Source organism: Protopterus annectens, chromosome 2.part1 (assembly GCF_019279795.1).
Source record: "Protopterus annectens isolate FY-2018-M chromosome 2.part1, PAN1.0, whole genome shotgun sequence".
Taxonomy (NCBI): Eukaryota; Metazoa; Chordata; order Ceratodontiformes; family Protopteridae; genus Protopterus; species Protopterus annectens.
The window spans coordinates 1,952,950,860-1,953,022,948 of record NC_056729.1 but is presented as its reverse complement, the minus strand read 5'-3'; positions in this window follow the sequence as shown (position 1 = coordinate 1,953,022,948).

The window sequence follows — 72,089 nt, the reverse complement described above, 5'->3', positions numbered from 1 at the left end:
ATACACCTGACTAAAGCATCCCTGGCTGACAGAAGTATCAATCATATGTTTAACAATATATACAAATGCCACACTATTATGAGGGGATTCCCAACAAACACCTGTCCATTGCATGCATCTCCCACATGGAATAGCAATGGATATTGTCTGCAGCATCTGCAATCGATGTGTGAATTAAGAATTGATCTGTTATAATGAATTGTACAGCAGTATATGATGATGATGGCAGTGCATCAACTATGCCCATGTGCACAGAAAGTACAGCAAAGCAAAGTGTCAGTGATTGAGGAAGCTGTCACTCTAATATTGTACATATACCAAACAATACATGCAGCTATAAGCACATCAGATCTTAAGACATGTAACACACAGTCACGGTCCCCCTGACATTGCCATTCAAAATGTTATAATGCCATTAAATTCTGACATGCATCTGTATGTGTTCATGCAAACTATCAAGCAGTAGTACTGATTCGATGTAGTGGTACGTCTGTGATGCAGTACAGTCGCACTATAGCTGTACATAAGCTACAATCTCACTTCATAGGTTCATATGTTCATAGGAGAGTAGTAGGTTAATGGGCCAAGAGCCCATACAAGCCTAGCCAGATTTAACTCGAGTTTAACAATTTTCAATAGCTAAGTGAATGAAGTTCACAGAATTCTGAACCTGTGCTTTGGTAAGTAATACTGACTACCTCTGTCCATGAGGGTCACGGGCACCACCCCATGAATAAATTTATGATTACACATCCATTAATCTAGGTTGCACTTGAAGAGGGTCAGGGAAGGGCTTTGCTTTAAGTGAATTGGAAGCTTGTTCCAGAGAAAGGGTAGTCTCCAAGAGATATTTCTATTTCTCAAACATAATTTATTTAGTTCAGGCTAGGTTAAGATCCTTGGAATGAGTGACCCTTCTGCAGTTGGATTTATGAAAGTGTAACATTTCTAGCAGGGCTGGATTGGACACACTGCCCTGAAGGCCAAACACAGATTGACCCTTAGTAGACTGTAGGAGACAGAATACAGTCATGGGGCTTTCAATCTTTAGTGTAAGACTTGTTTTTTACAATCTGTATCTTCCTGGTGAGAAAGCTCTGGGTTCGCACCAGCTATTGCAGATGTGTGGTGAGGTACATGCCAAAGGGGTGCATTGCACTCAATTACTTGTGTGATGAAGGCCAAGAATGATGGCATTATAATGTCCTTTGATCTGGATGCCATGCCCTTACTTATGAGTTGAGCCACATAGAAGGACTTTCTTAGTACTGTGGACACAGGCAGGCTGAAGTTCAGATTAGTATCAACCTGAATACCAAGATCACACACCACTGGGTCTGATGTTAGGGGTGCGCTGTCTGTATTGTAATTAGCTGGGGTATTTGCTTTACAAAAGAGAATAATTATGACTTTTTTTTTTGCAATTATTTTCTCATCATGGCTATGGCAGCAATCATTTTTGTGCATTAATCCTTTCTGCATTATATCTGTATTGTTTGTTTACTCAGTGATTGCCCCCAGTTTGAAGTCATCCACAAACTTGATCAGACAAAGATTGTCTATGTTTGCATTGACCTCTGAGAAACAAATACTGAACAGAAAAGTGCCTAGTACCGATCACTGCTGTACATCCCTCATGACTAGCCTCTTGCTAGAGGTGAATTCACCTACTTTGACAGTATGCATGTTGTCAGTGAGCCATTTGGCTACACACTTGGTGACGTAGGGGTTTATGCCTAGTTGAGAGATTTTCTGTATAATACCTGAGTGGGGAATTGTGTAAAATGCCTTGGCCAGGTCATGTTAGTTTGGATGCAGTCTTTCCCTCATCCATGGCCTTGGTGACCTTCTCAAAGAGATCAACCACATTTAACAGACATAATCTACCCTTAACAACTCTGAACTGGATTGGTTCCAGAGTCTGGAGATTAACTATGTTTTTGTTGATAAGGTCTATGATGAATATCTCCATGGCCTTACTGATTAGGCTATTTGGGCTTATGTGCCTCTTATTCCATGTGTACGTTGATGGTCCCCTCTTGTGCAGAGGGATCACTGTTGTTGTCCACCATTCTGCAGGAACATACCCTGCCTGGAGGCTGTGGTCAAATAGAGATCCAAGAGGGTCTGCTAGGTCAGGTTTGAAGTTATTATAAAGGCAGCCTGAGATTCTGTCAGGGCATATTAATGCCATGTTCTTAGCCTTAGAGAGGGCAAAAATAACCTGCTCTTTTGAGATAACAGGCTGAGAAATGGTGGCAGGTATACTTTGGGTGATGACTGGTGGAGTCAGGGGATTGAAGTTTGATCCAAATCTGTCAGATAGCAGGTTGTCTATTTCCTGTGGTTGAATATGGGTGATGCCATCCACAGTCAGGTCTGCAAATAGATGTGTATTCCCCTTAAGCTAAAATGTTTTGTGACATCAACTACAAATGCAAAGTTTGGTAGGAATCGCATGCAACACAGTGGAACTTTTAGCACAGTCACACAACTCATCCTGTTTAATGTTATTACATCAGTTGCACATCATATGCCTATATGTTTATCAATGTCTGGGTGAGGGCTCTGACACCATATATGGACACATTACAACTGAGGTGGATGGGGTTCATGCAATACATTTAGTGACACAAGTGCTGACAGACCCATAATGCTGCTGTAGAACACCTGAATATACCTTGTGAAAATCAACACAATTGTGCATGCAATGAATCCCCCAAAGTTGCAAGTGAATCTGAACAGGTCATATGTTTGTATATGTATGTGTGTGTATATATATATATATTACGCAGACCGTCACAAAAAACTCCAGCTTTACTCCATCGCATATCGCCTACTCAGAGGTGATCTCTGCCTAACATACAAAGCTATGTCAAACCCAGAGCTGTTAGACATGCTCCACTTAAAGAAATCCCAATCCCTCTGAGCTACACGCTCTAGGGACCTAAACCTTGTCACCACAGTAAACAGAACATGCCAGAGGGATAGATTCCTGTCCCAGAGACTTCCCATACTTTGGAATAAACTACCTATCTATATCAAACAAAGCTCCTCATTAGCACTCTTCAAGAAAAATCTTGATGATTGGATGGGAAATAGGAAATTTACCCCGGGGATCACTTCTGTGGCTCTGCTCGACGGTGGCAAAGGAAAATTATTTTTTTGGGTGGCAAAAGCCAGGGAACCTTTTTTGGCTGGGCTTGTATAGGCCCTAGGGCCGATAGCCTAGTACCTACCTATGAACATAGAGAAAACCCAAAATGCCCTCAGGAAAATAATTTACCAACATGTGTATGCTATCCAGAGGAAAGATAACTATAACACAAATGCACTTTTTAGACGCTCTGTAATATGTTGTGAGTTTAAAAAGTTTGTATTTTGCATTTTAGAAAAAGTGGTGGTAAACAAGAAGGGGGAAATTGGCCAGCTTTTACTGAATTTAGGGAGACACACTGGCAGATATTATTAAATGTCACAAAATCCCCTGGCTTAAATGATAGAATATCCATCAATAGCCTATTGGCTCTCAGAGCAGACACTATTTAATATCATAGGGGGCTTTAGATGTTGGAAACCAATTTATATTTATATGTATTTAGTTGAGGCTTATAAACCAACTTATTGTTTTGTTACTATTGGAGTTTTGTGAGTTGTTGCAGGTATCCAGTCACTATTTATGGTATATTAAATCAACATTTTTTTTTTTTTTTTTAATTTTCATACATTTTTATTTTTTATAAAACTATCAAATGTATGACTATGGTTTATTGGAGGCATTTATTATGTTTTTGTACATAAAACAACAAGACTTTTACTTCATTACACTGACATTTACTATTTATATTTTTATTTTTACTGTTACTTTAACTGGTTAATTGGGTTAATAAAGGGATTTGGAATGTATTAAAAAGGGAAGTGATGTGTGGATTAGTGATCTGATGAAGTTCTGTTAACTGTAATAAAGGAATGAAAGGGCTTATGCATAGTAGGTTGTGGTCGTAGATTTCTTTTTGGCACGCACACCAGGTTTTGTTTGTGGTTTTATATATTTTATTAGTTTAGCTGTGTTTTGTGAAACATGTAGCCAAATGATAGCAGTGACCATCAATACAGTAGTTCAAATCATAGAATGGAATACACTGCTGTAGGGCTATAGTACATCCACACATCAACATAGCACATGTGGATGACAAAAACATTGATATTTGCAATCTTCAGAGGATCATAAGCCAATACTAGGCTAATCATTAAGAGTACATAAAATCCTAGCCATTATTATACCATTTAAACAAAATTTGCTATATCTATGTGATGGATGATAGTAAGTGTTTGTGTGTATTTCAGTAAGTGTTTGATTTTATTACAGACTGCCTCTGTCCATATGTGACATGTGCTCAACCCCATGAGTGAATTAGTGATCACACATCCAATGGTCTGGAAATTAGTTGCACAGGGTAGTCTAGGGGCACTGCTTCATAATGTTTGTATGCATCTTTGAGATTATACCATTCTCAGTGTTCCACAGCAAGCATGTTAGCTGTACAGAGAAATACTGGATGTTGGATTATTGGGGCTATGTAAAATGCTCTCCTGAGTGTGAGTCAAATGTAAAGATATTCAAAACATCATACAGCGACTGTAATATACCACCAACCACACACACACACACACACACACACACACACACACACACACACACACACACACACACACACACACACACACACTTATTGAGGTCAGATAGGAACACAATAACTGTGTAGTATATTAGTTGGATTCTATACAATGTGGGACTGGCGCCACCACAGATGTCTGACTTTAATAGTGTCAGAGTACACTTTAAAGAGGATGACATCATCATGTCTACTGAGAAGATGATGTTTTAAAGGAATGTCTGACATAGATGTGGACTCACATCCCAATAAAAAAAATCTTCTTCATACTGATAGTTGAATGAACACACACACACTAAAGTTGAACCCCTACCTACTTAGTTACACAAGCTAAAGAACATGGTACTTTAAGCTCACTCCAACACAGATGTCTGAGTTTTATACTGTCAGAGTGCACTTTATAGGGGATGATGTCATAAATGTATGCTGAGAAGATGTTGGGAGGATTGTGTGACATACATGAGCCTCACACCCAAGTATAACATTGTCTCTATGCTGAGAGTTGAAGGAATACACACAAGGTGAGTGCTGTGAAACTTGAACCCCTCCCTATTTAGTTACACAAGCTCTAGAATATAGTAATTAATGCTAGCACCTCATCACAAGTCTGACTTTAACACTATCAGTCTGCACTTTATAGGGTATGACATCACTAGTGTATGATGAGAAGATGATGTTGGAAGATTGAGCAACATAGATGTGGACTCACATCCTGGTGTAAAATTGTCTCCAGACTGATAGTTGAAGGACACATACAAATTGACTGCTGTGAGACCTATTTTGCAACACTTGCATCAACACAGATGTCTGGGTTAAATGCTGTCAGAGTATAATTTATAGGGGATGACATCATCAGTGTATGCTGCAAAGATTATTTTGGAGGATTGTATGAAATGCATGCGCACTCACATCCCAGTGTAAAATTGTCTCAAGACTGATAGTGGAATGACCTCTCACTCACATACATACACACACCCACACACACGTGTGTGTGTGTGTGTGTGTGTGTATATATATATATATATATATATATATACATATATATATATATATATATATATATATATATATATATATTCAAGTTGACTGCTGTGAGATTAGCGCCCCTACCTCACTAGTTACACAAGCTAGAGAACACAGTACTTAACACTACCGCCACAGCTCAAGTCTAACTTTAACAATATCTGGCTGCACTTTATACAGGATGACATCATCAGCATATGCTGAGAAGATGAATCTCATAGGTCTCAACCTGCTAAGATGCATATGTGGAACACAGACCATAGTAATGTGTGACAAACAGTCAAAATGTGGAACAGCCTATTTTCACACTGCATGAATTTTGCAGAATGCTCAAAGTTTTCCCTCATATTTTTGGTCTGTTCCTCATAAAATATATAGTTTTTTGGCAAATCACAGAGGAATGAAATAAGGTATTGATAGAAATTTGAGTTTCAGACAGCATATCCTTCAGAACACATATTGTAACTCAAAGCCTGTTATTCTAACAACTTTCTAAATTTATAAGAGAATTATTTAAAATTGATTCATTTTTTGGGCCTTTGTCCCCCCATTAATTTAGGCTATACCCAGATTTCTTGTGCTATGAGGTTAAGAGCTATCACTCACACACACACACACACACACACACACACACACACACACACACACACACACACACACATTCACATTCACATTCACTCTTTCATACCTCTCAATTGCCCAGAATTTTGCAGAATGCCCAAATCTTTGCCTCATATTTTTGGTCTGTTCCTCATAAAAATATGTAGTTTTCTGTCAAAAATAATAAGATAATGACAGGAATTTGAATTTCAGACATTATATCCTTCAAATTATGCATGGTAACACAAAATCTGTTATTCTAGCAGCTTGCTAATCTTATAACAGTAATATCTAAAAATTGTCCCTATTTTGTGGCTTTATCACCGCATTATGTTTGGCTATTGGCTTAGGAAGTTGAGATCAGATGTATGCATTTAAAGAGAGGGAAAATAAAATAGAAGCAAAACAATACCAAAGTGAATAACTGCAATACCAGCAATTAAAAGGATTCCTTTTAACCGCTGGTATTGCAGTTATTTACTTTGGTATTGTTTTGTCTATTTTATTTTTTCTACCTCTCTTTAAATGCAGTTTTTCACAGCCATTCCCGGTACATCACTGGTCACATATTTGGGAGGTCTCATTGACTCCCATCCTCAGAAACAGTTATTTGATTGGTTCGTATATAGCAATGGCAATTGGCCATAATTGCAGAGTATGAGCCAATCAAAAACTGTGTAGCACAGCCAACACTGTTCAATGAGGAAAAGAGGAGTAGCTATTTGATTGGTTTGTATACCGCTATGCTGATTGGCAGTAATTGTAGCATACAAACCAATCAAAAGCAGTGTAGTGAAGCCAAAGCTGTTCAATGGGGAACAGCAGAACAGTGGGTTTGCTTAAGGTTGAAAGCGGAGCATTCTGCATAATCCGGACCACTTGCCTCCTCAGAAGATGATGTTGGAGGATTGTGTGATGCACATGTGGACTCACATCCAGGTATACAATTGTCTCCAAAGTAATAGGTGAATGATCTCACACACACATATTCAAATTGACTGCTGTGAAATTAGACCCCCTTCTTAACTATTTACAGAAGCTAGAGAACACAGTATTTAATGCTAGTGCCATGTCACAAGTCTGATATTAGTAGTGTCCGAGTGCACTTTATACAGGATTACATCATCAGCATATAAGGAGAAGATGATGTGGGTATGATATTGCTGTGGAGTCATATACCACTGTAAAAGTATTTTCTGAATGATGCTTGACTGAGGGCAGCAGGACCCGGAGTCAAGCACACGCACACACACACACACACACACACACACACACACACACACACACACACACACACACACACACACACACACATTAACTGTTATGAGATCCAGTCTTCTGCTTAATTAGTTACATAAGCTAGAGAACAGAGTACTTAACACTAGCACCACAGCACAAGTCTGGCATTAATAGTGTCTTTATAGAAAATTACATCATCAGTGTACGGTAAGAAGATGATGGTGTGAGTGCTGTAGAAAACTGATGTGGAGTCATGGACACATTTAAATGTATTTTCTGAATGATACTTAAATGAGGGCAGCAGGAGCTGAAGTCAAATTCTTCTGATTCTGTACATGCACACACACACACACACACACACACACACATACAAACTCAGACATACAGACGCACACACAAGTTGACTGTTGTGTGATTCAGTCCCCAACCTAACTAGTTTCAGAAGCTGATGAACACAGTACTTAACACTTAAACATCTCAGATGTCTGATTTTATCACTGGCACAGTGCACTTTATAGATGATGACATCATCATAGAGTCACAGGTAACATATACTGCTATGAGACTTTTATACAAAGGCAGGACTTGGGATATGAATGTGTGATTGCAGCTTGCAAAAATAAAAATTAAATACATCCTGTTAACCTATTTGAAAAAAGCTGTCATGAATGCATCTTGCAAAACTAAGCCATACATGTTCCTGTTTCTCAGGATGTTATTTAGATAACACACCCGCAGACACCACACACATTTTAGGAAAAGCAATGGTACTGGTACAGGCAAGGGTGGAGATATGTGTCTTCATATTCAAATGAAATGATGCCCACATTAATAAAGTTTAATTACAATATCAATGTCATATGATCATGGATGGCCAATGTTCAGTGTCAATATAAACCCATAACAAATGTAGCAATGCAGTTATTGTCCTTTACTTCTATAGTCTGCTTGACAATGGAACAAGTACTGATATATCATTTGCAAGTGTGTTGTTGCAGTGCACACATGATGAATATCAGAAAGTATGTGTTGGGGTGTGGCCAGGATGCTGAGAGGCTAGCACCACAGCTTTCTTACTGTGCTACTCTATTTCTATTTCTGACAAGAAATTTTATTTTTATAATATCCTAAACCAATTTTTGAACAAAATCAGTTACCTGATACTACATAGAAGGATATTATCTAAACAAATTCCAAATATTTGAATTTTTTTCCAGTAAAGTTATTCATTTGAAAGGCCTGTACCAGTAGCTGTGAAATGAGTCATTCAAAGACAACTCTCAGGACTTTCCTTTAAAGAAAAAACTCCAATCAGGACTTTCCTTTAAAGAAAGAACTCCAATCTGTTCTTTCTAACATACAACTTTCTTTAAAAATGGACAGAATGGACAACAAACTTTACAGCTTTAAAGAAAAAATGTACCAAACAGATGGAACAGATAAATGAGATTTTAAAACAACAGACAACTCAAATATAGGGAATGGAAGATGCCCTTAATGACATAGAAGTATCCGAAGATGAAAACATTTAATTTCTACTGCAATAGGATACCATATTACTAAACAAAATGGATGACTTGGAGAACAGATCCAGGAGAAATAACATTAATTTTTTTAGACTGCTTGAAATAGTAGAAGGAGAAAATATGGTCAACTTTTTTACTGCCAGGCTTCCTAAGACTATGTTGTATGGTATAGAAACAGCACACAGGTCTCTAGTTTCTACTTCATCAAAAACTAATTCTTCACCAAGATCAGTTATTAAGTTCTTCTCATCTCAAGACAAAGAGCTAATACTTAAAACAGTCTGGTCCAAATCTCGTATTAAATTGGATGACAAACTAATAAGATTTGATAATTACTATTCCAATCATGTGATGACCAAAAGGAAAAGTTTTTACCTCTTTTTCTAAGAAAAGACAGTTTAAGGCGCATTTGCTTTTTCCTGCCAGGCTCAAAATATTCCTTCCAGATGATATTAGACACTTTGAAGAACTGGACTCCGCACTGTAATTATTCTAGACCAAACTGAAGGTAAGGACTGGAACAATAGTACTTTGAAGAGACAAGCAGAACTAAATACCTGGAAATCCAATGGGAAGAAAAAGAAACTAAAGGACAAATGACTCTTACCTTTAGTATAACATTGATGTTAACTGTTTTAATAACAAAATTCTTTTTCCACAGCAAAGTTTACCAGTTCATTTACTGGGGATATAGATAAAAGGAAAGAAACAAGGGTTCACTTCTTTATAAGGTAAATAAATGTCACTTTATTCTTTTCCTATATGCATTGCTAAGCTAATATTCTATATCTAATTTTCCTTAGCTTAATATGTATTGAGAAAACTTAACTCTAACTAATAATAAGCATTGTTTACTTATATATTCTGGTTTACTTTCTTCAGATATATGCCACATAATTCCTAAAGTGATAGCTCATGATAATGTAATAGCAAGTTGTTCACAGTGTATTAAATAAGTGTGTTGTGAATGCACTGAAAGTTTATGGTGTTTTTAGTGAATGGACTGAGTGTTTGTGGTGTTTTTAACTTTCAACTCACATGTCATGGTTGATTGGAATATGTCAGTTGTGCGATTTGAATGTGCTTTCTCTTAGAGATATCAGACTGTTATGCTGTTTATTGGTGCCTTTTTACTAATATAATGATAAAATGGTGGGTGTATTCACTGTGTATGAAGCTGTTTTCCCTTTTTTCCTATTTCTTTCTTTCTTTGTTATGTAGTCTTATCTGTGATGCTTGGTGCCAGTTCATTAGGGAGGAGTTAGTAGAGGAGAAATACAGTAGTGAAGACAATTTATGTGTTTTAACACTGGGGTTTCACTTTGAAATGTCAGTTATTCTTTTGTTCTACTCTCCCCTGCTAGGATAGATATACAAAGGAAAAAAAGAGGAGAGAGAGGGAGAGTGTACCAAACAGTCATAACAAACAATAAAATTATAACAAGAAGTGTTACAGCATAGGTTCTTAAATAGGGAGCAGGTTGGTTTTAACCACTTAAACAGCTTTCTTTCTCAGTGTAACATGAATGAAAGTTGTTTACTGACAGTGGTATTTCCTTCTCACAGAGTAGGTTCTAATAGAATGTTTCTCCCAAAAACACCAGTTTAAAAGAGAATTAAAAGACTATCTCCAAAAGATTTGGTCCTGCCTATGCCAAGCCCCCACGTGACATCACTATTGTCTCGGCATCCCATCTTTTGGACTTAATCATCTTCTATTCTATTAGAATGATCTCCTCCTATTTCATTTACTCTCGGACATGTAATTCAGTGACTTTACCCTCTTGCATCAAAAGAATGAACGTATTCCAATGCTAGGACTCTAGTTAAACTGAGTGTACCTCTTTTACATTGTATACATTTGTAATGGAATTTTCATTGGATTACTGAGTTTCTGGGCTATGCACTGGAGCTTATCTCCTCATGTTATGAGATTGTACTTTTGACCATTATTGTTACTGTATGTCTTTTGCATGTCTGCATATTGTTTGGAGCTTCTGTCCTTGGGTCTCCACTGAAAATGAACCTTTAGCTCAGTTGGACCAACCCAGTTATCAAATAAATAAATAAATAATTCCCACCCTTTTCTCTCAGGAGACAAATGATACAGAGTTGTGTGTGTGTGTAAGAAATACTGGATAAAATGTTTTAACACACAATATAAGTGCAAAATAGTATGAAGGCGGTAATTAACTTTACACTTGTAAAACCTATATTTCTCTCTTTAAGTTATATAATACATTTTAACACAAAAAAGTTATATAATGAATTTTATAGTACTATGGCACCATACACAATATAGAAAACATTTCTTCAGTGTTCAGCTTTTATTCTAAGCTATTATATTATTCAAATTACATTCTATTCTATTATTCTAAAGAAGGGAGGATGATCTTGTTTATGTCTGTTGATGTCAGCCCTTTGCTTGGTTGACTTGTTCTGCATATGTGGGCAATAGATAGGCATGTTTATGACAATGGTTGTGGTAATAATCTGTGTTGGTTTCTATGTAGATGTATTTTCTGAGCAGGAAGTGAGGAGCTCAAATACATGGCAATATTAGAAACTCATGCTCTGAAAGTTAATTAAAAGTCTGATGCATAGTAATGGAGGGGCTAATATGAAAGTAATAGCATGTTTTCCAAAAGTGAGACAAAATTACACAGTCATTTTGATTAGCTGGGAATGTATGTGTCTCTTAATGTATTGGTTATGTTACCAACCATATGTTATCCCTCAGTACAAATATAATTATGGGAACATATTATTAGTTATTTTAGACATCACAGTTACTCTTTTATTACTGTTTTATATCTCATAGTATGTTCTAGCAAATATGATATCCTATTTTACAGAAGCAGCACATTTTTGGAAGATAATTGTATGTGTAAGTCCTTACAAACAGGCAAAATTTTTTTTTTAGAGTTTATTTGTTCTTTGAAATATATGTCTGCCATATTATCCAACCATGTACAGTCTTGTAGTCAGAACTGAGTTTAAATAGTTAACTTAGTCACATTATCATTATACAACGACCCCCCATTAATATTCCAAAACGTGCACGCTGATTGGTCAGTGTGCACATTGTAAATCAGAGTTATAGTAATGGAAAAAGGTCCGGTCACCCAGACCTTTTCCATTAGTATAACTCTTTTTTTTTTTTTACAGCAATGGAGAACGCAAGATCTCCGTTGCTTTTTACAACCTGTTTTGCTATGTTAAACGAGTTTAACATAGCAAGACAGCTTTAAAAAAAGCAATGGAGCATCTTTGCCCACAGCTCTGATGTACTGAGTAAGTATACGCATGCGCAGTACATCAGAACTGCCGCAGAATACCAGACAGCTGCGGAAGGGTAGCAAGGAGGCATTATACAATGCCATTATTTAAGAAAAGTAATTATTTTTTTCTTAAATAATGTCATTGTATAATAGCAATAACCCATGCCTGGGTGTGGGTAATGTTGGATTTACCCATGGTTGTCTTTGTTTGGCCACTCGGGCTTCGCCCTCATGACCAAACCACACCAACCGTGGGTAAATCCAGCATTACTCACACCCAGGCATGGGTTATAGTAATATATAATAGCATATTAGTAATACAGCATGATTGTTATAAACAATGACTTTTATCTGTGTTAATCTCTTTTTTTTCTCAGAATGGAAAGAAATGATTGGATTTATTATAATACTATATAGGTTCTTATAAATAGAACAGAACCAAATGACTACAAGCTCTGCTATACTTTACAGTTTATAAGTTTTATACTAAGCAAACATGTGCTTATAATCAGAATATTATGATTATATTAACTACTTTTAATTTTGTTAAACAAGTTAGACCTTTCATATACCATAACTTTAGAAGTAGTAGAGTGATGCAAGATAATTATTTATGGTTAGGTGGTAGTGTTTGAATAGGATTGCTATTCAAATCAGGAATTTTAAACTCCATGGGGGGAGACCAGAAAAAACAGTGCATGTATAGTAGTGTACAAATTATTATTATTTTTTTTTTTTTGGTGTCTACTATTCTTGATAAAAAGTTTACAGCTAGCAATCTCAATTATCTTATATCTATGAATAAGCAGTTCACTAGATATAATAGTTTTTCAGTACCATATTATTTACAAATATATGAGGGTATTAATATGTAATATTTGCTTTTTTCCTATTTCAGTAGTATGGCTAACTTGAAATGCATATCAATTAATATCAATAGATTAAATAATGGTTGTAAAAGGGGTAATTTATACAAATTTTTAAAAACAAGACTGTGGATCACCAAACAGGCTGTGGGCTACTTCTCTTCTTGGGATTGGTGCTAGCATTTTGCTTCTGGTGAGAGAAGAAGCAAAAGAGTTTTGTACCCAACAGAGTGAAGCTGTGCTGAGACCAGCATTAGTAGTAGCCATTCATGTGACTCCCCTCTTTTCATCATTCTTGACAAGTTAATTCTTTATTTTTCAGTAAGTACTGCTTGATTTCTTTCTAACTTCAGAATATCTGCCTAAATAATTCATCCTTAAATTTTCCAGGTCTACGTATTAGTTTCTCCTCAAGTGTTTGCCAGTGCTCTGTACAGACTCAGACGCCTTGAATGACATTTTTCCTGTAAAAGGAATATGTAAGGAAACAACTCCAGTACTTAGTAATAATGACCATCCCTCCTGGCATGTCTTAAGGTCAGTTCCCTGTGCCTTCTCCTATTAACCTGTTGAACTTGGGCATTCTGAGGCAGTGTAGCAACTGCCTCATGTACTTAGACAACCCTCTCCTCATACCTCCCAAAACTCAGACTTGTGAGAAATGCACTTATATATCCAAGTTGGAAGCCATGCACTCTCAAGCCAAGACCGGAATAGCTGTTCAAGCAGAGAATGTCAATACCTGCACCACACACCACATGCAACAAATAGCTCTTCAGAACACCCACAATCACAGCTCTCACATAAAAACACAAACCACACATCCACCTTCATGGAGTCTCTCAAAAGAAATCTATCCAAACAGCAGAGACGTCCAAGGCAGAAATTATTCAGCCACCACAACACAGCAACAACCACAAGACACATAGCTCACCTACACAGTGTACCCCTCAGCCTAAGCCCCTAAGGCAAAACAGCTAGCCCAATACACTAATCATAGGTGACGTGATAGTGAAGCAGCACACTGATGCCCCACTCACTAGGTTGAATAAGGAGAAGGTAACAATCAGCTGTCTATCAGGTGCCAGGATTCGACACATAACACATGTCAGTCCACAGCAAGTACAATTATGACTCTGTCACTGTCCATGTGGGTGTGAATGACCTGAGACACACCTCCCTGGACTACATGAAAAGAGACATGGAGGACCTCTTGGATTATGCGGCCCAGGCAGGTATGACCCTAGCCCTGAGCAGCATCCTACTATCGCCCAGAATGCTACCGCAGTATAAGCAGAAAATTATTTGCTTTAACAATTGGCTAAGTTTCTGGTGTCATTCTAAGGGGATCCAGTTTCTGTCTGCTTGGGATGACATGATCGACAGATCTTGATGCTTTGACAGAGATGGCCTGCATCTGTTACCCTTGGGTTACAGGATACTGGCTATGGCTCTTGCCACCCTATAGTGCCTTTTTTAGGTGATGTTCCAAAAACCAAATTACCACCGTAACAGCTATAAATAAATGCAATCTGAGGGTCATGCTACTCAATGCTAGAAGTCTAAATCTCAAGATCCACTTGATCAAAGCACTCCTCGAAATGGGGAACATCGACATTTGTGCTGTAATGGAGACCTGGTTTAAAGCAGCAGAAAGCACCCCTGCACTACCAGGCTATAACCCATTCCACACCTTTTGGCCCCAGAACATGGACCAAAGCTCCAAAGGTGGTGGTGTCTCCATATTCATAAAGGATATGTACACCTCCAGACTAGCAGCCCAGCATAACGCATCTGAGATACTTCAGGTACATCTAACATTGAGTAAGATGACAATTCAGGTTGTAGCCTGCTATAGGTCCCCAACCATGTCACAAGACTCTCACTCCATGTTCCTAAGCACCCTGGAAACTATTAGGGTCCAACCCAACACTCTCATACTAGGTGACTTCAACTACCCCTCCATCAACTGGGAAAACTACTCATGTACCAATAAACTGGCCCAGTGCTTCCTGGAATTCAGCAATTCCAATGTCCTGGACCAACTCATTCTTACCCTCACCAGAGGAAGCAACATCCTTGACCTGGGTATAACTAACATGAGCAACCATTGCCCCACACCAATAGTCAATTCCTCCCTGGTTAGATCCGACCACAAACTAATCACCATGGAAATCCACATCTCACCCATACCCCCGCAAAGGTAACCACCATGAAAAACTTCTCCAAAGCTGACTTTTGGGCTCCTAAAAACAGAGGTGATTAACTTTACGACACCATGTCGATGGAAAATAGATGCATGACTGCCAAAATCATACACCAATGCACTGTACGAACACATACATAAATGCATGGAACTAGCCATACCCAACATAACCAAGAAGCTCTCCTCCAAAAAAAGGAAGCCAATATGGTGGTCCCCTGCCATTAATAAACTCTATAAAAGAAGGAAGAAACTGTTGGAGAAAAAGGTGCCAAGACTGGAAAAACTCTCTTATTAGCATCAACAAAAAGTTGAGATCCCTCATCAAAATCTCTAAAGCCAGCTATGAAGGCAAAATTGCAGCAGACACTAAAAAAAACACAAAACCTTCTATAGTTATATCAAGAATCTACATGGCAATACCCAGGTCTGCTCTTAATTACTGCACAATGGTACCTCCTGTACTGAGCCAACAGATATTACCAACATACTGACCAACAGATTCAGTGCCAACTTTACTCCCTTGCCTCCCTAAAGGACCAATCACAATACTGGAGGAATGCCAGGCACCCAGCATTACTGCAGCACAGGTTAAAGCTGCATTGTCCAAGGCCAAGAATACAGCTTCCATGGAACCCAATAATATCCCTGGATGTGTTCTACATGAACTACAAACAGAACTGGCACCACATCTGTGTGCCTTGTTCAATCACAAACTCACATCAGGCTTTGCCTCTACCAAATGGTGCACTGCTACAGTCATTCCTCTCCATAAAGGGGGAGTGACTACAAACCCTGGGAATTATTGCCCCATTAGCCTAACAAGTCTAATATGTAAGGCTATGGAGCACATCATCATGGACCTAATTAACAAGGATATAGGGAGTCTCCAAACTCTAGATGCCACACAATTACACAATTTGGTTTTGTGAAAGGTTGATCATGCCTGCTCAACCTGGTTGACTTCTTTGAGTCAGTCACCAGAGCTGTGGATGAGGGCAAGGCAGTTCATACAGCCTACCTCGTTCTGGCCAAGGTCTTTGATACCATTCCCCACTCAGGAATTATTGATAAACTAACCATCAACTAGGCATCAACCCCTATATCACTAGGTAGGTTGCAAACTGGCTCACAGATAGAACCCACAGTGTGAAAGTAGCGGACTCCAAGTCAGACTGCCGACCAGTCACGAGTGGAGTTCCACAGGGATCAGTCCTGAGTCCTCTCCTGTTTGGCATCTACTTCTCAGAAGTCCAGGCCAACATGGAGGGATTCTGGCTGACCAAGTTCACAGATGACTGCAAGCTAAATCCATTATTAACTCCCCAAGTGATGTAGGCATCCTACAGAAAGGCCTCACTGAGACAGATAGGAAATTTACCCCAGGGATCACGTCAGTCACCCTGCTAGAAAGGGGTCCAGGGAAGTAAATATTGTGGGAAGACATAGCCAGGGAATTGCTATGGCTAGGCTTGTATAGGCCCTAGGGCCAATAGCCTAGTACCAACCTATGAACATGCAACAGCTGGAAAGGCCACAAAAGTACGTCATGAAGAGGATCCTAGGCCTTAAACACATGTCCTACATGGACAGACTAAAAAAAAACTCCAGCTATTGTCTGCCTCATATTGTCTACTAAGAGGCGATCTCTGCTTGACTTACAAAGCCATGTCTGACCCAGCTCTGTTAGAAATGCTACAGCTAAAGAAATCTGAATCCTTCCACACCACATGCTCCAGACACCTCAACCTCATTACCACAATCAACAGAACATGCTGGCAGGACAGGTTCATAACCCAGAGACTGCCCATGCTCTGGAATAGACTTCCCATACATGTCAAACAGAGCACCTCACTGGCTGTCTTCAAGAAAAATCTTGATGAGTGGTTGGGAAATAGAAAGTTCACCCTGGGGATTACTCCAGTGGCTCTACTTGATAGAGGCACTGGGAACTAACATCGGGCGGCATGATGCCAGGGCACTTCTATGGGGTAGGCTTGTAAAGGCTCCAGGGTCATTAGCCTAGTACACACCTATGAACCTATGGATTGGGAATACAAACAGTTAAACAACAGTCGGGGAAAATAATATGAATATCAAAGGGAAACATTATTTTTGCAGGTGACTTTAATTGTACTTTATCTGACAAGGATATCAACACTAGCTGTAAAAGGAAGAAGCTTGCCTCAGTCAAGTCTTTGATGGAGTTCACTGACCTATATAATATGAGAGATATAAATGTGCTTTCAGTATCAGACTCACTCTTCTTTACACATTTCTCACACAGGCACGGGAGACAATCACAAATAGAGTATATATTTCAAATGAGATCACTAGCAGAACAGATAACATTAGTCTCTCTCACTGTCAGATCATAACGCTATAACATGTGAAGTTATATTGAATTCTAGTAATAACATACCAATCAAAAGGATTCATGCATATATAACCAATATGAAAGACTTTCCCCAAGATACACTAATCTTCCGTGTAAGACTAAATTAGTCTTACACGGAAGAGCCAGTCTAAGAGTAAGATGGCAGCGCGCCATGCATATTAATGAGGGTGTGCTGCCTCAACTCTAAAACTAACACAGAGCATGGACGAGTGTAGGGGGCATGTCAGACTTCCGATCAGTCCAAAAATCCACGCCCCTGCAAGTTTGAAACACTGGAAATGTCTAGTTACATGAGCGAGTCCGCTCACATGTGTACATTCTAACACTAAACTCCCTCATATAGTAAACCCCGTACAAATATAAAAAGTAAAAGAAATGGGTTTTTTTTTTAAATTTTTCTGATATAGCTGCCCGTATTTGCGCGTGTTTGCATGGGTTTGCCCATTGCTTAGCTACAGTTAGCAGTTTAGACACCGAAGAGGATAATAAGAAAAACATATGCAAATTAAGCGAGATAGCGATAGCGTAGTGGTTAGAGCCTTTGCACAAAGAGGAGGCATATTTCCTGACATGTATAGCATTGAAATGTTATATGTAGTAGTGAATAAATTTTATATATATATATATATATATCTATATATATATATATATATATATATATATCTATAGGAAGGTGAAACGGTTATGCATACTGATGCATGAGTAAATTATTTTAAGCAATGTAAAGCACTGCTAAGCACATTTTACCAGTATTGAGCATATTTATATTTAATTGCTCATAGCTGAGCACTGCATTAACTAGCGCAATGTCTTTGCACAGAGCTGAATATGTTTGCGCGTAGCTGCGCACCACTCTAACCAGCGCAACGTCAGCAACGTCGAGCAACATCAGGCAACGTCGAGCAAGGCTGAGCAACATCGGGCAAAGTTGAGCAAAGTCGGCTAAACACGGCCTAAATCATTGAGGTCTGGCCAGTAGGAAAATAAAAAACAGTGACAGGGCTCAAACTCAGGATACTGTGCACTATAGGCACAGTACATAATCACTAAGCCATGACAGCATTTCAGAACCATGCACTTTCAACAGACACATATCTATCAAAGGAATATTAAACATTGCTAACATCAGCTAAGCACGTGTGCCTACAGCTGAGTTTTTTCCAAACTGGCCAATCACAAATAAGTGTGGTAAATGAGACATATTTAAGCTCCATAGGCAGGAATACTTGCCATAACTGGTTGTAGCTCCCTTCTGTAGTCAGCATGGCCGGGGTTGGAGAAGGCACTCGATTTCGGGTGCAACATTGAGGCATTGAGGAGACCAAAGTAATGGTTTGGCTCCTTGTCCACAATCATGAGGAAAGACTCCTGTGGGGCCAGTACCAGGGCACCCAATACAAAACAGAGGCCTGGAACTGTCTAGCTCGTGATCTCACCAGTGCCACTGGCATTCCTCGGACTGGTGAGCAGGTCAGGCAACATTACTCTGACCCGAAGCGACGCAAAGAGGATCAACTGGACCAGTGGATCCAGGAGGCCCGTGGGATGGCAAATGTCCCAGTACTGAGTAAGTAGCCATTGTATTAAGTATTTAAGAATTGCTATTCTTGTCTATACTATGGATAGGTATGTCTCATTATCACTGCATTTACTTTAGAGCTGCAGGTGTCCAGGCTATGAATCAGCAAGCCCATGATGATAGGCTGCAAAGGCTGCATAACCAGGTAGGTTAGTAATTATTCTGCATGTACTGTTATATAAAATGAATGAGAGAACCATCAAAAAATGTGTTTTAACCAAATAAATAAAGGTATAATAATGTTTTAATACTTATTCTGCATGTACTGTTATATAAAATAAATGAGAAAACCAAAAAAGGGTTTTAACCCAATAAATAAAGGTGTAATATTTCTTTAATAAATGTATAATTCCTGGAGTGCGTCTGTGTGATTTTCTTTGATATGTTGTTGTACTGTTGCATTTCAGAAATAGTACTGCTGTATTAAGCAGTGTTAGATAACCCACACTTGGGTAGGCCCATATAAAGTGGATGAAGGGAGTGCCAGTAGCTTTTATGCATATTTACAGCCCTTAACTGTTGGTTCATGTCCAGCATGTACAGGTTAATCTGGCACATGAGTAGCTTGGTATTGAGTCCCCCAGAAATGTCAGTGTGCTGCCAGAAATGTAGGGAGCTGTTAACATATAACTGATAATTTCACCTGAACATATCTAGATAATTATATGAAAGTCAGTGTGCCATCACAGCAGTAGTGTGTGTGAGCAACTCTCAAAATATGTAGCAGTAAGATCTGCATCCTGGACAGTTTGTATGTCAGATACAGTTCATGTATATAATGATCTAGCAAAATCCAATTGCACAGAGAAGGACATTGGGTAGTGTAATAATAAATGTAAGGGACATAGAACTGCAGTTAATAGGAATGTAGTGTAAACTAGAAGGATATATAAGTTAATTGAGCTATCTTTTCCACCCTACTGTATGTGCATAAAAATGCAATTCCACACCTCAATGGGTATGTCTAATCTCAAAACATTTGTTGGGACATATGTCCTATTGGTTTATAAATATTTGCATTCATTTCTATGCATGTGCCCAGTTCAAATACCACAATATTGGTGGCCTGTTGCCATCAATTAAACCTGCATGCTGTTGTAATGTCCACTATTGTTCTATATATGCATGTGTTATGCTTGCTTTTCAACTGTTGAAACTCTGGTATGTTGGGTTAATGGGAATGCTTCTGCATGCTGTTATAACTAACTGGGAATGCTGTTGACTGCTACTAACACATATATTTATTAAATTCTCAAAAATATAGTTCATATGGGAAAGCAGGTCCCAGCGGACCCACCTGTCCCACCTCAGCTGGCCATGGCACCTGCCACCAGCAGGTCTGGTGCCCAGCCTGGGACCTCCTCCTCCATTGGCCCTGTGCCATCTTCAGGTGGAAGCTGCAGGGGATGGGGCTTGCCCCCCCCGTGCAAGCGTGGGCAGAGGAGGGCCACCTATCACCCTTTGAATGGTCCAGGCTGTGGTGTGTACAGAGACTGAGCGTTCTGTTGCAGAACCTCTACGCCAGCTTGAGGCATGAGTGGCGCAACTCCCGGGTCAGACTGCCCCTCCTACACAGCCCCCAGCACAGCGACCCTCTGGGCTGTGAAGGTGCAGTGGTGACTGCCCATGGGTGGGGATCTCAGTTCCACTGTTGCCATCTGTGGGCTCATGGGCTTGTGATTTCCAAACATCCCTCCCCGTCAGTGGTGTTCACCCACCAAGTGTCATATTCTGCCCCTGTATGCATCTTGTCTTGTCTGTTTACCTCCCCAACCTACCTCCCCAAATATACCTACTTCCCCTACCGCACATTCCACTCTCACCTGAAAAAAAAGGGCAATCTGCTCCCAAAAAAAATTATGCCCCATACATAGCTGGCCATTTTGCACACATGTCCCCTGGACACATAAAATGTAATTTATTTGGCATTACAACATACTTCGTCGTCCTCATCCCTCTCTCAGAGGTTGAAGGTTTCAAATGTACCTCCAAATTTATTCCATATGCACAGCTGTTGCTGTTAAAGAAATGGGCAGCTATGGACCTTCCCTACACCCGTCCTGCACATCCTGAGCTATTTTTCCTACTGTCTTTCCCTCTTTGTGCCCCTTTTTCACCACTTTCCTATCTCCCCATTTTCTTTTCTTTGAAAGAAATGAACATGGGGTTAGCGAGAGTAAGCACTATTAAGCAGTAGTTAGCGGGTTTGCACGAGTGTGTGCTTGTTTGCGCTTAGCTAAGCATTGCTAAGCATCACGCAAACCCACTCACAACAGCTTAAAAGTGCCTTAGTCACTCTGTATATGAGGGGCCTTGCTCTGCTCAGCAGCAAAATAAAACACCTCTGTCAGTCTCGAACCCGGGACCTTGTACACACTACACTGCATGAAGTACCACTAAGCCACAGTAGATATACAAGTTGGTGCTGAAATAAATATATCATGTATCAGAATGAGTGAATGTAAAGGAAAAATAGGAATGCCATACCACACAACTTGTTCTGTGGATCTTTACCAACAGTTGTTGTGGGATTACAATACATGACTGTGATAAGAGAAGGAGCCATTCTAGCAGGAAATAATGTTACACCATCACTTTACAAACCCCACACAGTATCACAGCAGGAAAAACACTGGCATATCTGTTTAGGGCAGAGGCCATACCTCCCAACTGTCCCTAATTTTCAGGGATGTCCCTGATTTTGCAAAAAAAAAATAGCTCTGTCCTTCTGAATCCCTCTGAAAACTACTGACTTGGGCCAGAAAGGTGGTGAATTACATGTAATGAATAATGACAATAATTAAGAGTTAGACACTTATTTTACTTCAGAAAAGGTGTATTAATCCATATGCTCTGGTTCTCTCAAAGTCTCAACTTAATGGCACTAATATTTTAAAGGTGTCCCTAACTTTTTCTCTACATTTGCCTGAGTATGTTCAAATATGTACCTGAGGTTTTGAGAGGTCTGGCAGAGGCAGGAACACAGAGGCATAGCAGCCTTTCTGTTGTTACACACTGTGCAAATAGCTTTGGAAGGAGTTCCGGAAGCATACCCTCATGTAGGAATACAACACTGAAATACAAAAGGATGTAGCCATGTACTGGTAGCAACCAAATGTAACAATGTCATTGCTCTAGTGCTGAAAAGACCTGTGTGGTGCACAGACAAAGAATAACAGGCTAATCTCTGGCTACCATGTGGATAGGTCCACAGTTGAGAGTTACGCAGACAGACCACTTGCCTTGATAAACTAACATGTACACAGCAACCCTGTAAGTCCAGCAAGATAAAATTCATACAATAATACTTATGCTCTCTGTACTTCTGTACCCCTACCCAAATGTAAAATATACCTGTGTGTGCAGGGTCTACCAAGGATGTAGGTAAGCATTTTGAGGGGTGAGTACATTTCCACACTGACAAGTGTGTACTGGAAGCAGCAACATTTAGGTCTGAGTACAAAATGTAAATCACTGGCTACACCCCTGGCTTCTGATATAATAACTATACCAACCTTCTGTCTTAAACAATGATGTCCACAGCAAACAAGGATGATCTCCATCTTGGAATGCTGAAAGATTCACGCCTACCTGAGTTATCAATTTATAGTACTGGGTTGCTATGACAGTGATTACTGCAATTACTACACAGCAGGCTGCATGCAATTAGCAAATGGTGGCCACTAATTGGTGCAGAGGCCATCACATGCTCATGTGCAAATACCTACAAAAGCAGGCTGCAATTGCTGCCAACAAACTCAATCACTCTATTGCAGAGACTGACAGAGAGAGAGAGAGACAGAGAAAAGGAAAAAGAAAAAGAAATAATACCAAATCATACAAAGGAAAGGTATGTGATGTTTTGGAAGAGTAGTCTACATAATGTGAACCATTCATATGTGGCAGCAGTACTTATCTATGCACAGATGTCCTGCTTAAGTACTGCTATGGACAATACAGTGTGTACCTGTGGGCAGTGGGACATACCTGTGAAAATGTAGCTCAGCATTAAATGTCAAAAATCTGATCCATGTTATCTGTGTTCTGTACAGTAGTGTGGCCAATGGCTTTTGGGGGGATTAGTGCTGCCATTATATAAACATGGGTGTGACAGAGCAACACATGCATGATAGTCATATTAAAGTGTAGCTTAGCATTGGCAACTGTTGTAGCAGTCTAGTATGCTTATCTAGCATTTGTAGCTATATATACCCCCTCTAATGTTAGTGCGTGTTCACATGTGACACCTGTTTGTGTTGCAGCAAGGCCCAACAGTTCAGCTGTGAGGTCCAGGGACTTACAACAGTGTGGACCTTGTGTGTGTATGCCACACACATACGGAGAAATATATATGTGTCATATATATTCACATCTGTATATGTGCATAGAGCAGGGGACATACTGCAACTGTTTGTGAAGGGTGGAAATATATATGCTGGTGAAGGTTAGAGGTTAGTATGCGCATATTTATATGTAGGTTTAAGTGTGTGACGAAGAAGACAGCATACAGTGCTGTTATATGACATGTGTTGGTTAAACAGTGTGGGTGGTTTGTTCAGTTTGCAATGTTGAAGCCAGTGAGGCCTGCTAAAGCTACCTGGGCTGTGAACACTTTCAATGCATTTATCACAAGACTGTGCGATATTACATTACTGCATACCTCACATCCTTTGTATAATTGATATTCCCACCATGAAAGGTGGACTGTATATGTGCCTATATGTATATGTACACCAATGGATGTGTATATGTACACACACACACACACACATATATATATATATATATATATATATATATATATATATATATATATATATATATATATATATATATATGTAGAGAGAGAGTCATATATACTCATACACACCTACATCTACTTGTTGCAATAGATTCTCTGTACTGTTGACTGACTGTGGTGGTCAATGTGTTTGTGAATACGTCAAAGATATGTATTTGTGGGATAGCTTAGTGGGAAACTTTTTATGTCATGGTATTATGGGTCCTTGCTTTGATCCCAGCAAAAGCTGTGTATTCCGTTGCTAGGCAGAAAAAGTGCTAAGGCATACACTGTGATTAAGTCCCTTGGTTTTAACTGGGGTGTGTCACTGGAGGCTAAAGCACTACATCTATGATTATTGATTGGTACTGATGTTGAATCCAAATCCTGTGTGTACTGTAGTACTATTTGAAGCTCTGGGCCTGTACAGCAAAGTATGGTGTATGTCCACATTGCTTGCATCCACTGTTTTGTGTGGTCCCTGTATCCATCACAGATTACATTCCCCAAGATTAATGTTTTGTAAGTACTGACACACAGTACTGTATAGTACACATGTAAAGCTTATCTGGGTTGCCATACCTTTGTGTACTGTAATTATGTCTGATGTGTGTGTGGGTATGTCTGTAACATGTCCTCTGTCATATGTGTGGTAAAACATATAACTGCATATCTAGTAACATTTAAATGATAGTATTATTAAGGATGACAAATTTACAGGATACAAGAAAAAAAAAATATAAATCATGAGGAAGAAATGATGGTTATGACTACTCTGATATGCCCAGGAGAGTGAAAGGTTAGCACAAAAATTGAGTTAAAGTTGTTTGTAAGGAATTTGAATTTAGCAGTGATTTTTAAAAGATGCAACAGCTGGAAATATGAGAATTTATATACAATATGTTACAAGATACTAAACTAACACCTATGATTTCATTAAATTAAATGAATTAAACATTTGGGAAGGTCAAATTTCATATATATATCTATACAAATGCAAGGCAAGGGTAATGAAGAAAGTACATAACTATTTATTTGTTTCCAAAAAAACCAATTTTATTTTTTTTGGCATCCCTAAGTACAGGGTCTAGCTCCTTTTAAAGTTTCACCCAATAGTAGCTGAGCGGGGGAATAACAGAACCATTTAGTTATGTAACAGGTTTAGAGAATATATCTGCAAAGATTCTTAAATCTTTAACTAGCTTAAATCAAGATATGGAAAATACCAGTTTGTATATGGTCACAATAGATATTGTGGAATTATTCCCCAGTATCCCGCATGAACAGGGTTTGGATTGGTTTGGTGAAGCAATTAGTAAAAGGAATGGGCTTAGTAATGGTTTAACTAATACAATACTGGATTTTATGAGAATAATTCTTTACAACAACTTTATATTTTTCAATGGAGAGTTTTTTTAAACAGAAGAGTGGGTGGCTATGCAAATATAGTTCTACACAAATGGGAAGTAGAATTTATTCATGCTACAGACTGGAGAAAATACATTAGTTTTACAAAAGATTTTTAGGCGAGGCGACATTTGTATTCTGTGGTCGGGTTCCAGGGAGCAATTTGTAGAATTTATGGAGTATTTGTCTAACACCACATATTTCTTACGTTTCACCTATGAGATAAATGACACATCTTTACATTATCTGGACATAAAATTAACTAAAAATTTGAATAAAAAAGGTTTTGTTTCTCAAATTTTCAGGAAGGACACACATTGTAATTCGTATTTGCATTTTGATAGTGGGCACCCTCCATATATTAAAAAGGGAATCATTCCAGAATGTGTAGTACCGATGAATCATTCCTGGATGAAGTTGAGTTTCTTAGAAAGGCATTTTTAAGTAGAGGGTATCCACATTCATTTTTTCAAAATATATTGAATGAAATTCTTGAGAAAAGGGACCAGCACTTTCCTCCACTGTTAGGAACAGGTACAATTATTCCTAAGAGGCAGGATGCTTCAGATTATGAGATACATAACAACTTTGTTTATACATATTCCCAGGATGCAGGTTTCATTGAAAACACTATAAAGAACCTATGGCCAATTGTTTCCATGCAGGACGAATTCACAAATATTCTTCCAAGCAAAGTTGCTTTTATTAGGAAAAGAAATATTAACCTAAAGGGTATATTTGAGCAAAATATGCACAGTAAAGACAAAATTCAAGAGAATGTCATGGTTAAGAGGAAAGGAACCTTTCCATGTGGCAGATGCCATCAATGTTCATTTATTTGTAACAGTGAGCAGGTGTATATTGCTTCTCGTAACATTACACTAACATCTAAACATCACTTTTCCTGTAACTCATCGGGGGTTGTTTATCTTGGATTTTGTCAAAATTGCCCATCATTTTATGTGGGAAAAATGGAAAGGAGAATATATGAGCACATAAATGATGTGAAAACAAAAAAAGAAACTAATGCTTTCTTTAAACATTCTTTGAATTGTGCAAATATGTCTATTAGATTTTTTGTACTGGATAAGGTAACCCAGGACTTGAGAGGAGGGGATTGGGAGACTGCTCTCAATATAAAAGAATTAATGTGGCAATTGAAATTAAATGCAACTAAGGGTCCAGGTCTGAATGAGGGGATTAGTGTGACTAGTATCCTAAAAGCTAAAAGGAATAAGTTATAGTAAGACTTTTGGCATGCATTTTTAACATTTGTAATTGATGTTTGGAATGAAGTAGTATTTCATAGATTATTTAGTACATGATTTTTATAACAAATATATTTTTAACAGGACATATTTTTATATTGCATTATTAATATTGTATTTATTTAAAATCTGATATTATATCATATTATATTTTATATTATGCAAACATGACTTGTGTGTATGTTGTCATGTTTTGTTCTGAACCAGCAGATTGTTAGATTTCTAAGAAAGTGGAATTTATTCAATTGTATATGTAGATTAATTTATGTTTTAAATATTGATGCATTTCCAACTGTTAGAAGTTAATGTTTTAAACATTCTAGTAATTGTTTTAACATTGGGTGCAACAGGATACCTAAATGTTAGTTGCGCATGATCATTTTAGAAAAAGTTTTTTAACGTATTTTAAAAATTAATGTTTCACTTTTCAAGGAAGAAGCAATGTAATGTAATGCTTGGCAAAACCATTTTTAATATGATTAACAGGACTTTTAAATTTATTGGTTGATTTTTCAACAATTATCTAATTAATTTACACTAATTGTTTAATGCCATGCTGGGTTTAAATAATATAAAAGCATTGCTTGGTTGTGGGATTATTACACTTGAAAAAGCCCATTATGAACGGGCGAAAGCGCTTGTGTTGGATTTCTTTGCTGTCTTTGATTAAAAGAAGTTTTATTTTGCTTGACTGGTGCCTGCTATTTCAGCCTTTTTGAATTGCTCGAAGTCAACGTAACTACATTTGTGGTTGCATCAAAAAGATATTTTGCCAGCGGAAGAAGGGGTTTAGGTTTGCCGCATTGTTTTTTTCAAAGTCTTCTTTTTGCTGTTCATAAGTTGTGTAGTATAATAGTAATACATTTACTGGACCTTATACTCATTGTGATGGATGACATATTTCTTTACACTCTTTGTTTCCTTTCATTCTGATATTATTTAGCCATTTACTTTTAAATGTATAGAAGTATGCAGAATGTCATCTTTTAGTCAGATAGCAAAAACTGCATTCATGCTTAACCAAAAGTATTATGATATCCAAAAAGAAAATTCTACTAGTACATTGAATACATACAGAATGTCTTACCAAAGATTCTGGACTTTCATGGTTATTAACCAGCCTTTGTATTGTTTTATGTTGTAAATCATTTTTTAATGTCTCAGCTGGTACAGCAGTCTAAATTGTGGTTAAAGCAGTACATCATCTGTGAAGTTTAAGGAAATTATGTAAAAATATGTGAATAAGTTTTATGCTGATAAAAATGTACTGCTGTAGAGGAATGCCTTAATTCCATTTTGAAAAGTCTATACATAGCATGCTGTAATGTGTATTTAATACCTTTCAGGATGCCTGAGTTATAAAATATATAAATTAAAAGCCACCCATGAAATCTGGAAAAGGAAAAATATATAGTATTCATTCCCCCATACTGAAAAAGGAAGGATTGTTAGGTCTTATTCGTTCAATATAAAACAAACCTGATAACTAATTCAAATAATTTATTTTCTGTTATATCTTGAAACCTTTTACTCAGGTGTACAAGTTTCTTACTACTTAACCATAGACTGGGATTCATAGACTAGTTACTGAGTGCCTACATAATGCTAATGTTTGAGGACTTTGCTGCATGAAGCAGTGGAGAAATAATTAAAGGCATTGCAGACGGTATCCATCTGAAATATCAAGACCCGCTATAGATCAAGTCCTAAAATAGGGAGAGTGAATGGCTGAAAAGCAAACTTCCATATACTAAGTCCAAGATGTACATTTTCTGAAATATTCTCTTCACATCAGGGATATGGGGGGACTTTTCCCTGAAAAAAAAAAGCTTAAAGGAGATGAATGATGCTTGAGATTCACTCTCCTCCTCTGTTTTCAATCTTTTTTTTTTTTTGTTTGGTCTGTCAGCACTCATTTCGAGTGCCAGCATTTCAATAGGGAGCAGTGATAAACAACATATAGTGACTTCATGCTAAGCAAAAGTCTGTATAAAAAAACAGGAGCCGTGCAGAAACAGGAAAAAACAGTGTTATAGCACCACATGGCCATTTCAGACTAGTGCTACAACAGCATGAGAGTGATATGAAAGATGTCAGAGGTACAACATGGTAGCATGGCTGATGCAGTTCATGCCACTATGCAGTAACTGAAGACAGCCTCAGGAAGGGCAACAGAGCTCAATACAGAGCAAAGGGATATGCCAGTCTGGGTATCCATATAAATGGGGATAAAATGGGGTAGGTAGCAAAGTAGGAAAGGGAATCACAGAAAACAGAGTTAAGTATGGAAGTGTAATCATAATAGAGGGGTGGAAAAAGAAAGGGTAGTTTTTAAGAGGTACAGACATTTTTTAATGTTTTAATAAGAAAGGTGGTTGAAGGGTGGCTGTGAGTGGGATAGAAGGAGAAAGGTAGCAGGGACAGACAGGCATGGAACAGAGACACAGTCAGATGAGGTCATGTACACAAAGATAGTGGAGAGGACATGGGATGAGCATGTATCGAAGGTGGACAATTAGTGATGAGTGCTGGAAAACAAGCAAGTAATGGGGAATGACCCCCAAGGTAAAGAGCACTGAGAAGGGATAGGGTGGGCTGTTGCTATGGTTGCTTGCCAGGTCTGTGCAGAGTTAAGCAAAACCAGACATCGCTCATGGGAGGCTAATGCTATGGTCTAGTTGCTCCACTGGTGACCTAGTAGTTCAGGCCTGCAGGTCACACAACTTTAACACTATTACGAATGTCAGCATTTTAAGCTTCCAGTGTTATAAGAATTCAAAAAGAATTCAAAATTGTCATCTCAGTAATATGAAATTCGCAATTTTAGGTTTTCAGTCTTATAATGTAGATCTGTTTTCAATATACTTGTACAACAGTGTTGTACTACAAGAGAGTTAGGACAACCAAAAAATATGTTTGCAGTGCATCCCTCAGTCACTTTCATGAACCTCTACCTCCTACTGATAACACAAATTGAGTGGTATCGCTTCAGGTGAATAAAGCAATGATGAAACTTCCCCTGAACAGGTGATGTAAATGTCATCTTTTAATGCCTATGCCATGTCTTGTCAGAGATAGACACTTTCAAAGGGCCATCATAATGGCCCGAGAGGTATTATTTGTAGCCCATGTGCCTAAAGAACAGAAGCACCCTGCTGTTTTTGGTGCATCAGGCAGAAGCCCTGCTGTTACTACTGCCTGAATTAGCCATGGCCACCCAATAGGTCCTCTCAAGGAGCATTACATTAGTCTCATGTATATGGATGCACATTTGTAAGTCACTTTCCCTACAATGTAGTGCTTCTCCATGGTGCTGTGTATGTACATATGGCATCACGAGAACATATAGGTGACATGTCTTATGATACATGTTACACACAATGCTGACACCACTATGCATGGAAAGTGCATTCTGCACAGGCACTGATTCACAGTCATTGGCACTATCTGGTTTAATTTGCATAACTGCCACTCTGACTGCTTCCTGCTACTCACAGCATTGCATAGACTATGAGAGAGCTTTGTGGCTGGAAAGGGAGCATGTACCAATCACCCAGGAACCTAATGTTTAGGCACAGAGAGAGAAAAGTTTTGCTGATGTTTCTGGTGGCACAAATTGCCTCTGTAGGAATGTCTATTTAGGCAAATTGCAACTGAGATCCCATTTGCCTTTTCAGGCCATATCATCCATGGTTGTGATGGGATCTTGATGCAAGGTTGTCAGGCACAGGCATCCCTTATCAGACTATACACACTATTGGTGACCGTCATCTGTAGCCACATGACCTGCCTCCCTGGTTGTGGCATTGTCCACATCATAGGTGGGCTGAACACATGAAATGCCCCCTCAAGATGCATCTGCACAGTTTCATAATCCTACATGTTACCTGTAACAGAATGTTTTCAACCCTGACACCACAAGCTAACACTGTGTCACTGCTGGTGGTCATGTCATGGCAGCCCCACCACAACACACAGCTAGAGGATGTGATCCCTGATTTCCCACAACTTCTCAGACTACATGGCTACTCTCTTCACCTTTTTTTTGTCATACTTTCAATTTGGTTATAAATGTTTGTTTATAAAAAATGTATATATATATTTTATTGTAACCTCAGTATTTTTGTTTTGTCTTAGAATCAGAAATAGTTAAATTGTAAATTGCTGTAATCTTTCTGTAACCTTTGTGTTGGAGCTTTTCTCCCCAGGACTCCATTGAAAATGGGTTATTTTGGCCCAATGGACTATCCTGGTTAAACAACTGAAAATAAAAAAAAAATATATAAAAAAATAAAACATCAGCTTGATGTATATCTGCTGTGGCTAGGTGGTGCATTGTGTTCATACAGTGTGCCAGGTACTCTTGTATAGTCTTATATAGTGATTTTATTTTGTTTCTGTGCAGAACATGGTTCATTAGATAGAGTGAGCCAGGCACTTTCAAGCAGTTGTGGGGTGAACAGTGATAAGTGGTAGTTAAAGTGTTTCACTCTCAGTTAGCGAATAGGTTGCTATATATGGCAGTTCAGTGATATCTGTACTGTATAATGTTAAATGTGCCATATGACTTGCTCAGACATATTTTTTCTTTATGTCTTCCAGGGATCATGGCACATCACATAAATCCCAGCTATAGTAGTGCTGAAGATGAGATCATTACTAGCTGTATGATTCAGCACTACAATCTAATGTTCTCATGAACCAACCAGAACCAGCAGGAGAGTACTGCAATGTGGCAAGATGTTGTCTGGAGGGTCAATGAGGTAGGCCTGCATAACTGGACATATGAGCAGGTACACCACCACTGAAGTGATCTACTCAGACATGTCCGTCACCATGCTTCTGATGTGCGGAGACAACAGCTTGCAACAGGAGGTGGTGTTAATATCCATCCTCCCCTCACCAGAGTGAAGGAGCTACTCCTGAGCCTCGTGCCACCTGCCCAACAACAACAGCAGCAGACATACACCATGATGGAGGTTGGAGCCACCCAGCAACCACGCATGGAGCATGCAGGTAACATGGCATATCTGTAGACTACTGTTATCTGTATTGGCAGATCATGCATATGTGAGATGTAGAGTGTGTAGTTAGAAGATGTGGAGCCTGTTGTTGTGCAATACTGATCATTTGGAACATAATCTGTAGGCCTGTGAATGTAAACTGTTGTTCTACTGTAAGATTGCAAACACACAGTAGCAATGCCACAGTTGTGGCCACTGACAAATTGTGTCATCTCTATGTAGGTCCCTCTGGGGTGACATCAAGGCAGCGGACAGATGCTGGTGAGTGTGTTCAACATTTATTATTGTAAATAAAAAGTGCATGTCATAGTTAAGGTGCAGGCCATGTTCACATGTAACACACATACTCATGATGCATGATGTGCATGTTTGGTGTAAGACCACGCACATCCCACTAATGTGATTAGCTGCCTCAAACACATGCAATACCCAGATCATCTCAAACAAATGTGGCTACACTGTAGTGACCATTGGATAGGCAAAGTTGATACTCAACATGCACATAACATACACAACTATGTCATACACAGAGCATTTTAACATGCTACACATAAAGGATTCACAAACCCTCTATAAAGACACACTCTAGTATCCAAAATCTTATCCACACATTACACATAATATACCTGAGGGGCAGAGGCCTGTCATGGGGCATTTAAACACTCTGCAACACACTACACATTCATGTCAGGGAATGCTCCTTATTGACCTCCTTACAAACCCATGTAACAACTGGTTGTGAAATGGTGAATGTAGCCAAGGTAGTACAGTTCCGGTACAACATTATTAGTGCTGGTTTGGGAAACATTTGTAGCCTTGAGTGACCACATGATGCTTCATGATGATGGCCTATGGTACTATACCCCATCCAGTTATTGTAACCACAGTACTACACATAGCTTTCATTGCTATACACCTCAATGTTGTATGTGTGCAAACATATGCACTTCTAAACAATATGCATACCAATCACCATTTGCACAACTGACACATACATGTCTTGTGATGTTATTGAGTGGCTAGGTCATATGACACACATTGGGTATGTGTGATGTTTAAATATTTAGTTGTGTTTTAGCATGCCATGGATGATACTGGCATGTCCACAATATGATCTACACTCACCATAAATACTGTACATTGGGCATCTGGACGAATGGTGTTCCACCAATTATACATGCACCACTGATGCTGTTGTGTGAATACTCATCATGCATATGCTAAAACTGTGTCCACAATTATTTTCTAAAGACACAGAGGCTGTAATCAGCATTGGATACCTATCTGACACACAGATACACATCCAGCCATGGTATGTAGACCTGTGAGTTATGGTGCACAGTACATTACAGAGTTTTGAATACTTGCACAGCAATGCTGTGTCCATGAATGCATTGCGTTCCAGGGGGAGGCCAATCACCTAATAATAAAACACATGCACCAAAGCCATGTATATAGTCAGTAACAAGGACTGGCTACACTTACACTGCATGCTGTTGAGCAACACATGTCCTGCATGCTGACATGTGTGATATGACTGTTTTGCTTGTGATACTGTACCCCACCATCATAGGTTCATAAGTTCATACTAGGCTATCTGCCCTGGGAAATTTATAAGCCGAGCCAGAGTGTGTTTGGCTTTCACCACCCATTTTAAATGAATTTTGCTATGCCCTTTTTCAAGGTTAGTATACTGTGCCTCTGTCTAACAGTGACATAGAAGTGATACCCAGGGTAAACCTACAATCTCCCATCCACTCATCAAGATTCCTCTTGGAGAGAGTCAATGAGGGACTCTGCCTAACCTGGACTGAGATTTTATTCCAGAGTGAAGGGAGCCTCTGGGTTATGAATCTGTCCCTCCAGCATGTCCTATTTATTTCAGTGCTGAGGTTCAAGTCTCTCGAGCACGTAGCTCGATGGGATTTGGATTTTCTGAGGTGCAGCATGTCCATTAATTCCAGGTTGGACATGGCTTTATACATCAGGCACAGATCACCTCTGAGCAGGTGGTATGCCACTGAGTAGAGCTGGAGTTTCTTTAACCGGGCAGCATATGGCATCTGTTTGAGCCCTTTGATCCTCTTGGTGAGGTACTTTTAGGGTCTTTCCAGTTACTGCAGGTGTCTGGTAAGGTACATCCCAAAAGGGGCATTGTACTCAATTATGGGCCTGATGAGGGATGAGTAAAGAGGCACGATGACCTCCCCTGATCTAGATGTGAATCCCTTGATGATTAGATGGGCTAATTAGGTGGGACTTTGGCCACATGGTTTTCAAATGAGAGATTGCTATCAGCTTGGGTCCCCAGGTCCCTAATTACTTCTTCCGTACTTAATGGATTACCACCTATGTGGTAATTTGTGGGCACTTTGTTTTTGCCAAAGGGGATGACTATACACTTTTTGGCGTTTAGCTTGAGGCCATGGCTCTGGCACCAGTTGTCTGTTTCTATGAGGCCCTTTTGTAGGATGCTTGTGTTGGCTGGAGAGTCAATTATGGCGCCTAGTTTGCAGTCATCTGCGTACTTGGTCAGCCACAGTCCTTCTGTGTTGGCCTGTACCTCTGAGAAATATATACCGAACAAGAGAGGTCCCAGGACTGAGCCTTGTGGGACGCCACTTGTAACTGGTTTGGAGTCTGACATGGCTCCAGCAACTCTAACCATGTGGGTTCTGTCCTTCAGCCAGTTTGCAACCCATCTAGTGACATAGGAGTTTATATTTAAGCTGGTGAGCTTATCTATAATGCCCGAGTGGGGTATTGTATCAAAGGCTTTTGCGAGGTCCAGGTAGGCTGTGTAGACCACCTTCCCCTCATCAATGGCCTTGGTGACTGTTTCAAAGAAATCTACCAGGTTTAAGAGGCAGGATCTGCCCTTAACAAAGATGAACTGGGTAGGATCCAGTGTCTGTAGGTCCCCAATATCTTTATTTATGAGGTCCATGATGATCCTTTCCATAGCTTTGCAGACCATGCTAGTCAGGCTTATGGGGCGATAGTTTCCAGGATCCGTTGAGGCACCACCTTTGTGGAGAGGGACCACTGTTGCTGTACGCCACTCTTTCGGTACATATCCTGTAGTAAGGCTGAGACTGAATAGTAGTTTTATGTTTGGGTTTAGCTCTTCTTGGAGTTCATGTAGGATGCAGCCCGGGGCACCGTCTGATCCCACTGATGCTGTGTTTTTTGCTTTGGAGAGGGTGGCTCTTACCTGAGCATCTGAGATGTCAGGGGGGCAGCACTCTGCTGGGATAGATATTTGCCCTTTTGGTGGGGAGGGGGGGAGAAGTTTGCGCTGAGCCTGTCAGCTAGGATGTTGGCAACGTCTGTGGGCTTGGTGTATTTTTTATCATTTTGGACTAATTCTGAGCATATCTGGGAATTCCCACCCAGGTTCCTAACATAACTAAAGAAAGCCTTGTGATTATCCTTAGTGTCCTGTGCAATTTTTCTCTCAAAGCTGGCCTTAGACGATTTTATGAGTGCCCGTAATTTTTTGATAATACTGATCAGAGATGCCTTCCCTTTTTGGGATTTTGCTCTATCATGTAGTAGCTTCCTCCTTCTATTGTATAGTTTGTTTATGGCTGGGGTCCACCAGACAGGACACCTGCCTTTGGAGGATTGGGTCTTGGTTTTAGTTGGGATTGTATGATCCATACATTCCTGAAGGTGTTCATAGAATGCGTTTATAAAGGATTCTGCAGTCTGGGCCGTATTTTCCACAGGCCAGAGGGCTTTGAAGGATTCCACCTCGGTTTTGAGGAGTGTGAAATTTGCTTTAGAGAAGTTTTTAACTGTGGTTTTCTGGGCAGGGGGTGGGTTCGGGATGTGAATATCCAGTGAGATTAGTTTATGGTCTGATCTTACCAGTGAGGGATACACTTCTGGTCTGGAGCAAAGAGCCCCCATGTTGATGATGATCAGGTCTAGTATGTTTTCCCATCTTGTGGGAGTGGTAACAAGTTGTTCCATAGCATTTGAGTTTATAAATTCTAGGAACCTTTGAGCTAGGGTGTTGGAGCTAGAGTAATGCTCACAGTCTATGTTTGGGTAGTTGAAGTCGCCCAATATAATGGTGTTTGGAAAGACCTTCATATTTTCCAGTGTTCTCAGGAAGGCCGAGTGGGGTTCCTGGGTTTGGGAGGGTGGTCTGTAGCAGACTATAAACTGGAAGGCAGTTTTACCCACTGTTAGTTGCACATGGATAGTCTCTGATGCTTCGTGCTGTGCCACCAACCAGGAAGTGTGGATATCTTTGACAAATATTGATACTCCCCCTCCTTTTGTGGTTCGGTCCAAGTTTTGGGGCCAAAAAGCATGGTATGAGGTATAACCTGGTAGTGCTGGGGTGCTCTCGGGAGCCTTGAACCAGGTTTCTGTTACTGCACAGATATCGATGTTCTACATGCTAATGAGAGTTTCGAGTGCGTGCACCTTGAGGTTTAGACTTCTGGCGTTGAGTAGCATTACTCTTAGTTTCTTATCCCTTGTGATACCTATGGAGGTGGGTTTGTCTTTTGAGCCTTGCCTAAAAAAGGCACTATGGGGGTGGCATGAGCCTTTGCTAATATCCGAAAGCCCAGGGGTGACAGGTGCAAGCTGTCCCTAGTGAAGTATCATGGCTTTTGTCGAGCATGTTATCCCAGGCTGACAGGCATTGGATCCCCTTTGAATGACACCAATACTTAAACCAATTGTTGAAATTGATCATCTTGTCTTCATATTGTGGCATCATTCTTGGTGAGGGTAAGATACTACTCAAGGTCAGGGTCATACTGGCCTGGGCTACATGCTCAGAGAGCTCCTCTATGTCTCTTTTCATGTAGTCCAGGGAGGTACATCTCAGGTCATTCACACCAGCATGGACAATGACTGAGTCATATTTGTACTTGCCTTGGAGTGACCTGAGTGCTTGTGTGATGTGGCGGATCCTAGCGCCCGACAGGCAGTTCACCATGACCTTCTCCTTGTTCAGCCTGGTGAGCGGGACGTCAGTGTGCCTGATGATAGAGTCGCCTATTACAAGTGTATCAGGTGTGTTGTTTAGCCTTAAGGGCTGTGACTGCATGGCACATTGGCTTTGTGAGCTATGTGTTGCACGTGTTTTGTTTTGGGGTAGCGGTTGCTTGGGTGTCTGCTTTGGAGGTGTCTGCTGCTTAGGCAGATTTTTATTTAGAGCCTCCGAGTATGTTTTTGTGTGTTTATGTGTTTGGTTTGCTGTCATGGTAGGTCTATGTGAGACTGGAATTGTAGTGAGTGTGGTTTTCTTCTCCTCCTGACTGGTTACGCCAGTAATGAGTTGAGAGAGCTTAGCCTCCAGTTTGGCTATATGGTTGCATCTCTCACATGTGTTGGAATTTGTTGGGAGGAGGAGAGGGTTGTCTGTGTACATGAGGCAGTTGTAACATTGCCTCAAGATTCCCAGATTCACCAGCTGGACCAGAGAGGAGATTGACAACTGACCTTTGGACATGCTAGAATAGTATTGTGAATTCCTTTATAATTGAAAACAGGGCCAATGGGGAACAAGATACTCAAGGGGAGTTTGTGAGGGTGTAGTGCTTTTAATTCTTTAGTGCTGACTTATATAATTGCTTTAGTGAGCAAGTGCCAGGCTTTAGAGTAGGAATAGGGTGTTTATTATGAGAACTAGATCAGCTCTAAGGGAAAAAGTGAAGAGCAGACTTTGTGAAGTCGAGAATGGTTTAAACCCAATTAAGCGGAGCTGCCCGATGCTGCGCTATGCGCAAAATCGCGCAAAGCCACGCCAAAGTGGGTTTTATACAGGGGGACTTGAAAGAGCTAGAAATTGGCCGAAAACAGCCAATAGACTACCAGATTCTTGGCTGGGAACACTCCTCCAGGGATAGATAGGCTGCTCTAAGCTCCCCACTGCCACTGGTGAACAAAGAAGCCTCCCTTTATCCAAGAAAGGAAATGGGCAACACAGGAACTTCCCAAAAGTCCAGAATACAGCAAAGTCTGTATTTGGACTACTCTAGGTCAGGAAAGACGGGAAACAAGGATCATTTTTTTTTTCTTTTTTGCAACAAACAGCAGGAAAATGCAATAAATATGTAACACAGGCTAGTGCACTTGAGTGTGTAGCCTCAACAGGTATATGCAACAAAAAGGACAAACTTTAAAAGTGCAGGTGCAAAAACAACTTTAAACAGTTTAAAACAGTTCAAGAAGCAGAAATACTTGCAGTTTAGCTAGATCAGATAGTCACCCAGGTAGTAGCAGGAAAAAAAACACTTTTATCAGGTTAGCAGTCGCTCTTTTAGCCTCTCTGCTACTAGCACCACTCTGCAGGACCACGAGGAGCTTGGCTAAGTAGAAACAAGTGCAAAAACCTTGCCAAAGCGGGTTTTATACAGGGGGACTTGAAAGAGCTAGGAATTGGCCCAAAACGGCCAATAGACTATCAGATTCCTGTGCTGGGAACACTCCTCCAGGGATAGATAGGCTGCTCTAAGCTCCCCACTGCCACTGGTGAACAAAGAAGCCTCCCTTTATCCAATAAAGGAAATGGGCAACACAGGAACTTTCCAAAAGTCCAGAATACAGCAACGCCTGTATTTGGGCTACTCTAGGTCAGGAAAGATGGGAAACAAAGATAATTTTTTTGTTTTTTTTTCTTTTTTGCAACAAACAGCAGGAAATGCAATAAATATGTAACACAGGCTAGCACACTTGAGTGTGTAGCCTCATCAGGTAAATGCAACAAACAGGACAAACTTTAAAAGTGCAGGTGCAAAAACAACTTTAAACAGTTTAAAACAGTTCAAGAAGCAGAAATACTTGCAGTTTAGCTAGATTGGACAGTCGCCCAGGTAGTAGCAGGAAAAAAAAAACACTTTTATCAGGTTAGCAGTCACTCTTTTAGCCTCTCTGCTACTAGCACCACTCTGCAGGACCACAAGGAGCTTGGCTGAGTAGAAACAAGCGCAAAAAACGTGCCAAAGCAGGTTTTATACAGGGGGACTTGAAAGAGAGAGAAATTGGCCCAAAACTGCCAATAAACTACCAGATTCTTGTGCTGGAAACACTCCTCCAGGGATAGATAGGCTGCTCTAAGCTCCCCACTGCCACTGGTGAACAAAGAAGCCTCCCTTTATCGAAGAATCATCTGCTATTGTGTATGTTCTGAGATTGCTGGTGTTTTGTGTGTGTGTGTGTGTGTGTGTGTGTGTGTGTGTGTGTGTGTGTGTGTGTGTGTGTGTGTGTGTGTGTGTCTGCTTTAGGGAGGAATGTATTTTTGTGCGTGCATGTGTGCATGTGTACATGTGTATGTGCGCATGTGCGCATTTGTGCATGTGTGCATCTGCACATGTGCATGTGTGCATGTGGTCTGACATCATGTTCAGGTCTTAAAGTGTGTTTCCTATTTTCCTCTCACAGGTGCTGAGGTGGGACTGGTTCAGTACAGCAGGGAACCTGATGTCACTGAGACAGACAGTGATCATGAGGATAGGTGTGTTGAGGCACAGGCAGGTTTGTCAGGGTCTGTTGTTAGGCCACCGAATGACAGTACACAAGTCTCCACCCCATCCATACACACAGTCATACTGCCTGTACATCCATCATCACCTTTGCTCTTAGCTGAGGGACAGTGTACGGTTGGCACTGGTCAGGACAGTGTGGTATCTGTGGCACATGTATCAGGATACAGCAGCCATAGCCACATGTCTGGAATGGTGCCACATAGGCAGATGCCCACGGGTTCTCGTCAGAGCACTGCTGGTCATCATGCCCCTGGCAGACGTGCCACAACTCTTTCAACCACATGCATGTTCCAGGCTGTCATGGAGGCACAGGCATGAATGGAGCAGTACACCAGACAGGGATTAAGGGCATAGAGGGCTCATAATACCTCTGTAAATGACAGTATCTGTGACCTAGCATGTGCCATATGTAATTACACTGAGGTCATTGATAGATGTTCGAGTGAGACATTGGATGTCCTACACAATGTCATGTCCACGTATAAGGACAGTACAGGATGGTTGATACGTTGACATGGACGTATGCCAGCAACATCATCAGCTGGAGGTCACTGTGGATGTCCAGCAAGTCACAGCTACTTCCGTAGTGCCAGTACCAGCCCCAGCAATGTTGGGGGGGGCTTCCATAGACCGTCCTAGAAGATCACGTGCACGTGGCTCTGGCCAGTCCCAGCAGGGACCTGGATCCAGTGGACATATGTCAACTTCTGAGGATAGTACCCAGTCTGGATTAGTACCTGATACTGTCTGTAGCACCCCTGCCAGGCACAGGTTCCATATCCATGGCCAGAGACGGTGATCTGTAAAGCCTGCCAGGTACAGTCTGTAGCTGTCCCACAAATCCCCATATATGGCAGCCACATAGTGGAACTGTGTGCATGCAGACACACACACATAAACCTAGGGCAAACACATACCCGCACACATTACATCAACATTGGCCCATAACAGTACTCATGGCCCTCACACACACTCACAAACACACACACACATGCCAATTGTATGGCTCAGTGTAGGCCTCTGGCAAACCAACAACACACCCTGTGCATATGATGAAACCTGTGCCACCTCCTGACATCTGTAACATTGATGCAGGAGCAGGCTAACATAGTGCTGATGCACAGGGTGACTTTGATAAAGTATAGCAATGGTTGAATGTGTAACATGTTGTCAGCAGTAAAGTGTAATGATATCCTTGAAGGTGTAGCTGAGCAGGCATGATGCATTAAAGCTGTAATTAGCAATGTTATATTGTTTCCACCAGTGTTTATTCCAATTGTACTTTGTTTCCCATGTGCCACTTGGCTAATGTGTGTAGTTGTGTCAGCATGTGTTATACAGTGGACAGTAAGTGTGGGGTGTGTGCAGCACAGGTTTTCAGGTGAACATGGTGGAGGTGCACTGTCTGCATGTACATGCATATTGGACACATGTGCAGGGTGACATGCCCTGTATTGTCCAGTGTTAACACTTCATAGTTTCTATTGGTGGCCAGTATGCATTGTACTACACACGTTTTGGAACTTGAGTACGCATGTGTGTGTATGACATGGGTTGACACTGTGCTGTGGGTGATGATGTTGTTCCTATCTGTCATTGGTGTGCATTACTAAGGTTAACAGTGTCCCAACTGCATAATCCTGTATTAATGCACACTGTTCACCTACAGGGTTGCATGGACCGTACTATCACAAACACAAGAAATTCTCACTTATACAGTAAAAGTGCATTAGTCTCATGGACCCCTGCCAGAAACTAAATATATAATAGAAGGTGTGATGTTATACCAAAAAAGAGTTACATACCAAGAAGGGATAACCTCTCTGGTCAGTATCATTTGGAAAATTCAATCCCTCAATAAACATACAAGGCAAGCTTCAAAATACAAAATGGCAACGGTTCCAAAGACAACACTAAAGCTGTCTTTACTGTTGTTCATAATCTACAGAGGAAATCTCAGATTGGGTCACAGTTAATGTAAATGGTCACAAAATACACATATCTGACTGACATTACCAATTCCTTGTCAGACAGTTTGAATGCTGATTTCACCACCCTGTCGCTATACAAGAGCCACATTTCCAGACCTGCAGAACGTAATACCTGATGATTCACAGACACTCTAGTTAAAACATCTCTTTAACAATGTCCACACCATAGTGGCAATGGTACTGGACAGTGTCCCTGGCTGTGTCATACACAAGCTGACATATGAAGTCACCACTCACCTAAACGCTCTGTCCAAATGGAGCCTCTATATAGGTTACATACATGTGGAATGACATACGGTAATGGTGTTCACAGTCCATAAGCATTGAGTTACAATGTCTTCTTCTCCTTTCGGATGCTCCCATTAGGGGTCGCCACAGTACATCATCTGTTTCCATGTCTTCCTGCCCTCTACATCTTGCACTGTCACACCATCCACCTGCATGTCCTCTCTCACCACAGCCATAAACCTCATCTTAGGCATTCCTCTTTTCCTGTTACCTGGCGGCTTCATCCTTAGCATCTATTTCACAATATACTCTGCATCCCTCCTCAGCACATGTACAAACCAACTTAATCCTGCCTATCTGGCATGGTCTACTAACCTTCAAACCTGGCCGGACCCTCTAATATACTTATTCTTAAACCTGTCCACCCTCGTCACACCCAGTGCAAATGTTAACATAAATTAAGGGTAGAACTACAACAGGTCCTGGAAACTCTCACCCTATAAGCCAGACCAATGTTATCTGGAAGGCTATGGAGCACAGCATTATGGAACTCATTAACAGAGACATTATGAACCTGCAAACACTGCACCATACCCACTTAGGTTCTCTAAAGTCCAGATCATGGCTCCTACACCTAGTAGACTTCAAGCCAGTCAACAAGGCTGTAGGTGAGGGAGGGAAGGTCAACACAGCCAATCTATAGCTCACCAGAAAATCATACCCATCCCACATACTGGTATTAGACATAACCTCAACAGACTGACCATAAACATTTGTTAGATGATGGCTTGACAACTGACACACAGATGTAGGACACACAGTAACATTTGCAGCCTCCATGTACTATTCTATGCCAGTAACAAGTGGTATTCACCTGCACTCAGTCCTGGGACCACCCCTGTTTAGCATATAGCTTTCTTAGGTACAAGCAAACACAGTAGGGATATGTTTGCCCACATCTGATGAAAATGCATACTGTGGGCTATACTTTATTCTCCAGATGACACACACATTCTCTAAAAGGGTATCATACAGATAGATACCTGGTGTCAAACTCATGCTGTAAAGCTATAAGCCTAAGAAAGCATAGTTATCCACTTTTAGAAAACAAAGTATCCCCAGAGTACCACATAGGTAGTAGCCCCCAAAATGTGGAACAGGTACTAATGTATACATAGAGCCATGTGTTAAGTCATCTCTCCTTTGATAATCACATTACCAAAGAGTTTTGGAAATCCCTCTGCGTAGCACATAAGCAATAAAGGGTTTGCATGCAGAGCCACAGAGGTTGTTGCACACCTATAATGATTAGTCATCCTGTAGCAAGGAGGCTTTGAAACTTTGCACTTTGGTCTTGAGAAGTGTGAAGTTTGCTTTTGAAAAGTTTTTCACAGTGGTTTTGTTGACTGGGGGGGGGTGTGGATGTCCAGTGTGATTACTTCATGATCTGATATTACCAGCAAGGGGTTTACCTCTGGTGTGGAACACTGATCCCCCATGTTGGTGATGATCAGGTCCAGTATGTTGTCACCTCTAGTGGGCATGCTGACCGGCTGTTGCAGGCCATTTAAGTTTATAAACTCTAGGAAGCATTGGGCAAAGGACTTTGTACTCGAGTAATTCTCCCAGTCAGTGTTTGTGTAGTTGAAATCTCCTCATATCATGGTGTTTGGTAGGACCTTTATATTTCCCAGTGTTCTCAGGAATACTGAGTGAGGGTCCTGAGACAAGGTATGTGATCCATAGCAGGCTACAATCTGATAAGCAGCTTTGCCCAATGTTAGTTGTACTTGCATGGCCTCCAAGGCCTCGTGCTGTGCCACTAACCTGGAGGTGTGGGTATCCTTTATGAAAATTGATACACCCCCTCCTTTAGTATTTCAGTCTGGGTTTTGGGGCCAACGCTCGGAGGGATTGGGATTTCTTTAAGTAGAGCATGTCCAACAGCTCTGTGTTTGACATATGTTTATATGTTAGGCAGAGATCACCTCTGAGTAGGTGATATGCGACAGAGTAAAGCTGTAGTGTTTTGAGATGGTCTGTGTATGGCATGTATTTGAGGCCACTAATCCTCTTTGTGAGGTATTTCTGCAGGTTTTCCAGTTGTTGTAGATGTCTTGTGAGGTACATAGCAAAAGGGATAATGGATCTAATGAGTGATGAGTAGAGGGGAACAATGACCTCTTTTATTCTGCATGAGACACCTTTTGTGATGAGGTGTGCCATGTAGAAGGATTTCCTGACTACTGTGGCGATGTGATTATCAAAGGAGAGTCTACTGTCCACCTGTGTCCCAAGGTACCTTATCATACTTTCGGTGTTAAGTATACTACCACCTATGTTGTAGTTCATGGGTACAGTGTTTTTACCAAAGGGGATGACAATGCACTTTTTGGCATTGAGCTTGAGGCCATGGCTTTGACACCAGGCATCTGTTTCAGTGAGGCCCTTTTGTAGGATGTCTACATCGTTAGTAGTCTTGATTATGGCTCCTAGTTTGCAGTCATCTGGGAACTTCATTAGCCAGAGACCTTCCATGTTAACCTGTACTTCAGGGAAGTAGATACCAAACAGGACAGGACCCAGGACTGACCCCTGTGGTACTTGTCACTGGTCCAAAGTCGGACTTGGAGTCTGCTACTTTCACAGTGTGGCTTGTATCAGTCAGCCAGTTGGCAACCCATCTTGTGACATAGGGATTTATACCTAGTTTAGTGGGTTTATCCATAATTCCAGAGTGGAGGATGGAGTCAAAAGCCATGGCAAGATCTAGATAGGCTGTGTGAACCACCTTACCCTTGTCTACGGCTTTGGTGACTGCTTCAAAGAAGTCTATCAGGTTTAGGAGACATGATCTGCCTTTTACAAACCAAAAATGGTTGTGGTCCAGAGTTTGGAGATTATCAATGTCTTTGTTTATAAGTTCCATGATGATACATTCCATGGCCTTGCAGACCAGGCTCATCAGGCTAATGCGGCGCTAGTTCCCAGGGTCTGTGGTGGCTCCCCCCTTGTGTAGTGGGATAACCATCGCTGTGAGCCATTCAGCAGGCACAAAGCCTGAGGTGAGGCTAGGATTGAACATGGTATGTAGGTGTGGTGCCAGTTCGTTCTGTGGTTCATGTAGAATGCAGCTTGGGATGCAATCTGGTCCCATGGATGCTGTGTTCCTGGCTTTGGCGAGTGGTTTTTACCTGTGCAGCCATGATGACAGCAACTTTGCATTCTTCCGGTATAGTGATGTGCTCTTTCATGGGTGAGAGGGGGGGGGGGTAAAGTTAGCACTGATCCTATCTGCCAGGCTGTTGGCAATAACAGTTGGGTATGTATATTTAGTGCCATTGTGCTGTAACTCAGAGCATATCTGAGTGTTGCCATTGAGATTATTGACATAGCTATAGAATGCTTTGTGGTTGTCTTTAGAATCAGTGTCGACTTTGTTTTCATAGCTAGCTTTGGAGGATTTTATCAGGGATTGCAGCTTTTCCTGAGGCTGACCAGGGAGCTCCTCCACTCATGGGATTTTACCCTCTTTTGCAACAGTTTCTTCCTTCTGTTGTGCAGTTTGTTTATGGCAGGGGACCACCAGATTGGCTTCCTTTTCTTGGAGGATAGCATCTTGGTTCTGTTTGGGATAGCACGATGCCTACACTCATGTAAGTGCTTATAAAGTGCAATTGTGAAGGATTCAGTAGTCTTAACAGTATCGTCCATCTGCATGGGTGTCCAGCACTTCTGTCTTAAGAAGCATAAAGTTGGCTTTGGAGACATTTTTTAACATAGTTTCCTTAATGGGGGGGGTGGGTCCAGAATGTGTACATGTAGGGTAATTAGCTTATGGTCAGATGGGACCAATGAGCCACTGACTTCAGGTGTGGAACACCGGTCACTCATGACAAACCAAACCCCATAACCAACACAAATAACCACAAAGTTAGCTAAATGCTACTCATTACCAGAAGTCTCAGCCTCCAGATGCACACACTCAAGCCACATCTCAGTATGGAGAATATTGATATCTGTGCAGTAACAGAAACCTACTTCAAGGCTCCAGAGAGCACACCAGCACTACCAGGATACTACTCATTCCATACCTTCCAGCATCAGGACCTGGATCATAGCACATAGGGTGGGATGTATCTATATTCATCAAGGATACCTACACCTCTCTCTACATGCTCTGTACAGGATATGTACCCACAGAATGTTGCACAGCAACATTCTTCACACTCCACAGGGGTGGGGCCACAAAAACCCCTTGGCATTCATGCTCTATGAGCCTGACAAGTCTGCTCTTTAAGGCAATGGAGCTAATCATAATGAAAGTCATTAATAAAGAGATTGTGAACCTTCACACAGCTGAGCACACCCAGTTTGGCTTCATCATATGCAGATCACACCTCCTGAACTGGGTGGATTTCTTTGAGACCGTTACCCAGGCTACAGATGATTGAAATTAGCTCAACACAGCCTACCTATACCTCATTATAGCCTTTGACACCATTCCCCGGTCAGGTATCATAGATGAACTCAACAACCTGGGCATGAATCCATACATCACAAGATGGATTGCAAACTGGCTCACAGATAGATTCCACAAACTAAGAGTTGCTGGCTACATGTCAGACTCTACACCGGTAATGACTGGTGGCCCCCAGGGTTCAGTCCTGGGGTCCTTTCTGTTTGGTATGGACTTCTCGAATGTACATGCCAATACAGGAGGGTTGTGGTTGACTAAGTTTGCTGGGAACTGTAAAGTGTTTGCCATAACAGATTCCCCGGATGACACAACTATTCTCCAGAAGGGACTATATGAGACAGATGTGTGGTGTCAGAATCATGTCCTGAAGCTCAATGTGGAGGAATGCATAGTGATCCCCTTTAGTGAAAACAAAGTACACACAAACTACCACATAGGTGTTACCCCCTTAAAACTGACAAGATAATAAGGGATCTGGGGACACAAGTAGATAGTCATCTTTCCTTTGACAACCATGTTGCCAAAGTGATTGGGAAATCCTACGTGGCCCACCTAATCAACAAAGGGTTTGCATCAGGATCCAAAGAGGTAGTGGTGGCCCTCTACTCTTAAGTCATCAGACCCATCATTGAGTACAATGCACCATTTTGGATGTATTCGACTACGCATATCCAGCAGCTGTAGAGACCACAGAGGTACCTCACCAAGAGGATTACTGGCCTCAAACAGTTGTGTTATGCAACACAACTGGTAAAACTAAATCTGTTCTTCGTTGCATACCACCTACTCAGAGGCACACTCTGCCTAACATACAGAACCATGTCCAACACATAACTGCTGAGCATGCTCCATCTACAGATAACAAGATTGAGTTGCCCTACACACTCCAGGGATATGAACCTCATCACAATAATGAATCCAACATGCTGGTGGGATAGAGTACCATCCCAGACACTTGCCTTACTGTGGAACAGAGTCCCAATGTACATCAGACAGAGCCCCTCGCTGACACTCTTCAGTAGGAACCTTGATGAGTGGATGGGGAAACAGACAATTCACGCCAGGCATCACATCAGCAGCCCCACTAGAAAGGGGCTTAGGGTACTAACTATTAGAATGAGGGCTTGGGAGACTACCCAATGGGGTGGTGAAAGCTGCACAACTTGCCTAGGCTAACATATGCCTTATTGAAGATAGGCTCATAGGTATGTAGTAGACTATGTGACAGGTACATGTCTACAGATAGTAGATATGTACGTCATTGTTCCATCATGTTGTACAACAGGCACATGGACCACATGCACTGTAATGTTTACAGATACTGGTGGCTGCTATGTACACTGGGTAAGATATATATATATATATATATATAGGTACATAGGTAGGTAATAGGCTATCTGCCTGAAGGCATATCTTAGTATGGCCAGAGTGTGCAGCTATCACCACCCATGGAGTTAGTTCCCTAGGCCTCTGTGTAGTAGAGCTGATGAAGTAATCCATGGTGTGACAGTTCAGTTTCACATACACTCATCAAGGCTCCTCTGGAAGAGTGTCAGTGAGGGACTCAGCTTAATGTAGGTTGGGAGGGAGCCTGTTCCAAAGAAAGGGAAGTCTGTGAGTTATTAATGTATCCTTCCAACATGTTATATTTATTGTTGTGATGATGACATCCCTAGAGCATGTAGTACAGTGAGCTTGGGGTTACTTCAGATAGCACATGTACATCCGTTCTGCATTGGACATGGACCTGTCTGTTGGGCAGAGATCACCTGAGTAGACAGTATGCAACAGAGTACAAGATTGATCTAAATTCAGTCTTGTTGCGTGGGGCAACTGTCAGTGGTCTTTCCAGCTGCTGAACGTGCCTAGTCAGATTTATCGCAAGTGTGTTGTGGTACTCTTTGATGGGTCTGATGACTGATGAGTAGAGGGAACCTCCTTTGAACTACATGCAAAGACCTTGGCAGTTTGTGGGAACATATAGCATAATTTCTAACCACTTTGTGAATGTGTTTCTGGAAGTAGTGATGACTATCCACATGTGTCCATAGATCCCTTATTATTACCTCCATATTTAGGATGTTGGCACCTATGTGGTATTTGTATGACTGTAGCTCGAGCCCATAAGTTTGACACCACATCTGTCTGAGACCCTTTTTAAGGATGTCTCTGTTGTCCCAAACATCGATTATGACAACCTTTTTGCAGTCATCCACAAACCTTGCTAAACATAGCCCTCGTGTTTGACTGCATTTCTGAAACATATACATCAGACAGGAAGGGTCCCAGGACTCAGCCATTGGGGACAGCAGTTGTTACCAACTTGAACAGGAGACCACAGTTCTTACCTTGTGGGATCTATCTGTGCCCCAGTTGGCAATACATCAGATGACATACGTGTTTATGCACAAGTTGTTGATTTTGTGGATATGACATGTGTGTGGGATGTTGGAAAAGGGCTTTTCAAGGTCTATGTAGGCCGTGTGTAGCTCATTTCATTGATGCATGTCCTGGGTGACTGCCTTGAAAACTGTTTAGCAGGTTTAGGAACCATGATCTGCCCCTGACCAAACCAAATGGGTAGGGTTGGGTGTTTGTAGGCTCTCAATAGCTCTGTTTATGAGTTCCATAATGATGGACTCCATGGCCTTGCACATCATGCTTATTAGGCTTATAAGACAATAGTACCCATGGTCTGTTGTGCACCAACACTCGTGGAGTGTGTCAAACGTTATTGTAACCCATTCAACAGTTTCATATCCTGTACAGACGGTGAGTCTCAACAGACTGTTCAGGTGCAGAGTCTGTTTGTTTTGGAGTTCACATATGACACAGCCAGGGAAACCATGTTATCCCATACATGCCGTGTTTTTAGGTTTGGAAAGAGCTGTTTAACCATTCTATATGTGATTTCTGGGTTTTCACAATCTCCAGGTATGATAATGGGCCCTTTTGTCAGTGAGAAGGGGGTAAATATGTATGAACCTGTCTGACAAGATGTTGGCAATGTCAGTCATGTACATGTATTCATTTATAGTTTTCACCGACTCAGAACATATATGAGTTTACATTGATATTTATGACATAGCGAAAGAAAGCTTCATGGTTCTCTATGGACTCTTTGACCATGGCTTGGATAATGTTAGGAGTGCTCATTATTTCCTGGTCAACAAATAATAAATAAATATTTCTTGATGATTCTGATTGGAGTATTATTGATCTTCTTTGGTTTTTCACTTTCTTTGAACAACTTAAGTACTTGGAGTACATAATTTGATTATGACAGGTGTCCAATATATTATATGGGTCTGTTTTCACATCAGTGTGTGCACAAGGCAGGATTGGTGAATAGTGACAAGTGTCTGGTGTAAGAACTGCAACTGCCAGATATGTGTGGCCTACTGCTGTACTCAGACATAGCCTAAGTGTGCGAGCATGCCCAGTATGAACTTTCAGTATGTTGCTGACTGAAATTTGCTAAATTTAGGTGTGTGAGAATGCCCACTATGAGCATATATACTATATGTGTGTGAAAATCAAGTTGGTTTTTACTTCAGGGCTCACCTTTGTGTTGTACATCGACAGGAAGCACAGTGTGCCTGCAGGGGTTCCATGAGTCATTCTACATACAGTGGGGACAGCTATTATTTGTACATTTCTACCCAGGGGGGGCACACCTGATTAAAACTGTGGGTGTACATAGGTTGAAGGGTTCACCTGACACTTATGCACATTTGCTAAGCCTGCACTGCTATGTCAGGTACTCCATTTCAGTCTGTACTGTTGCCTATTGTACTGGCTTGAGGCATACCACTGTACTACAGACCTTAGCTTCCAATTACATGCATATCAGTTTGTGACTTCACAGCCTACCCAACCCACATCACATTATCTGTCTGCATAGGCCTGGGGAGGTTACTCATATGCCTCTTCAGAGGGCACGATACAGCATTTGTTTGTGTTTGCTTTTGTCTACATTTGTCCTGCTGGCTGTGACTGCTAGGTATGTGACCTCCCCAACTGGTATGTGTGAGTGAGGTAAATTGTGTCTGTGCCAGTGAAATGCTGTCATGGCTTAGTGGTTCAGTACTGTAACTATAGTGCACAGTATCCTGAGTTGGAGCCCTGTCACTGTTTTTTATTTTCCTGCTGGGCAGACCAGACTTCTTAAGGAACAGTAAAGCAGGTGTGAGTGTGTTTACCCGACTTTGCTCAACTTTGTCCAACTTTGCCCAACATTGCTCAATGTTGCCCGACATTGTGCTAGTTAGCGGTGTGCAGCTATGCACAATTGTATTTAAATATGCTCAGTACTGGTAAAATGTGCTTAGCAGTGCTTTATATTGCTTAAAATAGGGCACTTATGCCTCAGGTGGTGCTGCAGGGCTGCCTATGCCAGATGCACATAGTACACTCCCTATACATGTTTGAAAACAGGTAGTGTCAAGTTAGGCATCCCTTTTACTGTATGTGCGAGTCAGAGAGAAGTGTCATTTCCAGGGTTCCTTCTGAGTCAGTGTATGTGCTATGCATTGCCTCTTTGCCAAGGCCAGGGCATACTGGGCATGCCTCCTTCTGCCTACTGGGGCAGGCTCAGGTTGTTCCTCCTCCGAGTCACGCTGTGCCTGTGCAGGCCTTGGCAATGGTGGGGGGCTGTTTGGCCCTGCCCCATGCTGTTCCTGCTGCAGCTGTTTTTGCAGGATCATATTGTGTAGCATGGCATATACCATGACAATTTGGGTACATATAGTTGGTGAGTACTGCAAGGCTCCACCAGATGAGTCCAGGTACCAGAACCATGACTTGAGCATCCCAAACACATGCTCAATAATGTTTCTTGTTTGTGCGTATACCTCATTATGGAGTTCTTGTTCGGGTGTGTGTGCATTTCTGATGGGTGTAATCAGCCACGGCTCCAGTGTGTATCCAGCATCCCCCCACTAGGTGACCGTCAGGGATGTCCCCATTGGCAAATCTCTGGTACAGCTGCATCAGATGCCATATGTGGGAATCGTGATAGCTTCCAGGGCAGCCAGCACACACATTCATTATTATGCCCTGGGCATCGCACACGACCTGGCAGTTGATGGAGGGGAAGCCCTTGTGGTTGATGCAGACCCTACCCTGCTCACCAGGTGGCGCTTTGATGTGTATGTGCATACAGTCTATTGCACCCACTACCTCAGGGTATTCTGCTATTTGGTGGAAAAGATGCATATTGCTGGCCAATGCCTCACGGGAATTGGGGAAATATATGTGCTCACTGACATGTGCTGACATGGCATCCAAGAACTGGTGCAGTACCCTGGATGCTGATGCCTGTGAAATCCCCATCATACCACCAGTTGGTCTCTGGAAGGTAACTGTAGCTAGTATTCTTAGGCCAACACATACCTTGGTATCCATTGGGATGGGTTCCCCTCTGTTGGTTCTGTGTGTGAGGCGTGGCCAGCACAGCTCAACAATTTGCTGCAGGAGGTCTCTGTCCACCCTATAGCACTCTACTATCTCCAGCTCATGTAGCCCCTGGTAGGTTACCCTGGGTCTGTACACTCTTCTCCATCTCCTCACTGTGGGTTGCTCAGCAGCATTCACAACATCACCACCCTCAGCACCTTGCACATGTTGGTTTATGATAGCAAGAGCAGCCCCTAACATTTTGTCTGACTTTAAAGTTTTTAAGCTTTCCCTCTTTGTATACTGCAGTGTTGCAGAGCTCTTGGGAAAAAACAGGGAAGAATATTGTTTGCAGAGTTTAAAGTGCTGGGCTGGGCTGGGCTAGTCTGCTGCCTGTGTAATTGGCTGATTCTGATATATTTCACCTGGCAGCTCTGCTAGTTCTCCTTGGTTAACTTCCTACTACTTCTTTTCCTTCCTTTTCCCTTTCCATTTCTGCCCAGGGCAGCTCCGCGCACACGTGCGCACATGCTGTGTGCACGTTTGCAAGAAATTTCAGATATATTCACAGCATATGCCTTTGGTTTCCAGTTTTCAAAAAGGACAACTGTAGACATGCCTCTTGCAATCCTGAGCAACTCAGGGCAAACACAAGACACTGTGCTCCAATAAGCATACAGCCTTTCTGACACACCCCTCATGATGTCACCTATCTTCTACTCTACTACTCACCTACTCCTACACTTACACTCTTGGGACATGGCTCACATGCTGGGGAAAATTGGGATTCACTATCCTTATCCTCATTTGCATAGGATTGCCTACTAATGCTTGGTTACATCTCTCACACTGAGCTTCCCCCCCTTAGCAACCACTACTCGGTGGCCATGTTGTCCTCAGCCTGCCAATCACTTGCATGGCAGGATAAGCTTTTTAGTGACAATGCCTATTTTTGGCTATTTTTAAATTATTTTGTTTTTTTAAGCGCCGCACGTTTGCGCGGTGCTGTGCTATGCTTAAACATCTGAGATTGGGGGAAAATTAATAATTTTAAACATTTAAAAATGCCAATGGCCTTATATTTGCCCATTGGCATGCTTTCTCAACTGGATGCATCCTTTATTTGGAGCTGTCATAGCTCCGTTTAGCAATTTGCAGAACGGTACTCCGTTACCAACGGAGTACATTTCTGCAAATAACACTACTCTTCCACGGACAGGTTAGTGTTTCCTGGATTGCAAATTTACCTCATTTGCATAGCTTTCAGCAGCAAATGAGGTAATTTGCATACCATGACACTGTCCGTGCAAGAGTAGCTTTAGAAGCTCTCATGCACACCCCTGCCGGCTGTTGCTGGATTGCTCAGCAGACATATTGGCTGTCTGAAGTCTTACTCTACTCTACAACTCTGTGCAAGCTTTTGTAAATCCAGCCCTTTGAGTTCTTTAATAAAGAATTCAAACTTTTTATTGAAATTAATCAAACAGGTAGCACCTTTAGAGATTTTTGTATGGGACTCTTTAAAAGCATACCTTTCTGGCAAAATTACAAGTTGGTATGCACAAAAAAAAAGAAACAATGGGACAAAGAAGTGATAGATTTACAGGAGAAAATTGATAAGTTAAAATCAGTGGAAAAGGAAATAAGGTAAGAAATAAATAGCTGAAACAGTAAATATTTAGAAAGTTTATAACATAAGACTATGATAAATTTAGAAAATATTAAAATAACTATTTATTCCTTCTTCTTCTTCTTTCGGCTGCTCCCGTTAGGGGTTACCACAGCAGATCAACTGTTTCCATTTCTTTCTGTCCTCTGCATCTTGCTCTGTCACACCAACCATTTATTTCATAAATCCTAAATCCATGCATAAATTGGCTACTAGAACAAAACTAATTGCTAAATCTAAACACATCAAAGAATCATACTCCTCTATAGTAAAAAGGTTACTGAAATAGATGATATTCCAGATGTTTTCAGGTCTAGTTTTAATAAGATTAATCAACACAAACCAACAATGGATACACAAGATCTAATTAAAACATTTCTAAAAAATATACTGAAAATAGACTGTCAGAGGATCACTGTACTCATCCCTCATTAGACCCATTATAGAATACAATGCCCCATTTGGTATGTACCTCTCAAGACATCTGCAACAACTGGAAAGGCCACAGAAAAACCTCACTAAAAGAATCACAGGCCTAAAGCAGATGCCCTATGCTGACCACCTTAAAAAACTCCAGTTATACTCTGTCACATATTGTCTACTCAGAGGAGATCTTTGCTTAACATACAAGGCCATGTCAAACCCAGAGCTGTTGGACATGCAACACTTAAAGAAATCCCAATCCCTCAGAGCCACACGCTCCAGGGATCTAAAACTTGTCATCACAATAACAAAACATGCTGGAGGGATAGGTTCCTGACCCAGGGACTCCCCAGACTCTGGAATAGATTGCCCATACATGTCAAGCAGAGTGCCTCTTTGGTCCTCTTCAAAAGGAACCTTGAAGATTGGATGGGAGAAAGGAAATTCACCCCGGAGATCACGTCAGTCACCCTGCTAGACAGGGGTCCAGGGAAGAAATAGCCAGGGAATTGTTATGGCTAGGCTTGTGTAGGCCCTAGGGCTGATAACCTAGTACCAACCTATGAACCTAAATAAAAATAATTGACCAGCCTATATCAATGTCTGAACTCCAAATTTAAATTAATAAATTAAAATCCAATAAGGCACCCTGAAATGATGGTATAATACATAATTATGCCTAAGGATGCTTTGAGTATTTTACTAGAGGTATTTGCTATAGTTAAAGGACTTACAAAGGTACCACCATCCTGGAAATACACCCTAATGTCCCCAATTTTTTGCTGCGGTAGCATTGCCACCTCACAGCAAGACGTTGTCGCAGTCAATTCTCAGCTACAGCATCTTTTGTGTGGAGGCATGCATGAATGGGCATGCCTTCGTCGAAGGTTGTGCATCAGGGCTGGTAACTCGGCACATAAAAATCCACTACCAAACAGTAGCGGACCGGAGTTCAGCTGTGGCGACTCCTAACCGGGATAAGCCGAAAGCCACAACAACAACAAGGACACAACACAATGTTCTTCATATAGTCCAATTTCTTTATTAAACATAGATTATATAATATCTGCGGCAATCTGTATCTCTAGAATAAAACAATTTCTTCCAATGTTAATAAACAATGCTCAGACTGCTTTTGTAATGAACATGAACATCTATGATAATATCAAGAAAATACCATCAATAATTGATTATACTAATAATTCAAAAAAGAACAAGCTTTGGTTAGTCTGGGTATCAATAGTCCATTTGATTCAGATAATTTGGAGTAGTTACGATTAGTATTTAGTGTAATTTTTCAATTTCTTGCAAGTAATCAAACTTCTCTAAGAAAACTCCTTTGCATACATTAATACAAGGCTCATATACTTCCAAATCAATCATAATTACTAAATATATTAACCAGAGTTGTCCCTTGTCCCCATTTCTTTTTACTCTAGTTATGGAGCCTTTTGCAAATTATACAGGATCAAATAAAAACACCAAAGGCATACTAATAAATAATGGTTTAATCACCAAAATACAATTGTTTGCAGATGACATCCTATTAACTTTCACTGATTGCAATTCTTCTCTTATTGCAGTATTCCAAGCAAAGTTCCAGAAGAAATTGGGACTCAGTTTTAATGAAAATAAGACTAAAATACTACCTGTCAATTATATTAATTAAATAGATAAGAAATTATATAACTAGATGTAAAAGATGGCAAAATCACTTACTTAGGGATAATTTTGTCTGATGATATTAAAGATATAACAGCCCTTAACTATAATAACTTAAATTCCATACAACAAACTCTTAATAGAATTTTTTTTTCACTATGGAAGTGAGACTCTCCTTAATTAAAATGATTATTCTACCTAAAAGTCTATAGATAATACAATCTTTATCCCTCCCACTCCCAAAAATATATAAAAGAGTACAAACCTTTGTCTATGATATTTTTATTTCATAATAAGCCTAGATTGGCTTTAAACCATCATATCAGAGATTGGACATTGGGTGGCATTGGTCTTCCAGATTTAGAATTATATTCTTATCCTCAGTTAAGACAATAATTTCTTGGTTAAATAATTATAATACCAAATGGAAAGATAGTCAGGGAGGTATTTGGTGTAAATCCAATAATTTAATAAAATCATATCATACTAAAATAGTGACTAATAAATTTCATTGGTTAGTAAAAGACTTTTTATAGGGCGGCCACTGTGGTGCAGCGGTTAGCATTGCCGCCTCACAGCAAGAGGTTCTCTGGTTCGATCCTTGGCTGGAGTACCTTCTGTGCGGAGTCTGCATGTCCTCCCTGTGGTCGTGTGGGTTTCCTCCTGGTGCTCCGGTTTCCTCCCACATCCCAAAGACATGCTGTAGGTTGATTGGACACTCTAAATTGAACCTAGGTATGAGTGGGTGCCTCCTGTGAAAGGTTGGGCACCGGGCTGGCAACTCAACACTGTAAAACTCTACTGCCAATCATGAGTGGACAGGTGATCCGCTGTGGCAACCCCTAACTGGGAAAAAGCCGAAATATGAAGTAAAAGACTTTTTATAGAAAACAAACCAATTAATTCTTATTACATTAATATGGTAATCTCCCTTAAACATTCATTTTCAGGAACTCTGAATATAAAATATGGATTTTATTTGTATTTCTAATTGCCTATAATCAAAGTATTAATACATTTAATTTAATAACAATGGCTACACTTAAACATAAAAACTTGTTATACTCTAGTGTAGTGATGTTCCCAGGAGGTAAATAGATACAGATAATATTTATGGATTTATTAGAAATGATCTGTATTTTGGAGAGGAGTATTTCAGCATTATTTTCCATAGGAGGGTTGTAGGATGAAGAGGTGACTATTAGGCCTTCTTTGACTAGAATTGCTACTCCCCCACCATTTCTTTTGTTATGATCATGTCTCAATACATTACAGCCTGGAGGTATGATTTCATTATCATTTGTTCCAGGTTTTAACCATGTTTCTGTCAAACATAGGATGTCAAAGGAGTATACATCCAAGAGAGGATGGAGGTGGGCCACTTTATTATTTAAGCTGCAGATAGTGAGATGAGCTATTAGGAGTGAGTTGGAAAGTTTGGTAGGAGAGAGTGGGGTAGTAGGATTGGGAGTATGAAAATTTGTGGTAAGGACATTGGCTGGGCCTGTATTAGGATGGATGTCTCCATCTTCTAAGGATAGTCTTTTCAGTCTAAGCAAAGGATTATTTGTGTTACTGATATGATATTGAACTTTCCTGGTTATTATGTTATTATATTTAATGTGGGACAGTCTGTGGCACTTTGGTAGAAGGTAGCTTGGTGTGGAAGTTATATTTTTATATGATGGTGAGAGGTAGTGAAAGATTGTATGGTTGGTTGTTTGTAAGGATAGTGAAATTGAGAAAAATTTAGATGTGTGAATGAGGTTAAGAGATAGGCTGCGGTGAGAACAGTTATAAGTGTGGCGATGAGAAGCATTTTGGTAGGAGTATATTTAGCTAATGTGGGCATGATGCTAAGTTTGATTATGGGAGCTAACAAATAGGTAAGACTGGTTTAAGTCAAGTAAAGATATGAGTATGTTAAATTACTTTAAGTAGAGGGAGCTTATGATTGGATATGTAGAGGAAGGGTGTGGTGTAAAAGCTTAGGTTAGTAGATCTATTTGATTTGTAGGTCTGGAAAGAGGGTGTGGCTATTAAGTACAAGTCTAGGACCCCTGGGGATGGGTGGAAATTGGTGGTAGGGTAGGGGAGCGGAGTGAGCCCGTAGGGCAAACAGAGTGGGTAGAGACAAGAGAAGGAAGAAGCATAAGAAGAAGAATCAGTCAGTGAAAGAAGCTTTTAAGAAAGGTAAGTAACATTGTAGGTAAGAGGAGAGATTGGGCACAGTGGTACGATGGATAGTATTTGGATAGGTGGGTGCTGAGTGTAGAGGTTAGAGGATAAAAAGTGGGATAATAAGTAACACTATTAGGACAAGAAAATCTTAGAATATACTATAGGCAGAGAAGGAGGATAAATGCTGGCTCAAAGTTATAGATAGAAGTAAGAATATATGAGTGAGCTTAATAGCTGGCTATAAAGCTAAAGGTAGTAGTAAGAAGATAAAAGTGAGTTAAGATAGCAGCAAGGCTAGGGATAAATCAAGGAATTTTATCATATTATGGTATGGGATAGTAGGATAGATAGAGGGAGGTAGAATCGGGTAAGGGTGCCACCTAATGGACAAAACCAATGTTGCAGTGGTAGATAGTAAGAGGGAGAGGTCTGTTCCAGGGTTAAATAGGTGAGGCTAGTAATAGAATGAGCTTTAAAAGGGTTGGAGAAGGGTGTACAGGCTAATGGGTAAAGCTGCTGACTGTCCTGTCTTAGAAGCAACTTTTCAACTACCTACCATAAATAACACCTCTTTAGTTAACTGTTAGGTTTAAGAAACCACATACTTTCTTGCTTCTTTTTAAACTTTTGGGAACAAGGATAGGAGATCCTGAGATGCAACAACAGGTTGGAATGGGTCCCTTGTCATCAGGTGTGAGGTCAGTTTGATATGGGCAATAGAGAGCTGGGTATTTATTGTTTCTTTTTAAACTTTTGGGAACAAGGATAGGGGACCCTGAGATGTAAAAGCAGGTTGGAATGGGTCGCTTGTTGTTAGGCATGACGAGTCCGTTTCCTGCACAGGATATGGGCAATAGAGAGCTGGGTAGGTAGCTCAAAGGCGCTGGGGACCAGGGACGCTCAGCAGCTAGAACACTTTAAAATATTAAATATTATACTTAGCTGGGTAGCATCATCTTTCCCCTCAAGAATCTATAATCCTAGGTGACTTGAATATTGATTGGAAGAGCATCAATACTGACCATCCAACTTCCTGTATTAATCTTCATGGCTTCTCCATTACCTCCCCTACTAAAATTAACAAACAAAATAAAAAAGAGACTACCTTAGACTGGATTCTTATAAACAACTTTCACAAAACTTATAAGGTAGGAACCTTCCCTGATGATGTAAGTGACCACTCATTGACCTATATAATCAAGGAAAAGATTGATATTGCCCACCCAACAACATATCGGACCATTTGGAACAACAAGCATTTTAACATACAGCTATTCCAAAGTGAAATTAGTGCTTGTAATTGGTCTCCCCTAAAAGCCCTACCACTTGAAGAGGCTGTCAAATACTTCAACTCTAAATTCTTAACTATCCTTGACCACCACGCACGTAAGCGTACCATCAGAATTAGATCAAATCCAGCTCCTTGGCTCTCTAAAGAAATCAGGCAAAAAATCCTACTCAGAAATAAAACCTGGGCTAGGTGGTGAAGTACTAAAAATACAGCAGATCAACAAGTATTTAAACAACTGAGAAATTTGACAAAAAAAGCAGTACTCTCAGATAAAAAAAAAACTTCTACTGTAAAATGCAGCAAACACACCAAAATAATCCACAGAAATTCTGGGCAAGTATCAATAGATTCCTAAACCCTGGTCACTCCAGTACACCAAGCCCAACAGACACTAATCTCAAGACTCCAATCGAAACTGCTAACACCTTTAATACCTTCTTTACTGAGGCCATATAATCCCTGGCCAGCCAACTATCCCTTGATAATGCAAGCTTTCCTATCCCCAATAATAGCCCTCTTCCTATTTTCAAATTACAACCCATCTCTACTAATTTTATTTACAAACTCATCCAAAATCTGAAGCCTTGTACTCATTCTGCTGACCATATCCCAGCTGAATACTTGCAAAAAGCAGCTACATCTGTAGTCTATCCCATATCTATTCTTATAAACAGAACCATAAAGGAGGGAACCATCCCAGCCATATGGAAAATTTCTCACATTATTCCCCTACATAAAGGTGGTAACTCAAATGAATACTCCAACTACTGACTTATAGCTGTACTGTCCCCTTTAGCTAAAATCATGGAAAGATGCATTCATCTCCAGCTACGTAACCATTTAATTCAGCATAACATACTAACCAATACCCAGCATGGTTTAAGCCATTCCATAGTATCACTACTGCCCTTCTTTCCTTCACTGATTCTATTAACAGAAACCATAATAATATTATCTCTTCAGCTCTCTTTATTGATCTTTCAAAAGCTTACGACATGGTTAACCACCCTTTGCTTATAAATATTCTTAAATCACTTTCTTTTGATACACTAGCAATACAATGGCTCACTTCCTACCTCAGCAATAGGCAGCAGGCAGTGCTCTGGGAGAATAATCTATCATCCCTCCTGCCAGTCACCCTGGGTGTCCCCCAGGGCTCAATTCTAGGTCCTCTACTTTTCTCAATATTTATCAATGATCTGCATTTAGCTATTCCTCAAGCTACCTGTATACAATATGTAGACGATTCTACACTTATGTGCACAGCCAACTCTTCTTCTTAACTACAATCCATAACTCAGAAGGTGTTTAACACAGTAGAGTCATGGTTTTTAAAGTGTTGTCTCCTCTTGAATCCCCAAAAAAACAAAACTCCTACTCTTTACTCCTACCCGTAAGTCCACACCATTAGACTTCTCAGTCATCTCTAATAAAAAGAAGTTATGTACTTACCATAACGTTAAATGTGAGTTGTTGATCTCGCCTTTATTCTCACTGATGGGTCCGGAGCCGATCCTCGGCTCCAACATGGCCGATAGCAAAGCTCAAGGTTTGCCAGTAGCTCGAGACCAAGCCCCTTATCCCACAATGCATTGCTGGAATTACCTCAGATCTTGTTTGCTGCGAGTACCAATATATATACCCTTTTATTTATTTCTACCCTTTTATTTATTTCTACAAAGAAACACTTCCCGAAAGGGAAGAAGAAATATTGAATAACCAGGATAGTACTAGCCTCTAAGTCAACAGTCAGCCAGGAGGGGAAAGGAGGGAGGGACATGAGAATAAAGGCGAGATAAACAACTGACATGTAACGTTATGGTGAATACATAACTTCTTTATGTGAAGTTGTTAAATCTTACCATTTATTCTCACTGATGGGTAGCATTCCTAGCACCCTCAATCTTGGGTGGCTCATGGAAGTACGTTCTTCAGTACTGTGGAACCAAAGGAAGACCTGTCCCTGGAAGCCTTATCTACTTAGTAATGCGTGATAAAGGTATGAGGCTTACACCAAGTGGCTGCAGTGCAAATATTGTCAAGGGGCAATTTTGCTTGAAAGGCAGAAGACGTAGAAACGGCTCTGGTAGAATGAGCCTTAGGTTTGTGTGTCAATGGCATGCTCGCATTCTCATAAACAAAGGATAAACAGTCTGATAACCATTTAGATAAAGTTGTTTTAGCCACTAGATTACCTTTTCTGGCTTCTGAGAAGGATACAAAAAGTTGATCTGATTTTCTAATATCCTTAGTTCTGTCAAGATATAATCTGAGCTGTCTGTGTACATCAAGTTTGTGCAGCATGTATTCCAGTTTGTTAGAGTGGTTGGGAAAAAAGACTGGCAGCTCAATGACCTGACTGATATTGGATTCAGAACAGACTTTAGGTAAAAATGAGGGGTTTGTTCTGAGAGATACTCTATCAGCATGGAAAATCATGTAAGGTGGTCTGACTGATAATGCTTGAAGTTCTGACGCTCTGCGAGCAGAAGTAATGGCCACTAGAAAAATAGTTTTCCAGGATAAATATTTGAGATCACAAGAAGATGCTGGTTCAAAAGGGAGAAGAATAATTTGAGACAGCATAAAGTTTAAATTCCAGGGAGAATAGGGGATTTTGACAGGAGGTCTCATGTGAAGAACACCTTTAAGAAAAGTCTTAGATAATTTGTGGCCCATAACATTTGAGCCACCAAACCCAAGTGGAAATTTGAGATGGCAGCTAACTGGACTTGAACTGTAGCAGCTGCTGCCCCTTCCTTAAAAATCTTTGTCAAGAATTCTAAAATGGACGATAGCAGAGCTTGGAAAGGGTCAATTTTCCTGCGTGTTGGCCCAAATTGAGAACCTTTTCCATTTACTGCCATATAATTTCCTGGTAGATGGCTTGTGAGAAGACAAGAGAATTTGTCTTGTATCTTCTGAAATTGAATGAAGCCTGGCAATTAGGGGAAGTGGATTATCCAAGCAGTCAGTTTCAGGGACTGCAGTGAAGGATGAAGGTCCCCTGACGGATGCGTCAGAAGGTCCGGAATTGGGTCCAGAATTCATGGATCTTACAACAGATGATGGAGAAATGGGAACTAAATCTCTTGAGGCCAGTAGGGGGCTATGAGGATAACATTCTTTCCCAGTGATTTTGCTTTCTGTAAAAATCTGGGTATCAATGGGAAGGGTGGAAATGCATAAAGGAAACCCGGGGGCCAATCATGTAAAAGTGCATCTCTCAGAGGATGTCCCAGAGGTGGTATTAGGGCAAAGTAGCTTCTGCATTTTGAATTGATGTGGCAGGCAAAGAGGTCACAGCAAGGCTGGCCCCATTTGCTGAAAATCCACTCCGCAACCTGTTGTTTGAGAGACCACTCATGAGGGAGCAATATCACCCTGCTTAGCTTGTCTGCTATCACGTTGGATTTCCCCAGGATGTGCGCCGCTAACAGAAAACGTTGGGATGACACAGCCCATTGCCAGACCCTGAGGGCTTCTCGACAAAGGGGGTAAGACTTGGTTCCACCTTGCTTGTTTAAGTACCAGACTACTGACATGTTGTCCATCTGAATTGCAATAGTTCCTAGAGTAAGAGAGTCCTGAAAGTACTGCAATGCCAGAAGTACCGCTCTCAACTCTAGAACATTGAGGTGCAGATGTGATTCTTGATCCGTCCATGTGCCTTGGGCAGTCTTTCCCTGAAAATGCCCCCCCACCCTATCAGGGAAGCGTCCGTGGTCACAGTGGCTACTGGGAGGGAGAACAAAGGGTCTTCCAATTGTGACATGAAGAGACGTCAACCACCACCGAAGGTCTCTCTTGCAAGAATCCATGATGAGAATCATGTGGTACATCGGTAGTTTCTGGAAAGACCACTGAGCAAAGAGGAGCCATTGAATAATTTGCATATGCATCCTTGTGAGTGGTATAGCCAGGATTGCTGCCGCCATCAAACCTAGCACCTTCAAGACCTCTGCTGCTGTAGCTTTGTTCTTTGACACCAATGAGCTGACATGTTAGCGGAGATGTGAGACTCTCTCGATTGGAAGATGTAGAGTGGTAGTTGAGGTATCTAACTCTTCTCCTATAAAAACGGTATGCAGCGATGGCGATAAGGCAGACTTTTTGAAGTTGATTGTAATGCCTAATTGATGGCAGAGTGTATTATGTTGTCAGAGTCAATTGATGCCTGGTCGTAGCAGTGAGGAGCCAATCGTCTAAGTATGGAAACACCCGGAATCCTAGACGCCTCAGGTGAGCCGTGACCACTGTCATGCATTTGGTGAACACTCTGGGAGCTGTAGTGAGACCAAAGAGCAGGGCTCGAAACTGGTAATGGTTGGCTCCCAGCCGGAAATGCAGGTGATCTCTGGAGCTTCTGTTCATCATTATGTGCTAGTACGCATCCTTGAGATCTATGGAGCACATCCAATCACCTTTCCCTAGGAAGGGAAGAATGGACTGAAGCATGACCATTTAGAACATCTCTTTCTTTACAAACTGGTTGAGTCTGCTGAGGTTGAAGATAGGTCTCCAGTCCCCTGTTTTCTTTGGTACCAAAAAAAAATCCTGAGTAAGTTCTGAATCCAACTTGGGCTGCTGGGACTGGTTGGATGACTCTTTTTTTAGCAATCTGTGGACCCCTACAATTGCTTGTTCCCTGAGACTGGGTGGAACATCTGGGATTCTGTTTACAGGAATGGGAGGGGTAGAGAAGGTATGAAATATCCTCTGGAAATGATGCTTTGTACCCATGTATCTGATGTTATGTTTAGCCAGGCTTCTGGGTACAAAGACAAGTGACCCCTGACTGCCTCCTGAGCTGAACAGCTGGGCCCCCTTTCAGGGGTGCTGGTAGGGTTGACCAGAAAACTGACCTCTGTCACCATGTTGCTGAGGACCCCCTCTGCCACGGGGGCAGCATCTTCCATTATAACCCCCTCCTCTGCCTCTAGAGGGGGTTTCTCCACGTGTCCTGAAAGGCTCCCTGTGCTTTTTGGAACCACATTTTCCCTCCCGTAGGGCTCTTGGGGTAGGGCCGAGTAGGGTTAGAAAAATGGACTCCAACGGCAGATAAGGTCTTGCCTTCCTGCTCACACCTGGTTAAAGTTTCCTTTACTTTAGGCCCAAACAGTGATGAGCCATCAAAAGGGGTGTTGATAAAGGAAGACTTAAAGGGTTCCGCAAAGGAACAGAGACACATCCAGGCTTGTCTTCGGAGAGCAATGCCTGAACTAGCGGCTCTACTAGAACCATCAGCTGCATAAGATATGAGATGCATGGACGAGTTTACAACTGAGTTTAGGGTAGCAAAGCTGTGCATTGACTTTGTCGGCCACCCCTGCAGCTACCGTACCCTGGAGAGTATCTCCTAGCTCTTTCAGGAGATCTCTTTGTAGTCTCGTAAAATGAGTTAAGTAGTTTAGTGATTGCAGAGAAAAAGTCGCTGAACTAAACATGCATTTCCCATATCTATTCATTATCCTAGAATCTGTGTTAGGAGGATGGATAGATGCGGATGTTTCAGACACTTCCTTTTTGGTGGCTGCAGCTACCACCATGGCATCAACAGGCACTCCCTTGGTCAAAAATGGCTTGTCCACTGGGGCAGACATGAATTTATTTGGCTTGCGAGGGACAGGTTCCATGGCCTCCAGTGACTCCGACGCCTTACAAGAGATCAGTTCCATGAGCTCGTCATAAGGCGGAGACACCCAAGAAGTGGAAGGTTGAGACCCAAAAGCCTTCAAGAGCACAAACTCATTCTGAGTAGGGGTCTTGGACTGCCAATTGCCCCTCTGACTAAGGATCTCTAATATCTCTGCAAAGGAGATATCCTCAGAGGGGGATCGAGGGGACCCTTCTAACTTATCCAAGTCTGTGTCAGATGTCAAAGACTCCTGTGGGGAGTCTAAGTGCCTCCTCTTACACAGTCTCTTCCTGGGCACCTCCTCAGTGGGGGGATCTGGGGAGGTCTCAGAAGAGAAGGGGATGCTCTGTGGGGGTACTTGAGGCTCAGGGTCTCTATGCTTAGGGGGACGGGTAGACAAAGAAGCAGACACAGGAGCTTGAGGGGAGAGGGAAGGCCGAACCAATGCCAACATTGTCCGGGGAGAAAGGACTCACCTCATAGCATCAAAGGCACCATGGGTCCAATGAGAAGGGGTACACGGACCCAAAAGGGCAGTACGGCTCAGAGGAGGAGGAGGAGTAGACAAATTTAGTTCCATGGTCTTCAGTACCGACGAGCTGGTCGGGGCCGACAACAATTTGGTAAGTCTTGGTGCCTGTAAAAGCTTCTGCACTAGCCGATCCATGTCCAAATCTGAAAGGCTGACTGAGGACTTAGATGAATGCACTGAAGGTGCTGACTGGAGGAGAGGAGAAGAGGGAACCTCAGAGACTGGCTCCAATACTGGGAGCTGGCTCTGAATCAAAGGGACACTTGATTCCGAGGTCTGTGGAACTGATGACCCTCCCTCTGAAGTTTTTGCCTTTTTTTCCACTTTGGGGTCTGAAGATTTTGTAGATTTGGAGGATTTGGAAGACATGCTTGTGCCTTCATGGCTACTCAACACCTCAGAAAAGGAATGCTGCAGTAATCCCCTGTTCATAGGTTCATAGGTTCATACTAGGCTATCTGCCCAAGGGCATTTACAAGCCTAGCCCATAGTTTTGTGGCTTACGCCACCCCTTTAGTATGGGGAACTATACCCATTATTTTGCTGTGCCTCTGTCGAGCAGTGACACTGAGGTAATCCCTGGGGTATATCTGCGATCTCCCATCCATTGGTCAAGATTTCTCTTGAACAAGGCCAGCGAGGTGCTCTGCCTCACATATACTGGGATTTTGTTCCATAGCATAGGGAGTCTTTGGGTGATGAATCTATCCCTCCAGCACATCCTATGAATAGCCGTGTCGAGGTTTAAGTCTCCCGCCCTTGTGGCTCTGACGGATCTAGATTTTTTGAGGTGAAGCATATTCATCAAATCTGGGTTTGACATGGCCTTGTATGTCAGGCACAGGTCACCTCTGAGCAAGCAGTAAGCGACTGAATAGAGCTGAAGTTCTTTCAGTCGGGCAGCATAGGACAGATTTTTGAGACCCTTTATCCTTTTGGTGAGGAACTTTGTGGCCTCTCCAGCTGCTGCAAGTGTCGGGTCAGATACATTCTGAATGGGGCATTGTACTCAATCATTGGTCTGATGAGTGATGAGTATAGGGAAACTATGACCTCCCTTGATCTAGATGTGAATCCCTTCATGATAAGGTGGGCAATGTAGAAGGTCTTCCTAACTACTTTAGCTACATGGGTGTCGAATGACAGGCTACTGTCAACCTGGGTCCCCAGGTCCCTGATAACTTCTTCTGTGCTCAGTGGATTGCCACCTATATGGTAGCTAGGGGTAACCTTGTTTTTCCCGAAGGGTATGACGATGCATTTTTTTGGCATTTAACTTTAGGCCATGGCTCTGGCACCAGTTATCCGTTTCTGTGAGACCCTTTTGAAGGATATCTGTGTCAGATGTGTTTTCACGGCTTCAGTTTGCAGTCATCTGCAAACTTTGTCAGCCATAACCCTCCTGTGTTTGCTTGTACTTCGGAAAAGTAGATGCCAAACAAGAGTGGGCCCAGGACTGAGCCCTGTGGGACACCACTTGTGACAGGCTTTGAGTCTGACATGGCGCCAGCAACTCTGACCCTGTGGGTTCTGTCACTCAGCCAGTTTGCAACCCATCTTGTGATGTATGGGTTAACATTTAAGCTGATGAGTTTTTCAATGATACCCGAGTGGGGTATTGTATCGAAGGCTTTCGCCAGATCGAGGTAGGCTGTATGCACTGCCTTTCCCTCATCAATGGCTTTGGTGACTGTTTCGAAAAAGTCAACCAAGTTTAAAAGGCATGATCTGCCTTTGACAAAGCCAAACTGGGTTGGATCCAAAGTCTGCAAATTCCCTATGTCTTTATTTATGAGATCCATTATGATCCTCTCCATGGCTTTGCAGATAAGGCTTGTCAAGCTAATGGGCCGGTAATTTCCAGGGTCGGTGGAGGCACCGTCGCAGTGCGCCACTCCCTGGGTACGTATCCAGAGGTGAGACTATGATTAAACAGCTGTCCTAGCTGTGGGTTTAATTCCTCGTTGAGTTCGTGGAGCACACTGCTGGGGACACCATCAGGTCCCAAGGATGCTGTGTTTTTTGCTCTGGAGAGAGCAGTTCTCACTTGGGCGTTAGAGATGTTTGGGGGGCTGCAATCGTTTGGTATAGATATCTCTCCTTTGGGGAGGAGAGAAGTTTGCACTGAACCTGTCAGCCAGTATGTTGGCAATGTCTGTAGGATCAGTAATCTTCACATCATTTTGAACTAGTTCTGAGCATATCTGGGAGTTTCCTCCCAGGTTTCTAACATAGCTAAAGAAGGCCTTATGATTGTCTTTTGAGTCTTTAGCTATTTTTCTCTCAAAGTTTGCTTTGGATGATTTTATGAGGGCTCTTAGTTTTTTGCTTGTAGTGATCAAAGGTGCCTTACCTTTTAAGGATTTTGCTCTATCTTGTAGTAGCTTCCTCCTTTTGTTGTAGAGTTTGTTTATGGCTGGGGTCCACCAGACTGGACGCTTGCCTTTGGTACAAAGAGTGTTTGTTTTGCTTGGGATTGCCTTATCCATGCAGTCCTGTAGGTGCTGGTAGAAGGCATTTGTAAGTGATTCAGCGGCTTGAGTACTGTTTTCCACTGCTCGGGGGCCTTAAAGGAGACCACACTAGTCTTTAGAGGTGTGAAGTTGGCATTCGAGAAGTTCTTTACTGTGGTCTTTTTTATTTCAGGTGGGGGTGGGATGAGGACCTCCAGCGAGATTAGTTTGTGATCTGATCTTACCAGTGAGGGGTATACTTCCGGTGTTGAACATTGTGCTCCCATGTTCGTGATGATGAGATCAAGTATGTTTTCTCCTCTTGTGGGGATGGTGACTAGTTGTTCCATGGCATTTGAGTTTATGAATTCCAGGAACTTTTGGGCTAGGGTGTTTGGGCTTGAGTAGTGTTCCCAGTCTATATTAGGGTAATTGAAGTCACCTAGTATGATGATGTCTATTAGCTTCCTCCTTCTCTCCAAGAGGACTCTTGAAGAAAAAGAATGGCAAATTCTGCAAGTGTCTTGGAGGTGTTTAGCCCCTAGACAGTAAACACACTGAATGTGTCCATCAGTGACGGACATTTTCTGCCCACAATCTGGGCATTTCTTGAATCCTGATTTAGGATGGGACTTTTCCTTGTCATCTAACATAGTAAAAGTAAAAAACACAAAAACCAGTATACTGAAACTAATAAAGTGAAGTTCTTACTTTCCTTGTAAAGACCCACAAAGCAACTAAGCCCAAACCAGGCACCATCTATAACAGTTAAACTATACTTTACAAATACAGGACTAATGAGGCCCACTGAGAAAAACCCTGACTATAAGAAAATAAAGATTAATAACTCTAAATAGGGCTAAAAGGCCCACACAAAGCAACTAAGCCAACAGGGCACTAACTATTAGAAACTACAGATTCTATTATTTAAATTTTTAACACTAACACACAAACTATCTATATGAAAATATCCAAGACAAAAAGAAAAGTTTTTTTATCAAAACTTGCTATTTTTTCCTCACAAATGGTCAGAGCTAGCTGGATCACTGAGATCTCTCGTGACGCAGCAAACTAGATCTGAGGTAATTCCAGCAGTGCATTGTAGAATAAGGGGCTTGGTCTCGAGCTACTGGCAAACCTTGAGCTTTGCTATCAGCCATGTCAGAGCCGAGGATTGGCTCCAAACCCATCAGTGAGAATAAACGGCGAGATTTAACAACTTCACATTGGTGCCCTCATTTCTCCTGACTCCAACACCAAACTCCTTGGAATTACAATAGATAACAACCTTAATTTCGACTCTCACATTAACAACACTATAAAAAAAAGTTAATAGAAGAATGGGCTCCCTATATAGGATTAGACCCTTCCTTACTTCTACAGCTAGAACTACTATCGCCCTCTCTCTTCTAATCTCTATACTGCTCTATGCCTCACCAATTTACACAGACCTAACTAAAAACAACCTGTTCAAACTAGCTAGCTCCTATAATAACATTGCCTGATTTGCCACTGGAAATCCCTTCAGAACCCATCACTGTCTCAACCTAAAACAACTTGGTTGGCTTGAACTACAGAATCAGCTTCAATTTAACCAACTTACCTTTGCCCATAAGGTCCTTAATGAACCAAACTCCAATACTCTCTAACTTCATAATCCCCTATAAAAATCGTAATACCTTACACTCATCGAATATACTATTAGTTAGCATAAACAAGTCCAACAACATGGCAGGTGATTCTCTCTTTTCAAACACAGCTGGCAAAACTGGAACCTTCTACCTAGTGAACTTACATTACTTCCTTCCCTACCCCTCTTCAAACAAAAACTTAAATTATTCCTTAGAACACACTGGTTATGCCCTTGCAGTAACCCGGACTAAAATTTCACCCCTGTTCTAATACTTCCTAGTTTTTACTTTCAAACTAGACAATGTTGTTTAGCATGAATGAAAGAGTTAACTGTAAAACTACTGTAACATTTAAGTATTTACTTCCGCTGAAGATCATCCTAAATTTTGTTCTTTGTCATTTTATGTACAATACAATGTATTTGAAATAACTGCCATTTACTATTTTATTGTAAACTACTACCTGGTTACTTACTGTTTTTGTTTTATTTTTTATTGTAATCTTTAACCATTGTTATTACTGTTGTTTGTTGGAGCTTTTCTCCCCAGGCCTCTACTGAAAATGGACATATATCCAGTTAGACTATCCCGGTCAACAAATGTAAAATAAATACTGGTATCAATTACTAGACAATGGGAAGTTACAGAATGTTGACCACATCATTGATAAGTTGAGTTAAGCAAAGATACATGGTTAGAAATTCAAGATTGTAGGCAATTAGTTGAACATAAGATTAATCTAATGAAACCAACAGTTAGAATTTCTTTTCCCCACATTCATTGATTTACTCATTATTCTAGTGCACCAGAATATAATTGGAAAGGGTCTTCTATGTAAAATATATAAGGTACTTAAGAAATCAACAGTATGTCACAGAGAAAGCTATTGGGATTATCTTAGACTTGTTAATAATAACTCCCCAAGTGAAGATAAACTAATACTCCGATCTTCAAAACAAACTACTTTATCACTAAGGTGGAGGATATTCTCTTGGAAGTTCTTACACAGAACCTTTATCACACCACATAAAGTTGAATTGATGTATAACAAAGACATAAGATGCTGCAGATGTAACCTAAATGTTAAAGCTGACTGGCAGCATATGTTTTATGATTGTATAAAACTTAAAACATGTAGAAAGCAGAAACCTGATCTCACCGCGATGTAGTTGAAGTAAAGAGCGGTTGCTGTTTAAAATACAGTTCCCAAATGCACAGTTCAAAGAAATTAAGCATTTGACACCATTTGACATGAATTATTTAGAAATGTTTAATAAAAAAACATTTCTTATTATATTTAATTTCTAAAGTTTATATTATACTTAAACATTAGTGTTAGTTCTATCTTTTTTTTCTAAAAAACTAAATTTTTAAAAATAAATTTTAAAATTTGGTGAAGAAGAGACCATAAAAACATAAAAAAAAAACAAAAATACGAAAAAAAAAAAAGAGACCAGACTCATAGACTTTTTAAAATAAAATGTGTATAAAATGTGTAAAAAAGCAACAAAACAAATCAATTGAAATGTGCTAGTGATGAAGCATGAGCGATGAGCAGTGCGCGATAACAATGAAGTTGAAAATGAATATATAGCAATGCTGAAAAAAAAAAAACCAGACAGATAAGATGCACATAAATAAACAAATCCATTTAATATAAACTGTTAGAGTTTATGTACCTAAAACTTAAAACATATTGGGATAACCTCTCGTATATGATAAACTTATGCTGCCCACATATTTTATTTAATACACCTATTCCCATGTGTATCATGAAAATAAAATGCCTTCTTTTATGGAGCAAGAAAAGTCATCAAGAACTGGAAGAATCAAGACTACCCCTACGATTAAGGAATTGTACACTTGGCAACTGAAGTTTGTCATCTTAAACTTACAATGATCAAGACATGAATATCTATAATCGAGAATCACCTCTTCATATAATATATGTTTGAAATTCAAAGAACTATTAGATAAAGACTAATTAACTAACAACTACTCATAACATTTCTTTTTCTGTTTAAAAACCTTTGTTTTACTATAGACACCATTGTAAAGTTATTTTAGTTGTTTATAATTGTGCTTTTAGATATGTATATTTGTTTTACATTTCTATTAACATTTTGCTGTTAAATTTTCAATAAAAACAATTGAGAAAAAGGTATGTGTTAGTCAAGCTACATGTCCCTGTCCTTATCTTGTTATGAAAGCTTTTCTATGCAATGAAAAATAACAGCCCAGTAACCAGAGTAAGCCATGTTAAAATTTATTTACATATCACAGCGATGAGAACCTGACTTACATGGATGATGGCAATATCACATCACTGAGAACCTGATTTACATGGATGATGGCAATATCACATCACTGAGAACCTGATTTACATGGATGATGACAAAGTGTTAGTGCATGCGTGATTTGCATGCCATGAATTATACTTCACTTATGAAACAGTTTGAAAGATATGTTATGGAGAAAAATCACTGACAGATACTGTGATGTTCATGGTGGGGTTTATATTTGAAGTGTTGTGGCCAAAGTTTTATTACATTAATAAGTGTTGATATTGCCTTCCCCATTTGTATAGCATTTAGCACCGAGCAAACATGGCTCCATGGTTAAGGTAAGAAGTTTAAGATGAAATTTGGTTGTCAATCTTTTGCCCAAACAAGCACAGGAGTGAGGCATGTCCATCAGCACTCTGGACAATACTGAGTCTGGAAAATACACCTGCTGTTTAGCTTTTTTTTTTTGTGGCACAGTGTGTAAGAGCAGTAAAGTCCTGGTCAGAGCATAGGGTTCAAATCCACTTTTTTTTTTTTTATAAATGGTGTCAGGATGGCATTAGCTAAGTAAATGTGATCAGGACTGAAAATGTGACTAACAATGACTACATAAAGTATGTGACTTATTGTGTCAGTAATGACTACCTCAACACAGTTGTACAACTATTAGCTGTTTTGCAGGCCTCACTTCAAATTACAAGTTAATTGTGTTTACAGATTTCTATAAATGACAAGGGGTAGTACATCTTTTTAAGTGATTATGATGACTCAGCAGATATCCTAAATATTTGTGTATGGCTGGATATCCTGAAAAGTGTGTGAACTATGCCTCTGCACAGTAGGG